Here is a 63565-nt window from a genome sequence, read left to right as displayed (position 1 = left end):
GCATCTGGGGTGTGACTTTCCCCGAGTGGAGAACGATGTAGCTGCCAATCCCGCCAGCTGCACGTATTAATCCCCATTGCCCCCAAGTCCTGCTGCTTCCCCTAGCTGGGCGAGTCCTTGGCGGAATGCAACGAACCCGAGCGGAAAGCTCGCGGAGCGGGTAAAAGTCGCGTATAAAAAGCGCAATTAGGATTATTCTGCGAGTGCGGTTAGCAGGAGAAGAGCCGGGGCAACTCAGCAGCTGGGCTAGCTCAGCTTTTGACCCAATTTCGGACGACAAAAGGAAAGTCCTAGCTGCCTGTTACATGAAGAGAAATAAATGGCAATTTGTGTTTAAGTATTTGAGAAATATTTTGATATTAAGCGAGGAATACTTTGTTAAAATTTTTTGTTTTTACAATTTATAATTAAAACACCAAATACATTTATGACATTCTTAATCAATTTTTCACTTGCATTCTGTTGGAATTTCCTATCTATAGAGTATTTTCATATATTATATTTTTAAATAAAAGGAACCTTTTCATTTAAAATATATTTTTTTTTTCTGCAAAGAAAATGTAAAAAGAAAACGACGCAAGATGACAGCAAAGACTTTTCACTTTCTTCTATGGGGCTTTTGCCGTCTGCTGGCGGCGCATAAAAATTCGATTAAAGTCGGCGGCAGCAGCCAAAGGACATGGACATGGACACCAAGCAAATGTGCCGTCATAAATTCCATGACGATAACGCGGCGTATGCGCAATGTCGAGCAATTTGTTACGAGTTGTGAGATGCTAGATGCGAGGTGAAACCAAGCAATCATCGTCAGGCGAACAATTTACAATGTTTGCCATGTTCCGCAGATAGCAGGCAGCATCGTTTCCCATTGCTGCACTCGCTCGCTGACACTGATAATTCACTTGGCGATATACACCGTCGTCGCACGGCACCCCTACCGTCCGCTGGTGCAGCCCCTCGAACACATTGTTGACCTATATTTGGGCATCAATGAAACGCGAGCAGATGTGGCCAACAAAGCAGCGCCTTTTCAATGCTATTGAGTAAAAGCTCCAAGTAGCCGCTTCGCTGGAGAAAAGCTACTGTTGTGACACACACTCTCTCTCTCCGGCGAAGCTTTGGGACTGGAAGAGAAAGCTGTTTTTCCCTATAAGGTGACTTTTCAAGAGATAAGACTATATTGGGTTGAGGGACTGTCTACACGGAGTGATAATGAATAATAATAATATAATCAAAAAATTATTTTTAGAATATGGGAAAATATAGCATGGCTGTTTACCTCCTTGGTAAATTTTATTTTATTAATAAATATTTACTTATAAGTTAAATAAAAAGATAACTAATAAATAAAAAAATATATCAGAAAATATAAAACGATAAAAAACTCTCCCCGATAAGTATAAACCCAACAGCTGACTGACAAACGACCGAGATATAGGAAACACAATCTGAAACTGAAACCCTTGCTCGCGGCAACTGGAAAAGGGAATCAGCTGGAGAAGTCCAAAAAGAGAGACACTGAGAGCGTGTTGGCCAGTGAGATGGGCAAAAAGGGTGTCAATGGAAATGCTCGGAATGGAATCTTATAGATACACTCGCTCTCCGCGAGTTTTCCGCTCTTTTCTCGGGGAGAAGGCGATGGCGGCAAGCGGCTGGCTGACTTTTCAATCCAGTTCGAGTCAGCCAGCGGAGTGGACGTCCTTCTTCTCAGTGTAATTCTCTCTCTCGCGACTCTCTCTCGCGCGTCGCGAAGTTAAAAGTGAAATTAGGTTTTAAAATTTTACTTAAATATATATTTTGTAAATGAATCAGAAACCAAAAGTGTAGGAATCGAAAAAATTGGAAAATTTCAAGTCAATTTGATTACATTTTCGGCTCGCATTCGGCTGGCATTTAAAATGCCATAAATTATTTAAGGCATTTATTTTGATTCCGTTGCGTTTGCTGTTGCTGTTGTTGTTGTTGCTGCTGCTTGGCCCACAAAAACAGAAATTGTTTGCCCTCCAGGAGCGACAAAAACAACGAGGAGCCGTGAGAAGCACTGAGAACCGACCGACGGACACCGAAAGGCCCGAACGGCAAACATACCGAGCTCGGGATATCCAAACACCAGAGGCACCAAAGACGCCGAAACCCATTCAGTCGCGTGAGAGCATCGCACATGACCGCACCGCTTCGCATCGCATCCTCGAGATACATCCGCATCTGTGGGGCGCATCCGGACTTCAGAGATTCATACGCGCGAGTGCAAATTGCAGCGGCCGCCTGTCAATTAACTGAATCCCAAAGCTAAGACCCATCAATAGGTCCCCAAATCGTAGGAGGAAGAAAATAGCATAGACCGGAGAATTCCAAATTGAAGTTGAGCTCAAAGTTCTCTTCTCACATTTTCCTGGTTACAGGTGAGTGCCGTGGCTCCTCGGATGAATGCCGAAGGGAAGGTGGTGCTGGGTCCTTTATGACCTATTTGGAAGTGAAGGGCTTTAAATGCAATTATTCGGAAACCACAATGGATTTTCCTAAACCGAATGTAATTAAGAATTCGGGGAACTTTCCATGTGGATTTTGTTCCAAATGAAAAGTATCTGTTCAGGCAAAAGTTAATTCTTCAAACTAATTAAAGTCGATTGATCGTTTAAACGTCAATTATTATTATAAAAATTATAAGGAATTGTTGGATATTATTAAGAATTATCATAGTTTATCTGTAAAGTTTTTGAATACTTTAGAGAATTAAATTAACATTAAACTAAGAGGACATGAAAATAATATATTGAATATACCTTTTTCTAGACCTAGTTTCTAGAAATGTACGATATTAAAATTAATGCTCAATGTAAGCTACACAGAAACTGCATTAAACTTAAGTTACAAAATAAATTTTTAAGAATTTAAATACAAAGAAGAACCATAAACTTATAAACAAAATATAGAATCTACAAAAACATAAATTCCGCAAAACTTTGAATGCATTTTCGCCAAGCCAGATTAAAGACTTTTTCTTAGTTTCTTTGTTGATTTCCACTTGAGAGCAAGAACTCCTCCGCCTGCTGGGAGTTCAACAACTTTTTGTAAGAGCTTTCCCCAACTTTGGCTCAATTCCGATTGCAATTTGCCAGCAATTCAAAGTAAATTTCTCGTTCGTACAGCATCCAGATTGCATGCGGGAATGATTATGAGCGCATATTACGCATACGCCCCGTCGGACACAAGCGGGTTGTGCTGCTGAAGATGGCGAGCAGTCAATGGTCTCTGTATAACTGTATACTTGCCCATTTACCCTTTCGGTAATTGCAGGAATTGTCCCTAATGAGACAGTTAAAAGGCAATCGTCAGTGCAGTTTCTTATTCATCCATTGAACGGAATCCTTGAGCAACGCGCTTGGCTAGCTTTGAATGCCTTTTCGGTGCGCTCACAATCTCAATTGGAATGCATTGCGCCGAAGGACATCTGCGAAAGCAGAAGGACCAAAGGCAGTGCGAAAGCAGGCCTTTTGCCTTAGCGGTACATTACTCAGTTTATGACCGGATTATAGCCGTAAACCATTTGGAAGTTGGCAAAACCGAGCCAGCAGACAGCTAATGCTTGCTCCTCCTCACCATTTTATGCATTTGCCCAAAGGGCAACAACACTAAACCAAAGAAAAGGAAGCTGGAATGCCCCAAAAATAGACACTTTTCTTTTTTTTACACTTTCTTTACACCGAAGGAAAATGGAAAATCTAAAGAGTGAATGTGGGATTGAAAGGGAATTATTGGTGATATAAATAAGAGTTTGAGTTAGTCTTTAAGCTCAAGAATGTTTATCAGAAAATAGTACTTTAATTTTTAAATAATTAACATTGTAAATAAATGTAATAATACCAACATTTTCCCACTGTGGATGTCACTACCCAAAAAAATAAAAAATACAAAACCTGTAAGAAGCAGTGAAAGGAAATTCAATTTGTTTGACCTATAAGGATATCCTTTAGGCCTTAAAGTCTTCCCGTTTACCTTTCGCTTTCCTTCAGTGCATGCCGATTCCCTTAGTTAACCCAACACAAAAGCGATTTGTTTTGCGAGTGTTTCTCGTTTTCATTGCTTCCTAGTTTATTGTGTTTTTGTGCAAACATTTTTATTCGATTGCCTTTGCGACTTTCGGTCGCTTTTCTCATTTGCTGATTTGATTCTCATGTTAATTTTGATCGCTCCGCCGGATCGATACTTTTATGGGCGGAGATAACATTTAAGTGCGCCCAAGTGTCGCCTACCATATTTCCGAAATTTATGCTAATTATGCAAACGCCTATGCTCAAGCGCCGAGCGCGGGGCGGCAATCGCTGCGTATGCGTAATATTTTCAGCAATATTTCCCTTTTTGTTTTGACAAAATCAACAAAGGTCGTGGTCTGTGCTGAGATTTCCTAGGCGGTGCGTCCAAAAATAGAAAACTGAGCTCATGGATTGAATGGAAGTGGAGCGGGAGGAATAAAAATACTCCCTCACCATATTGGCAGGGAATCCGAGAAGTTGCCTTGTCGAGGGCAAGTCTTGACTCCAGAGCGTTTGATTTGACAGGACGCCCATTACTCATGACAATGGACCATCTTAACCCTCTCCTGCCGTCGCTTAACCCCCTGTTTTCCCCACACGGCCTTCTGTATCGACAATATATCCAAGATATTGTCTGCGCTGATTTATGCGTAGTATTCCTTCCGAAATGTTTATTTTGAGCCCCTTTTTTCGGAGGACCAGGGAATTAGTTCATCCTGCCATGTTGGCCACGCCCCGTCGCTCACTCCGCCCCCATTTGGCACTGGGCTGGTTTTTGTGTGTTGCTTTCAATTTGTTTGTTTATTTCACTTTTCGGAAAAAGGTCAAAGTTGGCCACATTTTCCCTTCGCATTCGCTTTGGCCTCTCGCCGCCCATGCGTGTTTGCTAGTGTGTGTTTTGGATTTTGTGTGTTTTTGCGAGGCGTCGTTGTGGGTGGGCGTGGCTCTCGAAATTTTGTTTATGTATGTGCTTCTCTGGCATTCATTAAAAGTCCGTCCAGCGCCTGAAAACTTTGAAGAGATTATCGACTCGGCCAGTCATAATATTTATGGTGAGGCCTGTAAAAAGGTCAGGGTTTGACCTATGCCTACCCCAAAAAAAAAAGGAAGGAAGGAGACAAAAAAGAGGCCCATTGTTGCCCCAATTTTATAAATGACAATAACACATGATCTGCGATAAGAAAATTGAAATCAAAGACAACACCCCCTCACGAAAGGCAAGCTCGAGGAAATATTTTCTTATCGAGGGGCGGGGCCTGACATTTTACAAATGCCAGCAATAAAATTAACTTAAATAACGTTTATTCTGCGCATCGAATTTCACTCGCGAGGCGGTTGTTAAAGCCAGGCGGAGGTGGGAAGTGGGAGGGGTGGAGGCAGCCTTGTGATGGTAAATGACTTTGACAAGCAGCGGAAAACTCGAGAAGAGCGCAAAGGAAAATTCTGGCTAAAGAGAGAAGGCAGCTGGTGAATACTCTTTGTTATGGGACATTAAAAATTTATTTATTTACTTATAGATATATAATTGCACTTATTTTTAGTGCACATTAAAATTTATTTATTGAACAAAAATTGTCAAAGGAGTATTCATTTTAATATATAAAATATTGCCCAATTATGGAGCACCCCATATTAAATGTAAATATATACTTTCCTTTTTTGTATTTACTTATTTATTTATTTATATATACTACTTATTATACTATCTTCTATCCCCTTATGCTTATGGATAGTAAACTATTTTTTATAGAGTTATTTTTATATCTACACTTAAGGTTGCCTTCCCCCCTGGCACATGCATTATGGGGAATGGAACCCATCATGTGCGCTCTCATCGATATGACATCTCTCCCCCAGTGCCGCCCCCTTGGGTGAGTTATTATGACCTCAAGGCAATCCCCCTTCCGTCGTAAATCGTGGAATATGCAAATGTTCCTTGTGTCAACTCATTGACAGCACACGGCAATATAATTCTAATTTATGTGAACCTGAAATCGTTGCGTTTGTGCAGTGTCAGGCAAATCGAAAACTGGTGAGGGGACTGCTCATTTGCATCCCTATAGCAGGAGAACTAATTATAAAGTTTTCCAGTGAGCTTTAAACTAACTAAACTAACCCCAGAGTTGAACTTGAAAGTAGGCAACACTCTCTGTAGAATTACCCACTAAGTAGGCCAAACTTTAACCATTTTCTGGATATTTATACGATCGAAATAAGGTCAAAATTATTGTACAGGGAATTCAACTGTTGAACTATTCTTCCCCTTTATACACATCTCCTCGAATGAACAATTACGAATTCAATTAACAATCAATTTGCATAACAAACGAGCCAGGCAAACAATTAAGAGTATACATATATGTGTTCGCAAATATGTTTATTTATTTAATTGAACGACCTGACCACATATACACACTCTCTCAGGGTAATCCTTCTTGCAGGGCTACAGTGTGTGTGGATATTGGTTCGACATGCGAGCAACTTCCGTTTCCGCTGCTCGAAACTGAAACACAAATCATATTTCCGCTTCGCATTGGCAGGCCCCTAAATGCAAAAAGGCGAGACCGAAGCGGTTATTTCAGGTAAATGGCACAAATTTGTTGCCAATTGCGACTAATTGCGAGCAGCACAAACCTGCATACATAAAATACAAACAAACACACTCCTTTAATTGCGAAATGAAACATGGCGCTCGCATTTGAAATGCGCATTTCCGGTCCGGTCCTGCTCGTTCGCTGTTGCACGGGGACAGTTTCATTTATTCATTAGCTAGCCGGAGCCAACTTTCCCGGGGTGAGAGTCCTCTTTTGTCCTACTTTAACCCAATCCACAAAAAAACAAAAAAACAACGAGAGAAAGAGGGAAAGAGGAGTGATGGAAAAAGCAAACAGAAAACCTCAGCATGGAGCTTTCAACAGTTGCCGCTGCAGGTGGCAACTTTTCAGGCTATGCTCGGTGGGTAAAGGCAGCACACGGCAATCAGTATATACAGGATGTGCAGGATCCTTCAACGAGTAGCACATATTTCAAGTTTAATGAACAACTATGATTAATTGGAGCAACTTTTTGCTAGTAGGCAAAGTTAGTTAAAGTTTTTAGAACTTTTTCCCTTTGCTATTTATTGGTGTATCTTAGAATATTATTTCATTTTCCATCCATTTTCTTGTTCACCTGTTTCTCTGCGTGTCGCGTGTTTTTTGTGGCAACAGCTGACTATAGCAGGTGGGCCGCATTTTGACGACATTATTACGATGTGCGGCGGTGGCTGTTGCTTTTGTTGGTCCTGGCCATGTTGCCCTGTCATTGGCTTAACAGCTAATGGACTCAAATGGCCCTTGTGGTGTCCTCTTTGGCTAGTCCTCTTATTCTCATCCACTCCCCCGTTGGTCCTGCTTTCTTGGCCTGCTTCGGTCAATCATCGTTTGTCGTTCGTTTTCGGCTTAACAGGGGGATTCGCACACTGGCAATCATAATTAAAATTGTCTGCCCTCTCAGAGGAGACTTTACTTTTTCGGATGGGATTGAGCCCAGTTTTCAATGAAATCATAAAGTTAACAAAGGAAACTAGAGATATGGCACAAAGCTGGCCTTTCACTTGTGAGCCCTGTTGAATAGTTGACCGCAAACCGCAGTTTGGCAGGCACCAGAAGGAGGACACAACTACCTCTAAGAGTATTCAGGTCACACCCACATACACTGCAAAAACAAGGCAGAATTATCAGTTCTTTTTGTCACAAAATTTAACATTTTTCTTGAGTTTGAAAACTATTTGCCACAGTGTTCTTAGGGCAGCCACACAGTGCTGTCTCAATAAGCAAAATGTCAAATTGTGGTCGCATGTTATGACCAAAGACCCTCCCAGGGGGCGCGTATGCAAATGATTTTGTGTGCGAATGCAGGTTTATTGTAATTTCTGGCATAATTACTTATCCAGCAGAGATAATGGAAACTGGAACACAGTCAACGAGAGAGGACATCCATTTGCATAATCCTCAAACTAACAGAGCGAAAGGGGGACCGGAATTAGCCACCGAACTGCATTGGATTAGCAGGTGTTCCACACAAATATCCTACGAAAAGTCTCCGATCTGAGCTGCTCTCTGCTTTAGTACTTTAATTAAAGCTCTCTGATACATTTCGTATGCAAGAGCTCAACTGTTTAATCGATTGAGAATGAGAAGTTTACTTAGACTATATAAACAGTGGCTGCCTGATAGGAATTTAGCAGCCGATTTCCAATGGGATTGAGTGACTCTCTCTCCCAGGACTTGCCACACAGTTGACTTAACATTTCAGCTTCGCATCGAAGATAAACCGACTTGAGTCATTGCGGAATCTCAAATAGCCACTAAGTTGCTGTTATTGAAAAGTGATAGCCTCACAGGAGACAAAAAAAAAGAAGGAAAACCGCAGCCCAAAAAAAGGACCAAGTCAGGATAATTCCTGTGGACAAGCAAAGCGACCAAACTGAGTGACAGCCATCGTGGCTAGAGTAATGCGGGGGAAAATGTCCGGGAAAATCGAGGGTAATTTAATTATGCAAAAGCAGCGTGGACAGCAGTCGGGCGTCCGCCGTAAACGGTCCTTTGCGCATCGTTTGCCAATAGAAAGGACAGGACAGCCAGGACCAATCATTAATCATTTATGCACAGACGTGTATCTGCGTGTGTGCGCCTGGCTGGTCTCCTTATTAATTGGATACGTTTCAGGCACGCAAATCACCTGCACTGGAAAAAATAAGTATATCTTTCTGGGAGATATTTGATGTGAAAGTTAACCGAAATACATGCTAAAAGTATTTCAAAGCATCTTTAACAATTGTAAAAGTTTTTCAACTTTGTTTAAAAAAAAAAACTGTATTTTTAATAATTTTCTCTCAGTGCCTTCTCCCATAAGTGGGGGGATAAACACACAGCACGTGTGACCATTGCGAAGCGATTTATGCACGGAGCTTCAAGCGCTTATCCCACCACAAATTGAATGCATAATACATGAATAGATTTTAATCAGATGTCAATCAAAGTAATTGACAACACTAGCACCCAGCAGTAATTAACTGGCGGCAAACAGTGCTAAGTACTTAACAGTAGTTCAGGGTCTCATAATTGTGGACTATCCGCAAGGCAATCTCTAAAGTTTCCCTGCCTTGTGGCTATTTAAGAGATTATAAATGTGTGTGCCGGCAGTAAAATTAAATGGCTGCACGTGGTAACCCGGTTTTTATGTGGGTCTGACTGAATCAGATTTACAAGTTTTTATAGACTATTAATATGATGGCTGATTCTAAAATACATGGTCATGGTTATCAATGAATATTGAATACTGAAACATAAATTACAGATCGTAAATTCAACACACATGTCAAGGTTTCAATGCCAAGAATTATAGGATTTTCAAGGGTAAATAGAAATAATTGTCTTTTAATTATAAAAATTAATCATCGGAAATTCCTTCAAACAAACATAATACTTTCAGAGCAATGACTTGTGTCATTTTAATGAGGAAATAAAAATTGCTTTTATGACTTTCTTTTAGAATTTTATTTCTTCCATACGTAGACAGGGACTTAATCTATTCGTTTGAAATAGTTTATATATTTTTATTTATTAAGAATTTAATTTCTTCCGTACTTAGACTGTGACTTAATCTATTCTTTTAAAATATTATACATATTTTATTTTCTATAATTGGTAATTGACGACAACTTGATTTAAAAATGTAACAGTTTCCAGAAAACTCGCTCAAAGGCGATTTTTATCCTTCAGTTGTGAACCAAATCGAAGCCTAGATCACTCACTCACACCTACCATCCTTCAGCTTTCGGGTTAATCTTAATATCCCAGTGTTGATTTATGCCAGCTCAGACGTTGATTCAAACCCATTTGCATATCATCAGTCAGCGGTCCGCAGCAGCTAACAATTATCCCATTGCCAGTCATAATTCTCCGCAGTGTTCCACAGCAATTTGTTCGGCGGATTGCCGCGAAAACAAAGGACCGCTGACAACTGTCAACATCTTTTGACTGGCTGAATGACTGAAGGACTGGAAGGACTGACGTTGTCGGCCGAATGATCAAAGTTGGTTCGCTGTTCGCGGTTTTCGACCATTATGGGGATTAATTGAGGCATTGTCTGTTGGCCGGGCTCCCTCTCTGTTTCGCTATCTTGGGGACTTGGGGCATATGTCAATGACGTCAGCACTTAGTGCGATGATTTCCCAAGGAAATGACACCCATTTCCCGCGCCCCCCTCGAGTATGCGCTAATTAACCGCGAGAGAAGAGGAAATGTGCCGACTGGCAGCCGGAATTGGTTAATTAATCTCTTTACCGGCTGCGAAACCGAAACTGGAACAGCCGCATTTTGGTGGCACTTCCGTTCTTTCTTGGCCAAAATGTGTGTCAGGGCTGGAATGTTTCTGTGGGACGAGGCGGCCAAGCAGATGTCCTTGGACAATATTTGCATGCAAATCGGAGTGGTGAAAACATTTTCCAAAAAATGCCAGACGACAGACAAGCAAACAGAACCACAAATCGCAAAAATCCTTCTTGGCACTATAAACTTATTTCTTACTTTTTACGTCGCAGCCGACGTTTCCGCCGAAACTTTTCAATTTTGACAGAAAATAACAGCGAACGCAGAAGGCGTAGAGGGAGAAGAAAACTTCTGCGAGGGGTTAGGGCTTTCTGTTTGTCCCATAAAATAATAAAAACGTGTGAGCAACTCAAAGAGATTTCAACTGAATTCAATTTTCCTGGGCACAAAAAACCAAGAAAGAAAAAAAATTACCACAGGAGCAAAGGCAGACGGCGGCGTGAAGAAAACAAACAGAGCGCCACCAAGGACAGGATTCACATTCACTGTCCCGATTGTTTGGGGATTTTGGGGTTTTTTGGGGGGCTGACATTTTAATAAAAATAAATTCGATCAACACTCTTGTTTGTTTCGTTTCCACATTCGACGCCTGCGGCTGACGATTTTCGTTTATGAATAATATTTATTTAAGCGCCAGCAGCACACCGAGATAACACCGAACAATCGAAATAAATATTTCTAATAAATTTGGTTATAAATAGAAAATAAAATGGAATTATGTTTCATTTGGAATTTGCACTATACTATTCGGAATTATTTTTGTCTGAATAATCAAAGTCATAAAAAACTTTGTCGCCTTTAACAAAACAAACAAAATTCATGGAATTTCTTAAACTTAATGAATTTATTAAAAATTTCCTATCTGATTATTGTATATTATTTTTCTAAAGAAATATTTGGGAAATCTTTTGTTTAGAATTTTTAGAATTTGATTTAAAGAACTGAAAATAATGTCGAGGCCTTCTTTGTTTTTTTTTTATTAAATTTTTCCCTTTAAAGTGTCCCCCAAACCCAAGTGACCTTTACCCCCTCCAAATCACATTTGAACAATCCTTTTTTTTTAGATAGAAATCGCGATTTATGGTTAGTCCCTTTCAACGGTGCAGTTTTAGCCACCGTCGTCGACGTTTATTATGGCTCTGTTCGACTGTCGTCGGGCTTGACTTGCTGGCTTCCTTGGGCTCCTTGGCAATTACAAATGTCACCTTCCACATAAACACATTGTTGTGCAATCAAACGGACCGTAAATAACAGAAACCATCCGAATTTACGAGGCATCCGATTCGGGCAAGGGGCGGTGTTTCTGCAGTTCCGTTGCATGTCCGTCTTCGTTCGCTTTTATTACATCCGGTTTCGTTGGGAGGGAGGGAGGTGAAAGGTGAAAGTTGGAGCGGAGCGGAGGTGACCAAACATGGCCATGGAGTCCGGCGACTCCACAGATGGTGACTTTTTGTCGTTACCACGTCGCTGGAACATTAAAAACGAATTTCAGGCCCCAAGTGGGGTCAATTTTGTGGTGCGAACCACCTGCTCAAAGACAAACTTTCGATGTTTGGCACTCAAAAAAAAAAAAAAGTAAAATAATGATAATAAAATTAAGTATTCTTTAAATTAAGTTATCAAATTATCACATAATTAAATGTAACATTTATTGAGAACTCGATTTAAATCTTATTAAAAGTTTCTTAATTCTATTTTATATATATATTTTTTTTGAAACAAATAACATGTAATTTTTTCTCTGTATTGTCAGAAGAGCTCTTCTCGCATTTTCCTGGCTTTTCTTTTGTTTTCCCTCTTTCTCTTGCTCTCTGGCCTGCAATCAATTTTATTGATTTGAATTCGCATTTGATTGCATTGCAATTCTATCAAGTTTCACTCTCTTTAATTACGTTTCTGTGGAAACTCATAGCCACACTCCCGCAGATGAACTCTCACACTCACACACACACACACACTTTCACAGATAAATACTAGGAAAATCACACGTACTTTTCGGGGCGAATAGCCGGCGTCCATTTTCCACGCCGTGTTGTGCGGAACTGACTAGGAATAGTATAGTATACTATAATGGTGGTGGGCCACAGGCCGATTTGTTTATTTATTTGCTTGCCACATTATCTAGTTTTCCCCGATGCGTTGCTTTTTGTTTTTCCTGCCTGCCGCTTGGTCGCTTTTCTTGGCCATTACCATGGCCATTGCCATTCGCTTGATCTGCGGAAATGGGGAAAATGCGAGAGATGAGCCGTAAGAAATGGCTAATGCGAGAGAACCAAATGCGAGGAAAAGCATTTCACACCCCATCAGAGCTGCACCTAAAAGCTCTATAAATTTAACTCTCATCATAAACTAAAATTGAATTAAAACAAAAAACCTTTAAGCCATGGAAATTACCTTATGTGTTACACCTTTCGTAAAGCTAAACAAAATTTATTCAATATAGCACAGGAAGCACTTTGCTTTTGGAAAAACCCAGAACAAACTCAACTAATATACGCCCTTACGACTAAGTGCCTTTAATTACCCCTGCCATAAACTACCAACTTCCTTTCTCTCTCCAGGGTCACATTACATTTTGTACCAATTACGTTTCGTAGTGCCGTTCCATTGACACTCAGCTCAGAACTAAACTGGAAGTAGAACGTAATGGCTTAATTAATATTATTAACCAACAGTTCTCGCTGCTCGCCAATGACCTTCTAATTAATGTTTTCGCAAGCGATAATCGCGATACTCGCAGCATGGCGTGCCACGCCCCATCCTCTACGCCCATTTGCACGCATCAAATTGAGCGACAACGAATTTCTAAGCGAAACTTTCACAGTGCCGCCAAATTATGAGTTTACACGCAACAGCAAGGAGCTGTGAGTGTGGGGCCTTGAAAGTTTTCACTTGGCACTTGCCTTACCCACACCTTCAACCCTTGAGAAATGGGTGCGGTTTTCCAAGCACAGGGAGAAAAATCTAGCCTACAACTTTATTACTTTGTTTTGTAGAGACTTTAAAATAATTATTTTAGAAAACTTAAACGGCATTAAGCTTTAAAATAAATTAGAAAATCAAGCAGGATGTTAGTTTATTTCAAGAAATATGTAAACCGAATTTTATCAACACTTTTCCCGCAGTGTGCTCACCCCCTAAGGGGCACATCTCGAAGGGAAAAAAGTTGATTTGACTGGCGTCGAGACAAATCACGTTGACTGGCTCAACATGACAGCGCTGCCCCAGGACCTAGGGACCTCCACCCTATTCCTGTCCTGTCTAATGCCAAGGCAAAGCGATGATAAATGAACCCGCTGAAAGTGACACTGATTTTTGGTCAGCTGCAGTTGATTTCCCCTCGAAGCGTGCACACGTTGCGTATGAGTAATGTCCTTGTCGTCAGCCGAGCGATTTCCATACCCAATGCCCTTATTTGATTTCCGCTTCGTGTGTGTGTGGCTGCTGTCGCATTATTGACAATTTTATTAGGCCATTTTTGTTTGCCTGTTTATAATGCCGCCCGCATAAAGTAAACTCGTTAATTTCATAACATATGCCAACACATTTGGATTCCAGGGAGTTGGGAGTGTGGGTTGTGTATCGTGTGTTTGACGATGTGTTTGTTGATGGGACGTTGACAGCATTCATGTGTGTGGCATAAAAACGACATCAGAGCCTGGGGAATAAAAGGCAAATGTGTGGTACTGCAGTCGTTGATCGTTTGTCATCAAGCCTGATTACCTGATTTGCGGCTCCTGGATTTCTAATTGCTAATTTCGTTTTATTGAAATGAAAATACTACGACTTCTTTACTACCATCTGAAAATTAAGATGGTTTATTGAAATAAATAAATAAATTCCTAAAAACTCCTAAATGTCTTATATTTCATCCTTATTTTCCCCATTCACCTTCTGATACATCCGATTAAACCTTATCACCTGTAAACCAACTGCAATCCAAGGCAAATCGGCTTTTCTCTTTATCAATTTTAAACAGAAATGGCCTCCATTCGAACATTTGTACGCATTACACTCGAAATCAATGCTCTCTTCACTCGTTCTGCCTCTTAAACTACATTTCTTTTACTATTTCTGCATAATTTTGCCGTTTTTCGGTTTTTGGAGAGTGGAAAATCCATTTATGCAATGCACGCAAGTGCCAACTATGCAAATTCAACGCCACTAGAGCCTTGCAGGGAAAATAAGAGAGAGAGAAAAAAGAAAACATTGATTACACTTCAAGAGTCAGTTGGGGGAATTTGCATATTTTTTTTGTACAGGAAATATACAGAATCGGTAAATCAGGTCAAGTGGAGGGGGAGTTGGAGTTATTAAGTGGAAGAAAGAGATATGTATCTCAAGATCAATATGTGTTTGAATGCGGAATTTGTGTGGCCTTGGATATTATAGTTCTATTCTTAGTTTGTAATTTTTCATCATTGGTACAATTTAAGCAAGTTAAAGTATAGGGGTTTTGTGTTTTGTCTTGTAAGTTTTCTTTTATAGTTTTAGGTCAAAAGTTTCTTGGCAAAATCTAAGGAAAAGTTTTTTCATTTCGACCATTTATTTCGACTTCAATTTGCGTAAATAAATAAATGTCAAACAGTCGCCAAAAATATATGCTTAGCTGAACTTTGGTCAAAGATTATAGTTTTAAAAAGAACTTCTGTAACATTAACTTAACTTAAGGTGGCTAAAAAATATATCCTTAAACTTAAAACCTTGTCACATCTTTTACCTTCAGTACTAACGAAAAATATATTTTAAATTCCAAAAGTTTTTGCCTTGTCTTGCATAAATTAGGAGCCACAGCAGGTTATTTAAGTCAATTTGAATCAGTTAGAATAAAGTGAAAACTTTAGCCTCATGTTCCAAGTATTTATTTTCAGTTTTCCTTAAAAGTTTTTCGGAAAAAATGTAGTTCACCTTGCTCCCACATTTTTTCTACATAAATTAATGTCAAACACTGTGCCATATGCCCATAAAAGTGTACTTGGGGGCCCAAAATTTGTTTTCCCCCAAAAAGTTCAAAGTTCAGACGCGTGCCCGTGGAACATGACTGACTGACAATCAACAGTTTGCCATTTGCCATTACCCTACGTCCTACGGAAATGCCAAAAGTAAGCAAAAGCATTTAAGCTAAAGATTTCTTCCTTTTGCTCTTCATATTTTCGGACCCTCCATTGACGATAATTGCGAGGGCGGCGCGGCGTCCACTAAGACATTGAGAACGCTCCATTGAACAAGTCCTCGTAAATCAAACGCAATGAGCTCTGTGAATCTTGGGTGGAAACTTTGCCAGGACATCCGCCCACGAATGCCCAACATCCAAGCTCCAATCTGGACAAAGTGCTCTTAAAATTCGATGAGCTGAGCTAATCGCGTTCGCTGTTGGCTCAGCTGGGCTCACTCAATCAACGGGTGGGCGGCATTGTTGGCTATTTTGGCAATTATATTCGGGCCAAGAACAAATCAATAAATGTGTAATTACACAGGAACACAGGACTTGGGGAAATGGCAGATTATAAGGCATCGAGCAAGGCAAAGTAGCCATTAAGATTTAGCGAAGAGCATTGATAGGATGTCTCTGATGTTCAGGTTGCCACGAGATAGTTATTTTTCCTTCTTAGAGAACTTATTTTGAAAACACTTGAAAAAACTAAAATAAATACTTTAACTATCACGTTATTATTTAGGTATCTTTAAGGGTCTATGCAAATTCTAAGTAACTCCGACTCTTTTGCTTTAAGCACTCAAATATATACCATCTAAAATCAATCTTGTAGATATTTCCTTCCGTGTATCTACATTTTAACGACTTCTGTAATCCAATCCGTTTTTGCAACTAACTCCCAGCCGGGCAAACTTTGAGATACGAGTATGCAAACAATATTTCCGCTTGGTGCTCTGCAGAAACTTGCCAAGCCGATACTTTGTTAGCCTCATCTTCCGTCTTAATTTAACTCAGTCTCTTGTTTCTCCTTTTGCAGCAAACCAACTGTGACGTGCTCTTAGATGAAAGGAACGTGCGATGCAATTGAATCCAAGCAGACATACTGAAACGCACTACTGGATTGTGAGTATCTATCGGAACCTTGAACTCTCTAGTATTTTATTATAATTTCCGCAACTTGACAACTCCTTGCGGTTGCAATTATCGGGGCATAAAAATGTTAGGCCAAAATGTCAAAGTCGTTGCCAAAAATGGAAGTAGTGGAGCCGGGAAAAGTGTTCGAAAATGTTCGAGCTGATGTGGCATTGTCTCTAAACTGGCAGGATGCCAGACGGGCAGGAAGTTCCAGCGGAGGCAGGATGAGCCCGAGAGACGGAGACAATGGCTGCCTTCGAGTGTGTGTCCTGGCAATAGAATTTTATTGCCCCAAAATTGTTTGGAAAATTACACAATTGTCGGGGATTGAGGGCCTACAGCTCGCTGCTTTCAGCTAAGCCAAGACGAAATTGAAAAGGGTTAAAGCTTAAATGGCTAAAGGCCAATGGCAATTTATTTAATTGAGCAACATAATAACTGGTAGCCAGAACTGTAAATTTATAGTATTTAAATATTCCAATTCTAATTCTAAAAACGAGTAATCAAAACCTCAGTTTGCTCTTCAACCTCTTCAAAATTTATTTTTAGACAATTTCAATAGCAAGAGTTAAGGCTCAACTGAAAAGCAATTCATTTAATTGACCAACTTAGATAAAGATGTCTTGTCGCAGCCTCCTTCCTTCCGTCTGTTGGATTCCTGGTGATGCATATTTCATGACCTATCCCAGACATATAGTCAATAAATCATTCGTGGCCCCCTCCCCTCTTCGCCACAATGAATCGACGGATTCCCACACGAGGAATCTGATTTCTATCGCCTTGTCTCCGGATTGACATTCTTTGGCCTCGTCTCTGACCCGAAATGCCAACTGCAATTGACATTTCTGGCTGCAAAATTGATGATCCGCCTCCGGATCTGATTCCGAATCTGGGTCTGACTTGTCCGTCTGGCCATAAAATTGAAAAGATTCCCTCGCAAATGATTTGTAACCTCCTTCGTCGCGAAGCGTGAAAACAGAAATACACAATTTGATTAAAAAGTCCAAGCAGGCGTGGCCTTGTCCGGGGGGAAAAGTTGGGTGGCAAAATCTAATGAACCTTTTAACTTGACTTGGAAAAGAGGCCAACGAAGATGTCAAGTTGCTCAGTGAACTTTTGCTTAAGAAACGTCGAATTAGAGAACTTTTCGGGGGGCAGGGCAAAGACCTTTTTTACAGCGATGAGAAACGATTATCAAAAGGTCAGCTGATAACATATAATTTATTAATTTCGGGTTTGGGTAAATGAAAATCCAGTTTTCCATTTAATTTAAATAGGAAAATTTCGAAGAAATCATATCTAAAGCTTTAGAAGAGAGGTTTTCTATGGGCTGACATTATTATTATTTTTTAGAGATTTATAAATAAAATATTATTGTTTAAATTACTTTAAAAAATTCTACATTTCCCCAACTTATTTTCCCAATTTCTCCATATTTTCAGACCCTTTTTTGGTGTGCCTTAGGAGGTTTGATATTGGGTGGAATTGTTGTCATCTCATACTGGATAAGACGATGCAGGTATGTATTGAAAACCAGGCTAGTCTGTACCGAATTTCCCTCTATGAATTCTCCGATATGAATACTATATATATATATCAAATATGTCCGCTGCAAAAGCGCAGCAGGAAAACTATTCAATCCAATTAGTTCAGCGCAGACACACCGCGAATTCGAATGGTTGGGCATGGATTTGTATCTCACCGTTTTGTTTTTCAAAAAATTGAAATTGTCGGGGGAATAAGCCTTGTGACACGTGACGTTTCTTAAAAAGAGAAAATAGAGGAGACAACGTGAACGGGCCAACGACCACAGCGAATGCACGTGGGGATTTTCACCAGCCCCCCCCAGCCAGCGGAAAAACTGGGCGGTAGGGGGTGGTGCCTTTCCAGTGCAGCTCTATGAGAGCCTGTGGTGACATTAGAAAAGACGCAAAATTGCCAGTTGGCCGAGCAGAACAACTGAATAATTCAGGCCGGCAATTGGACGGACCGACGACTGTTTGAGCAATTAACTTAATGACGCAAGGTCACTGGAAATGGGCCTGGCCAAAGTCCGGAAAGTGGCGAAAATGGGGCTGTGTTTCCTACCCAAACAGTGACGCAGTTGACTTTCAGCCTTTTCAAAGGGCGGTGACCAGAGGGGCCATCCTTAGCCCACTCCCATCCCGGTGTATCCATTACGATTGTTGGCGCCAGCCCGTCCGGACAGACAGTGAAAAATATATGCGATAAACATACAGTAGAATGTCCTTGGGACTAACATTAATCTGAAGAGGGGAAAAAAAACTAAATAAATTAATTAAAAGTTAATATATAAAGAGCTAATTAGTTTTGAAGCTTTAAGCTTAAGTTCAAATATAGTTTTCTTTAAGACAAGACATATATCTAAAGAGAAATTATAAGTTTTCCTTATGAATTAAATAAGATTAAACTCAAAACTATATAAGTTATTTTCCTTTTCAAATAATCTCAAATTATCCTCTGAACTTTTTAGTTTATAAAAGTTTAACCGTTTGATACATTTATTAAAGGACACACGCACTAAAAAGGACAACTGACCCCACCGAATGGCTTCCATTTCCAGTTCCATTCCATCGCTCCTCGCTTTTCCTCTATTTTCATTTTGGCTTCACGCGAGGCCAGCGCGTAAAAAGTTTTCCAATTTCCATATGGAGCGATCAAAGGCAAACCCGCAAGCAAACAAACTGTAATATTTGCATACAGTCGAATATCCTGGGAGTAATGGAAACCGGAGTGGGAGTATGTCAGGGTGTGGGAGAAGGCTACAAATGTGGGTGTGAAGGTGGAGCTGGTGCTGGTCAGAGCGAAGGTAAACAGTCGTTGAGCGGGTCATGATTAATGTGTCACGAAGTGCCGCAAACACACACCACACACCATTTTAATGGCGGACATGGCACAGTGGGTGAAAGATGATCATTAAAGGGTTGAATTTATTAAAAGTACAAGTCAAGGCATAGATAAATTTAATTTATTTTATTATTGTTAGGTAAAGAAACATCTAAATATAGAAAATAGTAAAATAAAATAGGTTTATGGAACTAAAAATTCTAGAGATCCTAGGCTTAGCCAAGGTCTCTCGTAATTTTTGGATTTAAAAGAGTCATATTTTATGACGTATATTAATATTTGCTAATTTAAATATACAAAATAATATTGGTAATAATTTTATTTATTAACCGACCAACCAATTTGTAAAACTCATTAATTTTTTGGTACCTCCCCTGCCTTACCATGTTTTCTACCAGAAACCAACTGAACTTGACCTTGTCCCCCTGGGACCTGGGTCCTGTAATTGCAGCCCACGGTAAATTATCCATACATTGTTAGCCAAACAGACTGGCATGCCAAGTTCAAGCTGGCTCGGTTGGCCAAGGAAGAGCAAATACTGGTGGAATGAATACATAGCCGACATTCCTGGCGAATGCCAAGCGAACGACGAACGGCGAGTGGCGAGCGACTATCGTCGTCGTGAGTCAGTTGGAAATTGTCATAAAAATTAAAAATCAATTTTTATAATCCAGTTAGAAGGGGAAAACGCACAGACCAAAGCGGGACAGACAACAAAAAGGGGGGCCAGAGTGGGGGGCTAGCCACAAATACAGCCGCAAACGAGAGGCGATATGGGCACGCAAACATTGCACTATGGGGAATTTTGCCATTTCCGTGGTATTTAGTCATTTTATCAAACTTTAAATATTTGAGTTTTTTTTATGTAAACATATTAAAAATATATGGCTCTATAAAATGTAGTACCAGAAATGTTAATTAACAGTGCACTGTTAAGCCTATCCACTGTTAAAGTCGGCTGTTGTAGCCAAAATGCACGTGATGGAAAATAGCTATTTTTTATTCGGTTACTTTGAAATTGAAAAACTAAAAAGTAGAAGCAATTTTTGATTAAAGTTTTGATGGAGACCAATAGTACTGATAATTATTATGTGTCGTGTGTACTAATACATAGATCTGTGCGTGTCTTACTGATATATTCCGATTTTTCTAAGTGTTCCTCTAAGGAAATTTTTTTGAAAAAATATTTCACTTTGAAGAGACCTATAAAAAATATATGTCTTTGTATTGCTGTGCGTCCGATATATGTTGTAGAGGCATTCATTCTAAATAAAAGGCAATTTGTCTCAATGTGCACAAATCCGCACAATCTACGTAATTTAATTTTTTTTGCAGGTCTTTACGAGCAAATTTTACCAAGAAAAAACCATTTTTCAGGTTAATTACATATAAATATTAATGTGTCAAATCATTTTACCTTTTTAAAAAGCAAAAGCAAATTTTTTGAATTAATGTAAGTGCCAAATGGAAGTTATTGGCGAATTTGAAGGCCTGGACCACTTTTATGAATAAAATGAATATGAAAATGACGTTTTTTATTTTATATCTGACTAAGAGCTCAAAAATGAAGACAATGTATTTTTTTTATTATGTCTATAAAATATATTGTTTGAATTAAAAAAAAAATCCACCTTATACACTTAAAAAAAAAATTAAAAATACAAAAATCGTCAAGCGAGGGCGGAACCACGCCCATTTTTCCAAAAAACATTTCTTATGGAGCCCAAAACTATAATAAAAAAACCGTTTCGAAATATATTACTTAGTTTAAAAGTTATTAATTAATACCATGAAAATGGCAAAATTCCCCATAGTGCATTGTGGGCCACTTCTATACATACAGAGGTGGCCTTATATACGAGTGTAATACCTGAAAACACACCTCGGTCCGACTGGAATGAAGAATTTCATAGTTTTCGCCCCAAACGAAACGATATTCGAATCGCACCTTCATTAACGGACGACCCGTGAACCGTGTTGGCCGCGTTTTCATGGCTTAAATATTCTAGTAATTTATACCGCAAAGTTTCGTCGCGTCAGCGGGTGTAAAACTTTGAGAACTTGTTGTAACTTGGCAAAAGTTAATTTGGTTGCTCCGAAATTTTCTAATCCATTACATGCAACGCGGCGACGTGACACCGGAAAGTCAACTCTTTGCCAAACTTTGTGACGTTCCCGAAACTATTTAATTATTTATTAAAATCCGTCTGACCCAATCAACAATGAGTGCATCCATGATGGAGCCAGGCAGGTCGTGGAGTGTGCTGGTCTAGTGTTTTGGGGTGGTGAAACTCCCCTACAAATCGTCAAAAACAGGTGCCACACAGCTCTGTCCGCCCATCATCTCTCCATCATCATCATCATCATCATTTTTAATGTGCAATTCTATTTCGGTCGCAGCACTTTGCGGTGGAAGATTAAAGGAGCTGGGTGGCTTGTAATGAAAAAAATTATGGTCTTATTATGAGAGTATTTCTAGGGAGATAAATTGTAAAATATGAAGATTAAAAAGTTGCTTAAAAAAGAAGAAAATGTGATATATTTTCTTAGACTTCTGAAAAACCAACGATAAGTTTAGAGTCAATTTCATCAGATTACAAAATGTGATAAAATTGTTCGAAAGTTCTTAAAACTACAAAATATAAATAACGTAAAAATGATCCATAAAAATGAATAATCATTCCCCCGAATGTTTTTCCCTAACTTTGTAATCAATTTTTGTACAAAACCCCCCCTTAATACCCACCGAAACAATCAGTAATTGACTAAGGGCATGGAGACATTTCCTGCCTATTTTTAACTCTCAGCATGAGTAATATCTTGCCACTAAGCTCCCACCGAAAGCGATTCAATTAAAGTGCCCGAGAATTAATGTCTGGAGGAGCGAACTAAGCCCCCCGGCTAAGTCCCAGACGAAGAACAGTACGATATTGATTAATGACATCTGTTTTCTAGTCAAACGCGTTCCACATCGCGTTCTCTCTGGCCATTTACCGAAATTGACAATTTAATTTGCACTGAACAAGCTAGTGACGGACAGGATAATGCAATAATCAAAGCGGAGAATAAACCAGAGCTCAACTCACCTATCGTGATTGTGAATGTGAATATGAATATGAATTTGACACCCGGGCAGGTGAAGGGTGGGGAGGCGTTCTTTCGTTGCTGCACACCTGAAAGCCAAAAGAAAATAAAAAGCGAACCACTTACACCGCTCCCAAAAGGAAAATCAATAAAGTGTCTTGAAAGTAAAAGGCAGAAACGAACTTTGAGCATTTGTGTGCTGTCCCTGATTAGATAAATGGCCCGAGGGCGGACTGGGAAAGAGAACAAATACGATTAAATCAACCTACAAGGCGCATGCAACAACAGCAACTAAAAAAACACAATTTAAAATTAGAATTAGACAATTAGACAAATGGGACAGGGGGCAGCGGGGGGACGAGAATGTGCGGCGAACACGTGCAAAAAATGCTGCCTGGTTTATACACTCTATATAGAGCTCAATGTCACGCAGCTCTCACACACACACACACGCGGTCTTACATCGCTCGAGGGGAGACGGGGCGTATGATTTATTTAAGCGTCTATTAAAGTCCTTTCCATTGTTCTTCCGCCGCGCTGCGAGTGTGTGTGTGTAGTGGCTGCTTTTATTGTGCTCGCCGTGCCTGTGGTTTACTTTTCACCGTGTGAAGGACATTCGTTGAACTGCAAACGCATTTGCTTTCGGTAAAATAACTTCAAAAGTTTCGCATGTTGAAGGGGCGTGTACTTTTTAATTAACGTACGCCGACTGTGGCGGCATTTCAAATGGAAATCTGATCTATCATGCCTCTGTTAGATGGTCTAATTGCTGTTCCGGCTAAAAGCAAAAGCAGGCAGTTGAAACATAAAGAGAGGCTTTATTATAACAAATGGTTGAAGGATTTTAGCGCACATGCAAAACAGTTGCCACTTGGCAGTTGTTTTGTTAAACATTAATTAAGCACTTGGAAATTATTGGAATTTTTTTTAGAAAGCTTGTAAAGTTATAAGAAGTCATTTCAAAATTAATTGGCGGAATATATTTCGGGGCAAAAATTTCAAAGTATTTTTCAGCTACTTCTTTTTGTTAAAAATATTGTTTAATTGGATAAACTACATATTTAATAATTATAAAAAAAAAAATATTTTAGAACAAGAAAGGAAGCTAACTTCGGCACGCCGAAGTTTGTATACCCTTGCAGATATTATTTCATAACATTTTACCTATACTTATTATGTTTAGAGTTTGACAGTTACAGTTTTACATTCCCAGTTTTACATTTTCTCTACATCTACCGATCGGTTTATATGGCAGCTATATGATATAGTTGTCCGATTTTCATAAAATTTATACCAAAATTCGGAACTAATAAAATAAGCTTATATCTCAGAGTAGATAAAAATAGGTTGAAAAACAACGAAGTTATAATTTTTTTCGTATTAATTTCCCTATAGTTCCTATGGCAGCTATAAGATATAGTCGTCCGATTTTCATGAACTTTTTACCGAAATTCTGAAATAATATAAAATGGCCATATCTGAAAAATAGTGCCAAAATGTTGATAAACAGCAAAGTTAAAATTTTTTTTCTAAAAATTTATCGATCATTTGTATGGGAGCTATATGATATAGTCGTCCAATCCGGACCGTTCCGACATATATAGCAGTGAGAGTATATAGAAGACTATATGCAAAGTTTCATTCAGATAGCTTTAAAACTGAGGGACTAGTTTGCGTAGAAACGGACAGACGGACGGACAGACGGACAGACGGACAGACGGACGGACAGACGGACAGACGGACATGGCTAGATCGACTCGGCTGTTGATGCTGATCAAGAATATATATACTTTATAGGGTCGGAAACGTCTCCTTCACTGCGTTGCAAACTTCTGACTGAAATTATAATACCCTGCAAGGGTATAAAAAGGCAAATGAAATAGAAACTTTAATAGAAGAAATATGAAATTACCTTTTGTTATAGAAATTTTAAAGCTAATATAAATATTTTATTTATAAAAAGGGGAAATGTGTATAAGTCAACTATAAATTTATTATTCGTAATAATAATAAGGTAGCTCAGTACATATGTACAAGTGAAATATAAAAGAAATAACAAATATAAGAGAAACCAATTGGGGAAACTTTAGAACTTTTCCGTAGAATAGATTTCAATTGGTGGAAATTTTCACTGTGAAAATCAACCAAATATGAGCACTTGTCGATTGACCATCTGGCTGATTTTAATTGAATGCTGGAAAATCAAATCAAATTATGTAGATATAAGCCTGCGAACTAAAAATCGAACTGGGGTCAAGCATCACAATTCATCAACCACCATTAACCCCCCCGCAAAAAAAAACCTGAAGAATCGAATTGTGTAACTAAATTTCTGTAACCATCGAACCTCGGATTTAGGTGTCGTGCCATTTTGGACTGTAGCGAACTTTGCCTAGGCGATCGGTAGGTAAATTCGCTTTCGTTGCATCAGCAAGTCAAGTTACCGAGCGGAGCAAATTAGTCAGCAAATTGAGAGCAAATCAAATCACCAGAGCAAAGCTAAAGAAAACCCACAACTGTTCCAATACAATTTATGATTTTCCAAAAACTCCAATTGGCTGCAAAATTTCAATACTCCAGACACGCTGAAATTAGTTGAATTTTTTTCGTTTGAACTTCACACAATTTTATTATGCAAATTTCCTAGATTACGCTTCTATACAAATTGGCTGCAAATTAGTTTAGTTGAATTGAAAAATTGGCGTATGACCGAAAGCATGCTTTATCTTTCATTTGATTATCCTTTTCCTTAACATTTCCGCTTCCGTTTCACAGACACACAGAAGTCACAAATCACAAACCACAATTCACAGCGAAAGACAACCAAGGAACTTGGCAAAGTTCCCCATCAAAATATGCTTTTGTGATTGTCTTTTACAGCAAAATAATTAAACCTCAGTTGATTTACACTCCCTGAACGATTGTTGAGCAAGTGCTACTGCCGGGGTGATAGATATAGCTTATATGGCTTTTGATTTACCCATTTTACCATCCACGAAGCGCTTCTGTCAGTTCTCGTTTTCGTTTCGTTGCTGCGCTAATACCTTGTTTCTGGATTAATATATATTTCTTAAACGTCTTTACCGCATATTTCTTTCCATTTCCTTGTGGCCACTACTCAACTTTTGTTCGAAAAAAAAACCCAAAAAACCAAAACAAAAACAAACAACAATAAATACACTCTCACAGGACACATCCAGCGAGGTCAGCGATCCGGCAGCGCCGCATCCGGAGCCGGAGCTCATCATCAGCTGCCACCGGGATCAGCGGGATCAGCGCGAACGGAATCATCTCCCGAGGGATAGTAAAGTCATCACCCGATCACAATCCTCGGCGTCGACGGCGCCGCATGCTCCAGTGCATCAACTGAAGCAGCAGCAGTCCCTGCCAAATCCCCCGCCCTCGCAGCACCACAGCAGCCACAATCCACACGCCTCCAAGTCTGTCTCGATCCTCGTCTACAAGACCCTGAACACGGTCTTCAAGAGCAGCCGCAAGATCATTGTGCGCGTGTGCGAGGTGGCCAGCGCCAAGAAGTCCTTCACCATGTTCAAGTTCAACAAGGCTGCCCAGCAGCAGCGGATCGACAACCGGGCCAGTGCCGTCACAGGACACGACCCCTTCGTCCGGCCGCCAGTGCCCGAAAAGTGAGTGAGATCCCTTGGCAATGAGGAGTCCCAAGCTCAAAAATGCCTGGGAAAAAGGTTGGAAAAGTAATGGGAAATTATTGAATGGCTGAAATATCAAAAACTATATACAGTGGCTCACAGCTTATTTCGTGCAAAGGTGAACTTGAAATTCAAACTTGCATATCTGACAAACTATAGGAGATATAAAAAAAATTGAAACGCAGTTTTGTTAAGTAGGGCTTAAGCATTTATTTAAGCCCTTAATTATTTTTCAATTCCACTAGATAACGATAAAAACTTAAAAAAACGAAAAATATTGGTTATTTTAATGTCACAGCTTATTTCGTGCAAAAACTTTGGGTACATATAATTTGTAAATTGTTATTTTAAATTAGCTAATTCTTTTTGTAACTCATTGGAGGCGATATCAGCTAATTTACTTATCCCTCCGATGCGTTTCATATCACAGGAAAATACAGTTTTCTATGAATTACCAAAATGCGCTCCGCACGACTATCGAACTGCGGGAATTGGTCCTTTATCATTTTAAAAATGGAAAAACTTGGCAAAATATTACTTAAATAGTTAACCTTACCCTTAGTGCTGTTCAGTAAATCATCCCAAGCTTCAATCGGGAAAATCGGGAGGCAGATATTGGCCGAAATGGTCCTAACCAAATTTTTATTAAGCTTGAGAAGATGTGAATTATCCGGAAAATTAATGTTAATTCAAAAAATTTGGCGACAAAACTAATAGTAAATGTTGGGCATGAAATGGCCTAAAAGTATTCCGTGGAAACCGTCCGCCGTTTATAACGGGAACACATCTTTAAAGGCCGAGTAACCCGGAAAAAGCCTTTCGAAACCAATACAAATCCGAAGTGCAGGCTTAAATTGGCCAAGGAGCACATAATTTCATTCGATTTCGTTCTGGAATGAATTAATTTTCACAGACGAGACCAAATTCAATATTTATGAGGTCGGACCGAGAGCAATATGTTTGAAAACAATCAAATTCAGAGCTCCACCACAAGAACCGATCCCCTACAGCCAAGCACGGTAGTGGTACTCGCATGGTTTGGGCGTGTATGGCGGCAACCGATGTTGAAAACCTGGTTTTCATCGAGGGAAATATGGCTAGAATATGTACCTTCAACTTTGGAAGGATAACTTGCTCCAGATCGCCGATATATTGGGCCCAAAGCGGATTTTCTGACATTACCATGACAATGACCCAAAGCAAAAATCGACTCTTGTGCAAACCAGGATGATATGGAACTGCCCTAATGTGGTGAATCCACTTCCCCAGTCACCCGACCTTATCGTCCTTAAGATTTTGTGGGCGATTCTGGATCTGGGCATCCGCAAGAGGTCGATATCTTATAAAAATGGTCTCAAAACAGCCCCCTTGGAAGAATGGTCCAAGATTCCAAAGGAGTCCTCAGAAAAGTTGATTTCTTTAATTAAAACTCTTTTAGAGGATGTCATCAAATAAAGTTAAGACAAAAAAAAATTTGTAAGTTTAAGAAAAACCGAAATAGTTAAGATATACTTTTTTGCACGAAATAAGCTGTGACATTAAAATAACCAATATTTTTCGTTTTTTTAAGTTTTTATCGTTATCTAGTGGAATTGGAAAATAATTAAGGGCTTAAATAAATGCTTAAGCCCTACTTAACAAAACTGCGTTTAAATTTTTTTCATATCTTCTATAGTTTGTCAGATATACAAGTTTGAATTTCAAGTTTACCTTTGCACGAAATAAGCTGTGAGCCACTGTATATAATAATTTTATTTTACAAATATAATACATTCTTTTTTGGTTTATTAATTATATCTAAATTCATAAGAAAAACCTTAAACTTTTTAAAATTTAAATTAAAATTTTTTTAAACTAACAATTTGAATGCATTACCCACATTTTCCTTTATATAAAACAAATTATTTATAAAATACCAACTAATTCTTATCGATTGTTTTTAAGAAACGATAAATTATCGATCATTTTGATATGCTTTAATATCAACATCGAGTATTTACAGCCAATGCTTTTCCAACACTTTAACGTAAAAAATCAAATATTTTAGTCAAGAGTTTGTATGCCAATGAGTGTGTGTTTGTTTCTCAATTCGAAATGCAACCGATTTGATGTCGATAACCGATAACCGATAACCAATCCGATAGGAAAGTGAAGCACATTATGAAGAAGCTGCACAAGGCGAACGGCCTGAAACGCTCCAACTCGGCGATCGAGTTTGATGTCTCGGCATTGACGGCCGCCAATCGGCGCCAGATCTACAGTAGGTGAGTACCCGATCCGAAGCGATATATATAAAGATATCGTCCGTGTGTGTATATAGGACTTTTGCAATGTGTGGGCGAAGAACACCTAGCACAGTGCACAGGTTCCTCGAGTTTTACTTTAGTTTGTGACACTTTTTTCGGTTCGATTCAGTGAAGCTTCTTTGACAGACCAAACAAATGGAAGAGAACACACACTTAACGCTGATTTTGTTCATTTATTTCCATGTTTTCTTTTTGCCAAAACCAAAACCAATACCAAAAACCCACAAAAAACCACCCACCAACCACGCAACCACCATTGTGTACCCTTCTATTTGCAGCAATCGGTCGGCGAGCTCGGAGCAAGATAACTCAGATCAATCCGAGCACTCGGAGAAATCGCCGCTGGTTAGCGCGAGGTTAGACAATCTAGCTAGGCTCTTCTTTAGCAAGTCGATGCCAGCGGAAACCGGAAGTAGAGATACCATAGATTCAGTACTGAATACAAGGTTGCATTTACTACTCTACTCTATACTATACTAAATATTTATACTATTTTGTAATTAGCTTGTACTAATACTTGAGATATCCAGCATCAGCCCCCCCCCCACTAGTGCCGTATTCTCAAGTGCCATATTTTTTCCGTTTTGCTTGCCCAATTCATATATCGTTTTGGTTCTGTTTCGATTCAGTTGATTTTTTATTCCAGCTCGACAGCACTTTGCATGCCAAAAATGAATAGAAATAAAAACCGAAAATGCTTTTAATGTTTGCCACACGTAGATTATTCCGTAGCAACCAAAGAAACCACACTGAACTATTCTTTTTATTCGAACTAATACACATGCACCCGTACATAGAGATAACACACACAAGTAATTCAGAGGAAGCCCATCTGATTTTCAAGAGGGTTGAGCCGCAGCAAACAAAATATAATTAACTTGAAAGCTTTTGTGGGAAATAATATTTGTATTAAAGAAAAAGAAATATATGTATATAATAGAAACTTCCCTTATTTCCCCTAACTTTCAGCGTATATCTCTGGCTTTGACTCTCTTCCTCTGTAGCGAAATATTTGCCGCAACTTTATTCTCGAAAGTTTTCTCATTTCGAATGAAAAGCCAAAGGCAGTGCCAAAGTCAAAGTATTAAATGCGATGATAGAATGCATTTTCCGCCGCACCCAATCCCCCTTTTCTTTTGTTCCAAAAGGCAGGTGAAAGTTTGCCAAGGTGAAAATTCCTCAAATTAGATGCCCTGCCATACAAATACACTGGCAGAAAAGGAGGGTTAAGGAGAGGGTTTACATTATACATTTAAAATATAAAAAAGAATGTGAAATATTTGGAAATAATTTAGTGTATTGTTAATATTTTTTACGGTATAATTTTTATTGAGTGATATTTAACATATTTTAATTGGCCATGTAACTAAAATTCTTTTCAGTGTTCAAAAATTGCAAATTAAATTATCAACTCAGCAAAAGTTTGCTCGAAAAAGGCGAAAAATTGATTCACGCGAGTGTGCGGATGTATCCTAGGTGTGTGTGTGTGTGTGTGTATGGGTGAGTGTCCGCCCAATTCCCTCCCCCTTTCAGCCCCCCTTGCCACCCCTTCCAGCCACGTGCTGAGCCGTATGATGAATGTGCAAGCGAGCGTGAGCATCTGTTCGTGTGTGTAAGTGTCTGTCGATGTGGAGGTGTGTGTGTGATAGGTGTGTATGTGTGTGCCCCTAACGAGCAGATGAGTGTGCATGTGTGAGTGCTGCAAAGTATGCAATAAAAAATTTCACACACGAGCACGTTAATTACGCGCGGCATCCGAACATTTTTGAAGAACTTCAGGTTCCTCCCTCCCCGACCAATGGAGGTTGTATCTCCAGGGACCCCAGGTATCCATGTATCTGGCAAATGCTCGTACCTCTTCGGTTCGCTTATTTCCATTAGTCGCAGATGCTTGATATTTATATTAATGAACGCAGAACCTGATGCTCGAAAGGGTTTCTTTTAAATTAATATTTTTTAATTAAAGGTTATTGGTGTGACTTTCGAAATTGAGCAGAAACATGCTAAATATACTTTTGGTTGATTTAATTTGAGGGAAATTAAGCAACTTTTCATTTCACGTTGAAGTTTATGTAGATTATTTCAATTCAAACAAAATTTGAAAGCTTCCCTGAATATTCTTTAAGCCTCTTTAAACAAGGCAAATATATATATTCACAGAAAATCTAATTTATTTCTTACTACATCCAAGAGTTCAAATCTGCCAGCCTTAGCTTCTTTTACTCATTTTTCTCTCTTTACCGTTTCACCATCCACGTTCCAGAGTTTGGCAAACAACAAGTGTGTCGAGTGTTTTGCAAATATTTAAACTGCAATATCACGAAGAAGATAAACGAAAGAAAGTCACCTCTCCGTTTTTGCAACAAAAATTAGCTTAAATCAACAAACAAACAAACTGGCGAAACACCCTTGAGCACACACACATACACACTAGGGTATAAAAGTATAAAGTACGGCTGCAATCGGAGTCAAGGCCTTGAACAGCAGGGAAATGAGAAATATTTCACATACGCCCCGTTGGCCAAAAGCGCAAGCCATGCGCTTAAAGAGACAGGCAAACGGGCAAAGAGTTTTCTCGGCTTTTGGTTGTTCTGGTCTAGCTAACGCACACACATGAGTACACAGAGCGAAAAATCCACAACAATTGGTCATCAGCAGTAAAAATTACTGAATGATTTTATGATTGGTAATTCTAAAAAAATTATAGGAATGCCAAATAGAAGACAAGAAATAACAAATAACTATTAAATTTATTTTATTAGGATACTATTTTTATTTATTTTAATAAAAAACCTAATTACTATAGTATTTTATTTGACAATATTTAATTTGGAATTAAAAACTATATTAGTTAGATTTTTTTCTCTCCGTGTTCCTGTTTTTTTATACCCTTGCAGGGTATTATAATTTCAGTCAGAAGTTTGCAACGCAGTGAAGGAGACGTTTCCGACCCTATAAAGTATATATATTCTTGATCAGCATCAACAGCCGAGTCGATCTAGCCATGTCCGTCTGTCCGTCTGTCCGTCTGTCCGTCTGTCCGTTTCTACGCAAACTAGTCCCTCAGTTTTAAAGCTATCTGAATGAAACTTTGCATATAGTCTTCTATATACTCTCACTGCTATATATGTCGGAACGGGCCGGATCGGACGACTACATCATATAGCTGCCATACAAATGTTCGATATATTTTTAGAAAAAAAATTATAACTTTGCTGTTTTTCAACATTTTTGCTCCATTTTTTTAGATATGACCATTTTATATTATTTCTGAATTTTGGTAAAAATTTTATAAAAATCGGACGACTATATCATATAGCTGCCATAGGAACGATCGGGAAATTAATAGAAAAAAAATTATAGATTCGTTGTTTTTCAACGTATTTTCATCTACTCCGGATTATGAGCTTATTTTATTATTCTAGAATTTTGGTATAAATTTCAATAAAATCGGACTACTATATCATATAGCTGCCATATAAACCGATCGGTAGATGTATACAAAATGTAAAGCTGGGAATGCAAAACTGTAACTGTCAAACTGTAAACATAAGAAGTATAGGTAAAATGTAATGAAATAATATCTGCAAGGGTATACAAACTTCGGCGTGCCGATGTTAGCTTCCTTTCTTGTTTTACTTTCATTTCGTTTTCGTTTCTGCAAGTTCTTGTGACGCAATGAAAGTGAAATGGATTGTGAGGAAGGGAGCAGGAGAAGAAAGGAAGCCTCTTGGCCAACATTTTATGCCGCACACGAACACACTTTCACTCTCACTCTGACCCCCCCTCTGTCCCCACCCAGCTCCCCCTGGCGTCTCACTTTCGTTTTGTGCCTTATTAAATTTTCAAACACATGCTAAACTTAACCCGAGGATGTGCTTAACCTTCGCTCTGTTTTGATTGAGTGGCCGTAAGTGTTTGTTTATGAGCCTGTCCCGCTCCCACTCTACCTCTCTCTCTCTCTCTTACTCTTCTCTTTCTATTGTTATTTTGCCTCTCTCTTGCTCTTCCTAATCTCAGTTTCTATCTCTGTTTCTTACTGTCTTGTTTTTAAGCCTCCAAGTGAGTGCAGTTTGTTTGGCTTTTCTTCTTTCATTTCGTTTGACACCGTTTCCATTTTTTGTTATTTCCTTATTTATTTTTTTTTTTTTTTGCACTCTGCTCTTTGTACAACTCTTCACTTGCAACAAATAAATAAATTAAAAACTGTTTCTAAAAACTCAAATACAGACAGATAAAAAAAAAGGAGACCGAGCTTAACAAAATGAAATGATAAACTCTTGCTTCCGTTTCCGCTGCGCCATTGTGCAGGCAGTTACTTCCTCTTCCTCTGGCCTGTCCCTTGTGTTCCGCTCTCCTCATTGAGTTGCAAATTCCTTTGTCCTGCGGCACCTTTCAACTTCCTGCCAACAAGAAAAAATTTTGCTGTGCAAATTATTTTGTGTCTCCCTTGTTTTTGGCAATTGTCCTGTGGCCCTTGCAGATGGTGATGAGGTTTTTTTTCGGGGTCTCTAGGGCGCTGTTTTCTGGTCAATTTTGAATTGTTAAATACTGCGGTCAGGGATTGTGTTAGTACATATTGTGTTCCTCTAGGTTAAATACACTTGTCGAATTTTTATATTCAGGAAATTTTAAGAGAACTGAAATTCTACAGATAAAATAACAATAAATACCATAAATATTAACAGAGTTCTCAGTTTAAGATCTTTGAATAAACATTAAATCGAATGCACAAATTCCATTATCAAATTCCTAGGAATTTCAATATTAATTATGAATCTGTGAAATTTATCTGCCCCCCCAAAAATTTCTGCATTTACACCTAAACCTGATACTGAGGAATCAGCAAACAAAATCCCTGTATATACATTATTCAACATGAGACCACATAATTGAAATGGAAGGACGAAAATGCTTTGACGCTGGTCAAGTGCGGTCGCTTATGCAAATTATGGGAAAATTTATGTTAATTGAGCCCCTCCTCCCTGATGGTCGTTGTAAATAATACCTCGCCAAAAAGTGTGATGCGATGCGATGTTTTTTAGAAAGCCAACTCATGATTAGTTCTAGTTTTAGTTGTAACATACAAAAACAAATTTTCCTTAGTTAGCAATTATTCAACTACGTATGCTCTCTATCAACCATATTATTTGTGGACTTGGGCAGACATGGGAGCTAAAATGTTGTTGGCAATTTTCAGACCCAACATCAAGTACCAGTATTCCGCCTTGGACAGCGGCAATGGGATCGTGGAGCGGAGTCCCAGGGAGCGGGCCCAGCGGGAGAAGGCCCTGAACGCCACCCAGGAATGGATTCAGAGTGCCAATGGACGCTACGAGGTGATTGCTCATCTGGATGAGATCGGCTCGAGGCACGGCAAGAACTGGTTTCTGGTCACAGATGCTTCGGTAGGTTGCTATTGTAGAGACTGTTAGTTTATGGCTTAAATTGGGGTACGTTTATAGGTTCGCACAGATCGTCTGCTGACCCTGCTACCTCTGCCCCCCGACTGCGTGGCCTTCGAGGATCTGCCGCCCAACGAGTGTGCCAGGGAGATTCTCATGGAGCTGCTCGGCTCGCTGCATCATCCGTACATATATCCCGTGCTGGACCTGGGCTTCTTGCGCAACAGCTCGCATAACTATGCCTGCCTGGTGACGCCCTTCAATTCGCGCGGCAGCCTCAAGGATCTCATATACAAAGTGATTGCTTTATATAAAATGTATTAAAATTGTAATTAAATAAAAAAATGCACTCCTTTTCAGGCACAGTGGAACGAGCCGTGGGCCAAAAAGTACACGCGTAAGCCAAACGGCTTGCCGGTGAGCCAAGTGCAGCGCCTGGGGCGTCAGATCCTGGAGGCACTGCTCTTCCTAAAGGAGCGCGGCTTTCCGCTTCACGGTCACCTTCACAGCGGCAATGTCATCCTGCAGAACGGGGCAGCCAGGTGAGTTCGTTCAGCCGTGAACTAATTTAATAATGACTGAAATATTTGATATCGAAGCGGTGGCCATCGGTGGCCCCGTCCTGAAATTTCAGTCATGCAAAATTCAGCGAAATAGAAGGGAGAACGATATCGGGCCTAAATGGCAAATTAAAAGCAATTTAACGGAATCGTTGGACATTTCGTGGCACTTTAAATGCATGTCCCATCGCCCCCCGACCCTTGGTTCTTCCATTCACATCCATGTAACTGCTGTGCGACAACGCGTAAAGCGCCCGCCCAGGGCCACCCACTCGGAAACATCGAATGGGTGTAACAAAAATAAAGCTTTAGCTTTTTGCCATTTTAAAAATAAATGCTCGTCGCAAAAAATTGCTTATACTGCAGCGAATTCCTATAGGTGAAAGTCAGTGAAAGAGAGCGGATTTCTTTGTTCTTTATTTTTATACCCTTGCAGGGTATTATAATTTCAGTCAGAAGTTTGCAACGCAGTGAAGGAGACGTTTCCGACCCTATAAAGTATATATATTCTTGATCAGCATCAACAGCCGAGTCGATCTAGCCATGTCCGTCTGTCCGTCTGTCCGTCTGTCCGTCTGTCCGTCTGTCCGTCTGTCTGTCTGTCTGTCTGTCTGTCTGTCTGTCTGTCCGTCTGTCTGTTTCTACGCAAACTAGTCCCTCAGTTTTAAAGCTATCTGAATGAAACTTTGCATATAGTCTTCTATATGCTCTCACTGCTATATATGTCGGAACGGGCCGGATCGGACGACTATATCATATAGCTGCCATACAAATGTTCGATATATTTGTAGAAAAAAAATTATAACTTTACTGTTTTTCAACATTTTTGCACCATTTTTTAGATATGGCCATGTTATATTGTTTCAGAATTTTGGTAAAAATTTTATGAAAATCGGACGACTATATGATATAGCTGCCATAGGAACGGTCGAGAAATAAATAGGAAAAAAAATTATAGTTTCGTTGTTTTTCAATGTATGTTTATTTACTCTGAGATATAAGCTTTTTTTATTATTCTAGAATTATGGTATAAATTTCATAAAAATCGGACAACTATATCATATAGCTACCATATAAACCGATCGGTAGATGTAGAGAAAATGTAAAACTGGGATTGTAAAACTGTAACTGTCAAACTGTAAACATAATAAGTATAGGTAAAATGTAAGGAAACTCTGTTTTGTGAGTGTTTTCAGCATTTAAATCTATAATATAAACATCGAAACCAATCTGCAAGGGTATACAAACTTCGGCGTGCCGAAGTTAGCTTCCTTTCTTGTTATTTTTTTTTTTTTTAGCTTTTCTTTGTTTAAGTTTGCTCCAAGTGCATGACCCAATTTAGTTGCCTTCATCCGCTGGAGGGAGCACATTGAAAAAGCTGATTTTCATATAAATTGCTTATACATATGTACAGCCATCGATAGGGCCAAGTGACGGCAAAAGTCCATTGCCAGAGCAATGGAGAGTAGTAAGCTGAAAAGCTGATTGATGGAGTGGCAAAGCAAAATACTTATTCAAGTGGGATTGCTTTGAAAATCTCTCGTTTTTGCCTCTGGGAAATGGTAATCAAGGCAAAGGATGTAAGGATAAATCAGAGCTGTAAAATCTAGAGCAAAAATAACAGGCCACCAATTAAGAGGCGAGTTATTCAATTAGCAAAAGCTCGGATAGAGTTAGTGCAGCTAAGAAAAGTAAGATTTTCAGGGAAATTCAAGTTCTCATACCAAAAGCCTAATTAACATTTTTGTGAAATAATTAACATACCTTTGCCATCAAAATCCATCAACTATCCAGCACCTAGAGTCAGCATCTTCAGAACGCCTTTTGTCAGCCAATTTGGGTGGTCTTTTCCTGCTAGTCAGCAATACTGCGCTCTAATGAACACTGACAGGACTCTTGAGCCAAAAGCCGCCCCGGCCAATCTGCAGTATACGGCACTGTGTGGTGTCATAATATTGTCCTATCAGGTCTGACATACGCTCTTTGTCATAAAGGCCTTACCCCTCTCGCTCGCACAGAAATCCATAAAAGTAGGCACTTTGTGGCCGTCGTGGCCACGTGTTGGCCATCAATACATGGATGTGGCTCGGGTAGAACCGCCATCGAATGTGCTGCATAATTAAGATGAAGAATAAAGGAGAGGGGATATGGAGGGGCTCGCCATTTAATTATGCATTCTCCGTGACATGGGTTCTTTTTTTTTTTGCTCACCAGGTTATCTGGCCTGGAGAACGGTCTACTGGGCCTCAGCTCGCGGAATAATGCCGTCATGTGGTCCCGCTCGGTCACCGAGATCGAGAACGTGGACATTGTCTGCTTCGGCCACCTGCTGTACGAGATGTGCACCGGCCAGGAGCTGACCACACCCAAGCCGTCCATGCGGGTGCTCGAAATGGAGATGCAGCACTACCCACAAATTGGCCAGGTAACATGAAATTATGGAGTCTTGATTAAGGTATATAATATTTTATATTTTCCTTTACAGATTCTGGAGATATTAGGTCTTATCTTTGAGCCGCCTAGCGGTGTCTGCCCCTCCGTTGAGGACCTAGTCCTGTGCGATCTCTTTCGCAGCATCGATTTGCGCGAGCTGCGTGGCCCCTGTTTTAGTGTAGGTATCTTCTTTTGTCATTTAAATTTGTTATTTTAATCCATCTTGCTTTTAGACAATTAAGCCGAGCCTCAGCAGGTCCACTCTGAATCTGCTACATGCGGTTAAGAAGCGCCAATGCGCCTCTCTGGGCCACTCCCTCAGCGAGGCGAACTCACCCTGCACGCCGCCCTCGACGCCGCACGATCGACGCACTGGGTAAGTAGCTTCACCGTCGGCTTAGTTGTTTCTTAGCTTTCCACCTAGAAGCAAACTCTGCCAACTTTTCACCTACTCAGTCATCGGCATAAACCACATAAGTCCCTCTCACACACACAATCTGTACACTGTTCATCGTCGTGTCATGTTTCCTTGGTGTGATGGGATCAGGAAGTATCAGAAATTCGGTGTTTTATTAGTCCCTCAGTCTTAGAAATTAGTTTATCAAGAGACCTCTAAGGCGATATGATACCAAACAGATGGAAGTTGATGTTTAAACTAAAGATAGTTGTGTAGATAGATTATCTATAGATGTTTTAAAGTAAAATGAATAATGTTTCATTTAAAGTTTTTCTTAGAGGATTTTGTTTTAACTTAAACTGTTAACTTTAAGATACCTGGATGCTTTTTAATATAATATTTATAGAGTAATTTTATTTATTAATTTATATAAAAATAATAATAAACTGTGAACCAAAGGTTGAACCTCTTGACCTATAAGACATTTCTGAGATGAAATCAATTAAATTTTTAAAACAAGAAAGGAAGCTAACTTCGGCACGCCGAAGTTTGTATACCCTTGCAGATATTATTTCATTATATTTAACCTATACTTATTATGTTTACAGTTTGACAGTTACAGTTTTACATTCACACCTTTACATTTTCTCTACATCTACCGATCGCTCCTATGGCCGCTATATGATATAGTTGTCCGATTTTCATGAAATTTATACCAAAATTCTAGAATAATAAAATAAGCTTATATCTCAGAGTAGATGAAAATACGTTGAAAAACAACGAAGTTATAATTTGTTTCCTATTAATTTCCCGATCGTTTCTATAGCAGCTATAAGATATAGTCGTCCGATTTTCATAAAATTTTTACCAAAATTCAGAAATAATATAAAATGGCCATATCTAAAAAATTGTTCAAAAATGTTAAAAAACAGCAAAGTTATAATTTTTTTTCTAAAAATTTATCGAACATTTGTATGGCAGCTATATGATATAGTCGTCCGATCCGGCCCGTTCCGACATATATAGCAGTGAGAGTATATAGAAGACTATATGCAAAGTTTCATTCAGATAGCTTTAAAACTGAGGGACTAGTTTGCGTAGAAACAGACAGACAGACAGACAGACAGACAGACAGACAGACAGACGGACAGACGGACAGACGGACAGACGGACAGACGGACAGACGGACAGACGGACAGACGGACAGACGGACATGGCTATATCGACTCGGCTGTTGATGCTGATCAAGAATATATATACTTTATAGGGTCGGAAACGTCTCCTTCACTGCGTTGCAAACTTCTGACTGAAATTATAATACCCTGCAAGGGTATAAAGATATTGCAGCAAAGGCTAATGTCTTTTGTGCCTAGGTTGCCCAGAGATTACCAATTAAATTCAAATATAAATTGGCTGTTCTAAAAAATATTTACAATATTTTAAAAAATATTTAGGAAGATCCAAAAGACCTCTTTTTGCTTCTAGTAGAGTCATAGCTCCGCCCCACGTTTGGGCCTAAATTTAATCCACGCTCTGGGCCTGTTAATCCCGTTCTTGTGCACTCGCATTTCGGGCTAATAAAGAGAGACTCACACACATGCAAATACACTCACACACACACACACACAGCCATGGAGAGGTTAAACAAAAAGACATGACAAAGAAAAGACGGCCAAGAGAAAACTAACACACGGACAGATATGGCTGAGCGAAAAATGTGGCCAAAAGCTTGATGATGTGCGTGTGGCTCCGGGTGTGTGTGTGAGTGCGTGCCTAAAGGTAATTATGGTAATGCCCTGGACTCTGCTCAGCCTGACCCATTCCATGCCATTCCCATTCACCGGAGCCTTAGGCAGAATTTAAAATTATGCATACAAGACAGGGATATAATTGAGTGATAAAGAACGAGGACGGAAGCAAAAAAGTCCCGAAAAGGTGTCCTCATTTTGTTGTTTTTGCCTCATGTATATTTAAGCATCCCAATGACCCCGTGTAAATTTACTCAGCTGCCTCAGTAAATAAAAAATATTAACTAAAATACTCAAACGCATGTTTTTTACTTACATTAATTAATTAAAAAAATTTTATGTAGCGGAGGATTTTGTCAACTAAAGTATTTTTTCCGTATGCAATGTTTTACTCTCTCTTTCTCTCCTACTACTACTACTACCGCCTACTACTACTACTACTACTACTACTCAACTCTGTTGTGTGTGTGTATCTGTGTGTTAAATCTATCTTAGTGTTGCGAAAGCGCCCAGAATCCCGTTACCGTTGCAGTTACCGTTACAGTTGCCGCTACACCAAACCCATCATCTTCTACACACATACCGATCCGCCCTCGAATGTCTATCAACGTTCACTTTTGTTTACATCACCTATGTGTGTGTTTTGTTTTTGATTTACAAACTCTTGCATTTCTGCATTTGTTTATTTACATAACCCGTTCGACTAACTAAAAAACCAACAACAACAACTACAACAACAACTCCAACTCCAACAACTCCAACTATAACAACAGTGTTCCGCCTGCGCCCTATGAAGTCTTTCGTATGTACTAATCCGAAACCAAACCCAACTGAAACGTACCAAAAAAAAGAAAAAAATAAACCAAAACCAAACCCCAAACTGAAACCATGAACAACTCATAAAAAATTATATCTCACAATTAAATTTTACAAAACTGAATATCGTGTGAAACAAAATGAATACCTGAATAAAATGAATACCTGAAAATAAAACCATTAACTGCAGAGTATGCTAAAAAATCATCCATTTTTTGTACAAACATGTAAATTTTTTATATTAAATGGAAAATGAAATCAAACGGAAAAAAAATAAAACAAAATATGTGGTAAGTGGCAATTTTTTGTATGATTCACTGCACCGCCAGCCAGCAAGCCACAAGCAAAGCAAGCAACACCACTTGCACACCTCAAAGTAAACCAAATCGAAACTCCATTCGATGCGAGGGGCCAGCAGAAAGTGCAGAAATCGTATATTTATTTATTCATTTAACGAGTGCCAAACCACATAATCCCAATGCCTTTTGTTTGCACTAGTTTTTAGACTTTATAGTTTGCATTATACATTTTTTGTATATATCTGAATGTATCTTATTTGCTTTAATCTCACCATAAATTCTGTGAACAAAACTTTATGTTTATATTGTTGATTGCATGATGTAGAGAATATATACATATGTATGTACAAAGGCAATATTTGTTTTCGATTAAGCACTGAATGCCCTTTTCCTAGTGGGTTAAATGTTTTCACTTTTAGTCTAGTTTTCGATAGTAATTGGAATGTAATTTGTGATTTTTTGGGGTAGTATTAAATTCGTGATAGTAAGCAATAATTTTCATGTAAGCTTGTAAAATAAAGACTTAATTGAGTTAACTCGCAGCTAAAATACTTCCCAACTTATATCCCACCTTTTAAACGAAGTTTAGCCCTTCTTCAGACATCCTTGTATCTGAGCTATCAGCAGAACCTTAGTTTTGATAGGCCACTAATTGAGTTTCTGGAGAGCAGAGGCAACTTGGGCTAGATTGGAAACCCGCACGTATTGCCGCTTCTATTGCAGCCGCACACTCACCAACACACAACACACACTCATCGCATCCAGTGACATGCCATGGCTTCTCTGCATATCCAAACACAAAAGAAATCCGAACCAGGTGCCGCAGTCGGAGTGCGATTGAAAATTTCGAATTCTGAATTTCTGATTGTTATTCTCTGGCCTTTTCCTCCCACTTCTCCAACCCAACCGCCCGCCCATACAGTATCAGCCGAACAATGGACTCATTTGACATATCAAGCGACTCGGAGGAGGGTCTGCTGGAGGAGATTGTGGTCGGTGGTAGCTGCCACCGGCAGCACTTGCTGCGCCTGCAGCAATGGCACTCCGCCCACTCGTACGTCCACTCGTACGACCCGCCCTCGGAGTCGCCCATCCACTACTGTGACCCGGCGGCCCTCTATTCGGATGACAATGGCCACGAGCCGGAGCCGGGGCAGGAGCACCTGCCACCGACCATTCGGTGTAGCACCAGCAGCCAGAGCAACCTGAATGTGCTGCTGGCCGAGGGTGTGGTTGCCGCCGAGGATGGCTACGAGGCCCAGGAGGTGGAGGTGGAGGAGTTCGAGGTTCTCGAGGAGGAGGAACCCAGTGGCTCGTCGGGAGCTCAGAGGCTGCAGGCTCCGGCCTGCACTTCGTCGGCTGCAGGAGCTTCCTTCAATCACCAGCTCACCGCGGATATGTGCAACTACAAGAACTCGAAGAGCCGGCGGCTGGAGTACTCGCTGAAGTGCCTCAAGTACGGCCGCAGCAATCCCTCCCAGGACTCGGCCTTCGGTTCGCTGACCGACAACGACCTGTCCATCGGCTCTTCCAGCATTCGGCTGAGCAGCTTCCAGTCCATCTCCTCGCCCATCGACGAGGGCGTGGAGGATATCATCATAGCCACCACTACGGGCGGCAATGAGACCTGCCTGGAGCTGGCCACCATTCCCCGGAGCATGGTGTCCCAGGACTCGGCCATTTCCTCGCCGTGCCGCGAGAGTTCCCCCAACAACTTTCTCCATATCGACGATGCCATGTCGGGCACGGGCTCCACCTCGTCCGGTTCCAATTGCGGCTCCTATGGGAACATACGTCCCCAGCAGTTTCCAGTTTCGCTGTCACCGAAGATCTTGGTAACGGCCACCAGTAACTCGAGCAGCTCTTCGCTGGCCTCCAACAGCAATGCGGGTCAGGGTCAGGCTCAGAGCCAGGTTCAGGCACCGGGGCAGGGCCATCCCCAGCAGCAGCAGCAGCAGCAGTTTGATCCGCCCAAGATCCTGGTCAACGATCAGAACTCCATCTACACCACGTCGCCCTCGAAGCGATCGGGAATGATAGAGGTCTTCTCGCAGAAATATCGGGTGAGTAAGAACTTACAGTAAAATTTAGGTTTGAAATATTCGATTAGTTTTCTGTAAAGAATAAAATATGATTTTCTGTTAGTCTGTAAAAAAAAGCTCAATTAGTTTCCCTTCCAGGTGAGCTCCTTCGAGGACATGTCCCCGAAGCGAACCTCTGACAAGCAGCACCTGAAGCACGTGAACCGCCTGGCCTTCCGCTCCTTGGAGGAGGAGCGCCGCATCGACAACGCCTTCCTCCCGATGGCGGATCGCACACACTCGGACAATCGCGTGAACATGCAGAGTGAGAAGTACAAGAAGCTCACCCACGCTTCCTTTCGCATCAGCAAGGGCCAGGGCCAGGAGTCGCCCACGGCCACGCCCACCAGCCAGACGCCGCCCAGTCATCCGAGCAACAGCATCGAGATGCAGCGCACCGGCAGACAGACTCTCTGGCGGGACAGCAAGTTCTACAGAAAGAACCGGATAGCCAAGAGCAACGACTCTCTGATGGAGAACAATCCGTCGCCGAGGATCTCGCCCTGCTCGCTGCGGGACAATCAGTACGAGAGCAGCAGGAGCAGCTCCCAGGCCAGCCGGAGGTCGCTGAGCGGAAGCCAACAGATGCTTAGCGTGACCACCAGCTTTTGTGGCAACGGCAGCGGCGGCCGCAACGCGGCCAGGTACTGCAGCTCCAAGAGCGAGGACCTGGGCGAGTCCTCCGACTATTTGAGAGTGATGGACGCCCGCAAGTCGTACTCGGAGCGGCATCTGGTGCGGCTCAAGCAGACGGCCATTAACAACACGCACAGCGAGGACGAGATGAGCTTCAACGATAACGACAATAATGCCACGGCATCATCGCAGCAGGGCCTGGGGCTCCAGTACAATCAGCCCCACTACAATCAGAGGAATCACCCTCAGGGCGGCAGGTGGAGCAGCAGCTGCTCCATCGGCAGCCACCTGAAGACGACCAATATTAAGACCACCTCGCTGTCCGCTCAGTCCAGCCAATCGAATTTAGTGGCCACCTCAGCAACTGCCAGCTATCGCACGCCCTCCAAGTCCCTTGATCAGAGCACCGCCATCCCGAGCACCCCAGCCCAGGGCAGCCAAAGTAAACCTGGCAACCACAGTATCATGAGCAGCCAGAGCCACATCACCGCAAACACCACCAGTAGCAACAGCAGCAGCAGCACCAGCAGCTCGGTGGACGAGTCGCCGTCCAGATTGACCCTCAGTGGCGCCGATCTCTCGAGGATCTTCGTGATGGACATGGACGATGCACCCGGCAGCAGCTGCAGCGAGGAGAAGACACCGCTTCTGGATAGTGTGGAAATGTCGCCGATCAGTCCGACCGAACCGGAGGAGCCGGACCTGGACAAGCTCTAAGAGGAGATCCCCAACCGGGACAACAGTATACACACATACGCACATACAGACAAGTTTTGAGCAGCCGAAATGCAAAGCATGTGATAAAGAAACCAAAAATAGCAGAGATCGAAAGGGGAACCATCAAGTTGTAGAACTATTAGGCTAGGTATGAGATGGCAAGCTAGGAGGGGTTTTCAAAGGAGAGTTTTTGGGAGGAATCAACACCACTTTGCCATTTTAATAATAACCTCATATGTTGCATTATGTTTACATTAATGAGGTTATGAAAGAAAGAACCACAAGAAGACTTAAACATTATTTTCAAAATTTTAATTTATTTAATATTTGATATTCCCAAAAACTCTCTTTTGTAAAACCTCCCGCACTGTCAGTGTTGGTTTAGGTAAGGCAATTCTAAGCTTGGTATCACACAAACCACTGGACACCCACTTTCTATACACTCCGGAAAATATACATAAATGTAAAGTTGGGCTGCTTTCGCCTTCGCTAGATCCACACACACACTCACACCCAAAGCTTTCTTCTGGTAACAATAATATTTTTGTCTTTATATTGAACTTTAGCCGGTTGCTTTTACAGCAATGCGTAATTACTTAGAATATCTCTCCACTGAAGCTAATCTCTAGACTGCTAAGCCACAAGACAACACGGAAAACCAAAAGGAAGCCAGTATCCTGCTGATGAGTTGTTGCTTTTTTTTAACAAAATATAAACAGAGATAACAATTTTCGAATTATACGGAATTATACACTTTACTTGGTAGTTGATTGAATAGTTAAGACTTGAAAGCTTCGCAGCTTGGCGCATTGAAAATGTTTTACTGTAGCCTAAAATCGTTTTAAGCCCCCCCAGACGGGGTCGTATTTTAAATATATGCATACATTTTAGGGAACCAAAACCAACAAACAAAGGACGATAGGGGAGGAACGAGGCCGAGGACCACCTCTCCATTGAATGCAATTTAGTGGGGACTCCGAGGTAGAGTTCACAAGTTATAGAGTTACAACTTCTTTGTTTCGTATCCTCAGTTGGAAAACGTCACATAGGCAGCACTTCAACCGAGTTAAACATAATCGTATGAAACCGTAAATACAATACAGAAATGCAATCAAGTTTACTAAGGTATCGCAAGCGAAATATCACAAGGCCACACACAATCGAACACAAGATAAATATATACACCTTACGATCATAAATATATATAGAAGGTAATATTAGACGCACGCACTTAGCGAGTCGCACCCAACCAAGATGATCCACAACTCGACCCCGCCCAATCCATTCAGTGAACTCAGACGCCCCTACCTGTATTATTCGTAGTTAATGGACGCGTAGGACATTGTTTACGGGACCCCTAGTACGTACTTGTATTTCCCCACGATCGTGTAAAGATTCATTTCGCTTGGAATTATTTTACGGTTTACTTGTGTACCATATATGTACCCCAGAACATTTCAGAAATGGAAAAGCCCCGAGAGAAATAAATATTAAACGAGAAAACAATACATTTTTTAAAAGAGTTTTACTCAAGGGGAGTTGGTTACCCATTTATGAGAGTACCCTTCATTAAATATTAAGATAGTAAGGCAATTTTATTTAGCTTTTTCTCTTATTACTGTGTTTGTTTTGCTAATAGCAAATGACTTGAATTTAAAAACAGACTAACAAATAAATACGTGGCTTACGTTAATGCGTCAATATATTTATTTTGATTAAGATTCTCAACGAATATGACTAAGCTAAAGTTACCCTAAGAAAAGCAAAACAATCTCTTTCGTCACGAACATAATTAATTATTCGGTAATTAGTTTTTGTCACATGTGTTCAACATAAAAATAGAGCCAAACTTTATACTTTTGTGTGGCTTTCTTTAATGCTAAAAGCAACGTCATTGCTGTTTTTAGCATAAAATTAACTTCCGTCTTTATAAAAAAATAAAAAAAACCAAAGTCCAGATTATAAGAATCGAACTAGCGCGGCACCAAGTCCCATGGGCATTAAATTTTTGATTTATTTCAGAATTAATGCGCAAATTTAGCTAAACTTTATACTTTTGGATGGCATTTCCCTATGCGCATAATGCTGAAAACAGCGTTGTTGCCTTTTCAAGCATAAAATTCGCTTCCGGCTTTTCCTAAAAAAAAACTAAAGTCTAGATTATAAAAATCGAACTGACGCGGCAATGAGACCCTCGAGCATTAAAGTTTTGATTACTTTTTGGAATAATAGTAATAAAAGCTATGTTTTTTTTCTATATTATTTTGTTACTCATTAAATATTAATAACCAACAGCTTGGCAACCATTTCTAGTGTCGGCGATCACGCTGTGCCTTTTCCTTTGGGTTTTAGGAATTTTGATAATCGCCATTGAAAGCACGCCATCGATCGATAACGTTTGAACTTCGGGAATATGGGCGCTTTGGAAGGCTTTATAAACCGATTCGAGCTGTGTAATTCAGATCAGTTAGCTCCTCGCACTCAATTCAATCGGTTCCATCGCAATCCGCGCTTAGTTTCAATAATTCGGACAAAATGTTGTTCGCTGAATTTTTTCCTATCATAGGCCATACTTTAATTTCACTATTCGGGACCCAATCTAATCCACCCAATCAGGACTTTTGTCCTGGTTATTATTGTTCTAACACTTTGTCTGGACTCGACTGCCAACAGATTAACAAGCCTCTGCTCGATCAGCTCATAATAAAAGACAACCCGAAGCTCCTACATTGGGGCAACTGCCAACCCGATAACAGAACTGAGCCTCCTCCCAAGGACCTCGTCGTGTGGTTAAGCTACAAGGACACTAAAATTTTTGAGTTACAAAATAGCTATTTTGCCAACTACACCAATTTAAATGTGCTAATGATTAACAACAACTTTCTACAAGTGATACGAGATCAGGCTTTTGAAGGACTATCGCTCCTGGAGTTTCTACATCTGCCGAACAACTTTATTCGACATCTTCCGCAGAACGTCTTCCATCCTCTAGAGAAAATCGTTTGGATCGACTTAAGTAATAATGATATCTCTAGCCTTCCGGAGAACGCCTTTAGGTCCAATACAAAGTTAAAGGGATTAGATCTACGAAAAAACCCGTTGACTAAAATTATCCTTCCGGCCGGGAACCCCATAAGGAGCATCGATTACTTGCTCCTCAACGACTGCGACCAGCTAAAAGAGGTGAAGTTAGCCATTGACGTTCTCAACATAACTCTGGAAAACAGTGCAGTGGAAACCTTAAAGATCAGCGGAAGTGTCCAAAGCATTCGAGCGGGAAACTCACCGTTGACCAATTTGGACTTGCACGGAGCTACACTGAATGTATCCTTTCTCAGCGATATCCTCTGCAAAAGTCGGTCGCTGAAGCAGCTGGATCTGTCTTCTACCTCATTGGACACCATTCAGCTCTCCAGCGGTGACCTTTACTTTGACTGCCTGCTGCCCAATCTCAAGATTCTCAAACTGTCCAACAATAACATAGAAACTCTGCCAATGGGATCTCCTCTTTTCGGAAGCAAACTTGAGACCCTGGACCTCTCCTATAATAAACTACAGAAAGTACCTTTGGAGACCCTTAAGGAAGCCCACTCTCTTCAAAGCCTGAATCTCGACGGAAACCGCCTGACCAGTTTTGAGTATAAATCCGCTTATGATAAGTTCAAGAACCTGAGAACTTTGACCGCCAGTGAAAATAATTTTAACAACAAATTTTACAATGCCATGGTAGCTTATTCCTATTGGCAGTTAAGAGCATCGGATAGCAAGGCACAGAATGGGGTGGAGAAGCCAAAGGGTCAGAACGTAACGAATGTGGTGGAGGAGTCTACGAAGAAGAACGAAACGAATGTAGAAGAGGTGGCGACAAAGAAGAGCATAACGAATGTGGTGAAGGAGTCGACGAAGAAGAACGAAACGAATGTGGTGAAGGAGTCGACGAAGAAGAACGAAACGAATGTGGAAGAGGTGACGACGAAGAAGAACGAAACGAATGCGGAAGAGGTGACGACGAAGAAGAACGAAACGAATGTGGAAGAGGTGCCGAAAGTTACGAAGACGCCTGTAGAAGAGGAGCAGAAGAGCCAGTGCATCTGGATCTGGATCACAGTTCCCATTATAGTCATCCTGCTGGTTGCGCTGGTATGGCAGGTGATGAGGAATCGAGGCAGCGACTGCTTTGGTTGCCAGCCAGTTTAGAGCGACTCTAAAGCTTCATATGAACACTATTAATAATTTTTTTAATGTAGAATTACTTTTTATATTTTAAAGCCATATTTTTGCACTGTACTTTTGAGCCTATAAAATTAATCTTTTCATTAAAATTTACTTCTTAACCTTGATTTACCTCTGCCTTCATTTGGGTTAATGGTTGACAATAAAAGAGTGGTGAGCTCGTGGCTACGTTTTCGCCAAGTAATCGGAATCAGCAAAATCTGAGACTGGAAAGCCATGCGCCGGCTGACATATACTCAAACCCTTATCGGTTCGCTGTACTTCAAATCTCTGGTCTCTTGTCATTTAGTTTAGAAATTTATTTTCTTAACTATCAGCTCGGATTTTTTGTTTTCCTGTTGCTGAAAGTCAGGAATCTGCACAATAAATCCTATAGATGCCATGAATGGAAAGAAACCTACGTACAAAGAAAAAATTAATAATGGTCACCTTTATATTTTTCTGACTTTATAATTAAGGAAATTCATTGTATTTTCGAGTACTAAATTTTTTGGTGGTATGTATGGTATGGTAGTATGCTGATAACATGAATGACAGCAATTCCTTTCTGCCATTAGAGAAAAGAACAAAACAAAGTCCAGATTATAAAAGTCAAACTGGCACGGCAATGGGACATCGGCATCGGTTAGAATGCAAGTCACCGATCGATAACATTTGAACTTTGGGAGTATTGGGTGATTAAGAAGGCTTTTTAAATCGTATCAAGCTGTGTGATTCAGATCAGTTAGCTCCTCGCTCGTTCAAAGGACTATCACGTCTAGAGTTTCTACATCTGCGGGACAACTGGATTTGGTACCTTCCGCAGGACATCTTCCATTCTCTAGAGAGTATCGTTTGGATCGACTTAAGTAATAATTATATCTCTAGCCTTCCGGAGAACGCCTTTAGTTCCAATACAAGCTTAAAGGGATTAGATTTACAAAAAAATTTGTTATATCGAATTGACATTCTGGCCAGGAGTCCCATAAGGAGCATCGATAACTTTCTTTTCAGGGACTGTAACAAGCTTGAAGAGGTTAATTTAGAAATAGACGTACTCAACATAACTCTGGAGTATTCTAGGGAATCCTTGTGCTTAGTCATTCCTTAAAAGAATTCATTTGTTCGCTTTGTCTGTTGAGCTGATCATGACCTTCACCGACTTTGTGGATTTTATTTGATCAGTTACCAAACTAAGGATTCAAAATTATAATTAAATTTTTTGCAAACACTTGCTTTTTGTCCTAAGTCCTAACATATAGGTATTTAATTTTCTTTCGTAAATTATTTTATTTTTTATTTTAAAATATCTTAAGAATATTGTGTCCAAGTTTTACATCGATCAGAGGAAAATTGATGAACTTATGCAGAGTTGAACGAAGGTCGGTTGGTGTTCATTGCATGAGAATCACAAAGTTTAAAGCGCCCTCCTGAAAAATGCAATTTTGAAAATCGGTGTACATGATAACTCAAAATCTACTGATCCAATCGGTTTGAAATTTGGAACATAACTTCTTTAGATAAATCAACAGGTACTCACGTCGAGCTTTTTTAATTTTTAATTGTATTATATTTTTTATTTAACAAATTAACTAATTTTTGGAGTCAAAAATCGGGGTTTTGACTTAAAATTTTGATAAAAAATCGGGAAAAATTTTTAAAAATAAAAACGCTTCGTGAATACCTCGGGACACTTATCCTTTAATGAATGAGGTATAACTTTTGTAGATCGTATGATTCTGTGGACTGTTAGGATGTACACCGCAAACCAACTTTTTTTGGAGGTGACTCGGGAGATTCCCTATAACTCCTCTACCTCTAAATATTTTGGAATACAAAATTTATCAAAAATTGTTCAAATGTTGTGTTATTATATGGTATTTAATTTGTTAAGCTAACTTCAGCCGTTTCGCCACAACATTTTTTTGAAAAGTGGGCATTTTTGCACCGAATTAACCATACCTCCCCCCCCCAAAATCAGTGCGCTGTAGCTCCTCGTACCGTGTCACCACCTAGTGGCGGGGTCGGTCACCTGGTAAGCTGGGACTTTGTGGCGCCACCTATGCAGGTATTTGGCGATTCCGGCAGGGGCGCCACAGTGGAGTTCACATTGAACTACTTGATCGCCCGATCTGGCACTTTTGGTCGCTCGTTCACGTGGAGTATGGCAACGCTGGTTGCTCGGATCTAAAAGTTGCCAGACTTTTCGATCCGAGCTGCTTACTTTACACTGGGAGAATAAAACGTAGATTTTAAAAACCAAAAATTAAAATTTTTTATTCTCTTTTCTTCAAGTTCTGAGAGTCATATTTTCCAAGTTTGAAAAGATCTGTGAAGGGTAAAAAGTAGAAATTTTTGAAAAATTAATTTAATTAATTTAATTTGGCTTACAGTCTAGGTTTTCTTCTACAATCAGAGCAATTATCCTTATGATTAGGCCAACCTAAAGGAGTAATAAATACTCTTTAAGCTCAACATTTTTCATATTTTCAACATTATTATAAACATAGAATATAATTCCTTGTTTCCTACTATAATTATACAAATAATTTTAAGTACATTTGCTCTATCAAAAAAAATATAAACATTGCACTGAGATCTAGCGGACCCAATCGGCATCTGAGAAAATGTGAAATAAGCGCCTCCCATAGATTTCATAATTTAGTTGCCATATTTATGATTATGTCCTGTCATGTCCTGTGCGTGTTTCCTGAAGCAGCAGCGGCAGCAGCATCCTAAGCAAACAATCGATGAGCATATGACAGCAAACTAATAAAATTTACCACCCCTCCACGGCCTCTGACGAGGGTTCCATCATTCGTCCGCCTGTCCGCTCTATTTTTCCCCCCGTCCGACTGCCATTGTTTCAGGAGCTGCAATTACGGGAATTTTGGCAATTTTACGGGCACCGAGGACGAAACTGGACGGCGGTCAGTTTGACCGGCTAACAATATAATTTACAGCGCTTTTGTGTAGCGAGGCGTGAATTTAGTACTCAAAACTCAACCCCCTTCCTTTCGAAGTCCAGGGACTGGTCCAGTTAATCGCATTTGTTGGTTTTGTAATTATAATTCCGGCCCATGGAAATGATTTTGGCATTTCAATTTGTACCGCCCGACCGCAGGCGCAGGCGGCATTTTTCGACCCCTTTTCGTAGGACTTTCCCCCGCTGGTCACTTTCGATTTTAGAATTATACGTTATCCTTGGCGTTGGCGCAGGCGCAGCTGTCGGCTATCCTCCCTTTGGCAGTCGCGTGCCGCTTCGCAGCAGGACATTGTGTCCATTCGAATCTGGGCAATGTTTTCCCTCAGTTTTTCACCTTTAGAGTGGCAATTTCGCTGTCGATAGTTTGCCCAGCTAAAAGGATTAAAAGGACTTCTCGCGGTTGCCTATTGTGCTCAGTCAATTTACCGTAAAATTCCCTTTGCTTCTTTTTGTCTCTCGAATGTATTTTTATTTTTTATCTCCTTTGTTGTGGCGGGACTTTGTATCCTGTATCCTATATCCTGTATCCTTTTTCCAGAGTTTTTCCCTGAATTTCTCCGCTTTTTTTTGTGACTATTTGTCAATTGTTTTTTTTCTGTGAAAGTGACAAATTTCGGGATGTCCCGTCTGAAGATTTATGTGTCGATTCCGCCATTGAAGTGGTTCAGTGGTTGAGTGGTTCAGCGGTGGCAGGACAATTGCCTCCAGCTCTCAAGGGTTGAGGGGTGTGGCCGGTGTATGTGATCGAAAGTCGGGAGAGAGATTTATGAGATGGAACTACAGTTCTCGGGTCGAAATGATCGCCAATTCACCTTTTCAGGAGATCCAAAAAATTGTAGTAGAGGAAAATGTCAGAGTTTGATTGATAAGGTCCATTTTATACAGATAAATAATTCTAAAAAAGAATTGCAACATGAATCTGTCAACAAGTTGGCTATAATTACAGAATTAAAAAAGGTTTTTAAATGATTTTCTATTTCAAAAGACAAAACTTGATAGCTCTAACTAATCTCCAAAAGAAAAATGTATTTATAACCTTAAATCGATTTATTTAAGACTTTCGTTGGTTTTTATTTTTACCATTACTCCATAATTTTCCTTACTCTAATTCTCAAAACCTCTTAAACAAATGAAAAACTTCAAAAGCCCCAAACGAAACCCAGTTGATTTTGTGCGGTGTTTAGCGACCCGGTCTCGGACATGGTCAATGCCAAATGCCATATGTGTTAGCTGTCCAGTGTCCGATTTCCACTTGGCCAATGGCCATTTTCACAGCTTGGCGAGCAAGTGTTTTTTGTGTCATTTGGCCCGAGCTCCGCTTTCCGCACATTTGCAATTATTCTGGCATGAAAATTGAAAAACATGTTCTCGTCTCGCGCGGGAAACTCAATACGCGTGTGCGCGCCAACATTGTCATTCATTCATTCATTCGGCTACCAGTTTGTTCATTCACTTACCCGCTCATTGGATATTCAAAAAAACAAATTGTTGGCATGTCGATTTTTTTAATTAAAAAATATATTTTCAAACGGCGGGACAACTGCTGGGAAATTAGCCTCAAGTGCCTCGGATTGTCAAGCTGTGCGCCGGCGCGCAATTGAAATCTGTAGAGTCCTTCGGCCTGTCCAGCTGTCCATAAATCATGCATCTATTCCGGAGTTGTGTAACGCCGATTTCCCTATTTTTTTACGGCCTTTTCACGAGTGACCTCTCCGCGCTGACCTCCTACGTTCGAGGGATGTGAGTATAGTTTTTTACGTGGTGGTTAATCGTCCCTAGTCAAAGTTTTGTCAACGTTTATTTATGATTTCTTGCTGATTTTTGGTGGATGATTCGGATATTTTTTGGCACTGGAGTGAAGTGTCTCCATTGTGTGCAATGATTTTTTGGCTGTTTTGCTATTTTAAGAGATGTTAAACTGTATTTACATGTTTTCGGAGGGTGGGTTATGAAAATATGAAGGCAAAGCTGGCAGTAAAGGGAATATTAATGAGCTGGATAGTTTTTTAATGTTGAGAGAGCTCTGAAATTGAATTTCTAATCATTGAAGAGTTATTTAATATATTTTAAATTAATAAATATTATTATAAAAAAGTTTCATTATAATTTCCTAAATTTCCTTAATTCGTATACTTTTTTCCCCCCATTTAATTTAACGACTTCCTTGCCTCAGCACACCCATTGCGATCGAACATTATGACATAATTAAGTGTATGTAGTTCCATTACCAAATTGTTTGTTTAGCTCATTCGCTGCTATTTTAATGGCTCATTGCCAAAGGTATATAAAAAAAAAATAACTTTCTTTTATGTGAAGTAATTATTGTACAATATATTATTGATAGACATGTCAGCATCCACATCTTCGTGATTATCATCTTCAGTGACGGACCGGAATCTTCGATTTCATTTTCAAGTATTTCGCGATTGATTTGATTTTGTGCCTCGAATTTCGATTTCATTGCACGTGCGAGCGATTAATTTTGTACACTTTTTCTTCTCTGGGTGCTGGGTGTCGATGTAATCCCCTCCTTTTGAAATGTCCTGCGGTGCCCGATGATTTCCCCCTTCTCCCTTAATGCGCATTTTCTTCGCGTTTAATTTTCCTGTTTCGTTTTTGGCCTTTGCGGTTTTTGATATTCAATATATGCCGCCGCGCCTGCAATTGTTACCCGTGGAGAATCCAAAAAGCAAAAGGATATAGCCGAGGTAGCGAGGGGCAGGAGAAAATCTCCGGCTGTCTGTTGTGCGAAATTAAATACCCGATAATTGTCAGTCGATTGTGGAAGTGGTGAGCGTTCAATTTTTAAATCTATGAAAAAATATTGAGCGAGAAATTTACTTGGAAGTAATTGTAACAGTTTTCGGTTATTGAAAGAATTTAAAGATTATTTTTTAAAATAAAAATATGCCTTATATGTAACATTAAACCAAGCTGTAATTAATAATATATAATGCATATTTCATAGTGAGATGAATAATATTCTGTTTAACCGAAACACAAGCGTCGTCCGAGATTAAAAACCATAAGGAATAATTATCTGAAAAAAAGTTGAACTGGGTCCTTAACCTTCTTCATTACAAGTTCATTTTGTTAGCATTTAGTCTCAAAAAATATATTTTTTAAACATAAAAAGGAATAATATATATATATATAATATTCATACAATATATATTTTAATAGAAATATTTTTAAAACATTTTAAAAATGAAAACCCATACCAAGTTTCACATAAATTATTTCATGGAAATAATAAATTTAAGTCTGTGAATCTAATAAATTAATATTGCAACCCATCCTAAGGTATATCTCCCTTAAAATCACTTAAAAATAATTTTTAAAATCCCCCTAAGGTTTAGTACAGTTGCATTTGTCATAATTCCGGGGTCCCCGTCAATTAACGACAATTTATATGGCCACGAGTTCCTGGCACGAGTCCTTTGTACCCTTCCTCCGCTGTCTGGTATTTTCAATATTTCCGCTTCCTTTTCGAAAATAACGACTAAAGCGAAACAATTAACAATTGTTGTAGCTGCGCCTGCGCCCAGCGGCCAACAGCAAAACAAACAACAAATCAAAGTATGGAATATTTCATTTTTGTTCCTCGTATTTTTGTTTTCCCTAGTTCTGTGTTCTGTTTCCTTTTTTTTTTTGTTACGTATGTGATGGCGCGAAATGGAGTGCGCTTTAATTTGCATAAATTACCAGTAAAAGGGTTAAAAACGATGAGGGGCGGGCGGGCGTAGGGGAGGGATTGTCCGGAGCTGAAGTGGTCGCCTGCACTTGAAAAAATCTGTTGCAAATGTACAGACAACACCACACGAGCCACTCCTCCCGGCTCCATTCGCTTCTCCCCTGCCAGTCGCCGCTGTCTTTGTTCTTGGATGCTGGAGTGGTTGATTGCATTTATGGACCTCGGATACAGTTGCCCCGGAGCGATCGAGGTGTGTCCGCTCAGCTCAGCCGTGAAAATTGTAATGTACATGGCAATTCCATTTAATATAGACAGCATCATCCAGATGCCGGAGAGTTACGCAAATAGCCGAGGGCCACCGGCAGGAGCTTTGGGTTAGCAATCATTTTAAAACCCGCATAATTGTCGGGATTTGCACGCCAAGCTTCAGTGTGTGAAGAAAAAAGGGTTAAGTCGGGTTGGAGGAGTGGCCGGGTGTGCGTGGCTTCTGAAGCCCAAAAAGTTGGTGTTTCAGATCGAGTTGCTATATAGCTATTAGGCCGAGAAATGTATTAATTAAAACTAACATTGAAAAAAACGATAAAGCTGTCTATATAATATCTATATCCTTTCTAGCTTGAAATATTTATTTAAAATAAATTTTAGAAAACTTTAAAAATACTTTAAGTTTGCCTGATTAAACATCTCTAGTATCCCTAATACTTAGCCTGAATTCAGCCCTCGAAACTGTCAAAATATGAAAACAATAGTAAACTCATGAGCCTCAAATATGTTTTTCTTATCTAGCTTGAATCTCCGCCTCAAATCCTGCTCACTTTCTGCCCAAAAATATTGTTTTGGTTGTGTCAAAATAAAGGAATTGAGATGGAGATTGTCCAGGTCCAGATCATGATTTCTGTTGGTTTTTAATCTCCGATATGCAGCGCCCACTTCAACGTCCCGAAAAGGTCTTGCCTGGGTCAAAATGTTTCAATTCTGAGCGGAGATTTTAACGCGGATGCTGTTGCCCGAAAATCATCCCTTGGCATCTAAATCTGCATGTTTGTTGTTTTTTAAAACGTTTTTAATATGAAAAATGTCACAAAAAATATCAGAAGCAGTCGTTTGACGGGAAACGGGTTCATTTGAATGACAATCGAGGGAGGGCCGGGATCGAAAAGGGATCGGGTGTTTGGTGATGATGATGATGATGAGGCTGAGGCTGTGCTCGAGTTTTTGATGAGCTTGTAATGCCCTCGATGAGCTTGGGTTCGGCAGGATGGTCTGATGTCTGGCTGTTGCAGCTGTCCGAGGACTGACAATGTTTTGTCTGACTGAGGTTTTCAGATCGCCGATCTGCCCAACTCCAGGGGGCGTGTCCGCTGCTCTTTTTTTTTCTGTTGATAATCTGACGTTTTCTAGCTGCAATTATGCATGCCACATTTAACAATTTTCAAAGCGTCTATTCACTCCGCCCAGCAGGTCATTACGTGGAACATTTTTACTTAGCTGTAGTTTTCGGTAGGCTTAAATCAGTTAATAATATGGCGGGTAATGTTTCCCTTTTAATATATTTTTATACCCTTGCAGGGTATTATAATTTCAGTCAGAAGTTTGCAACGCAGTGAAGGAGACGTTTCCGACCCTATAAAGTATATATATTCTTGATCAGCATCAACAGGGGAATCTTTCTAGATATGCCAGGAAGAAATCGATTTTTTTGCCATTTTTGCATCATTAAAATTTTTTGATTTTGATAAAAAATTGAATTTTCAAAATTTTTAAATGAAGTATGCAGATTTATTAACTGTTGAAAATCTTGCGCAGAACAGTTTTCCGATTTAAAATTAATGCTCTTTTGGCCGAGTTATGATATTTTTAATTAAAAAAAAATCAAGAAGTTTTTTAATATAAACAAGAAAGGAAGTTAACTTCGGCACTACCCTTGCAGATTGGTTTCGATGTTTATATTATAGATTTAAATGCTGAAAACACTCACAAAACAGAGTTTCATTACATTTTACCTATACTTATTATGTTCACAGTTTGACAGTTACAGTTTTACATTCCCAGCCTTATATATTTTATACATTTACCGATCGCTTCTATGGCAGCTATATGATATAGTTGCCCGGTTTTATAAAATTTATACCAAAATTCTAGAATAATAAAAAAAGCTTATATCTGAGAGTAGATAAACATACGTTGAAAAACAACGAAGCTATAATTTTTATACCCTTGCAGGGTATTATAATTTCAGTCAGAAGTTTGCAACGCAGTGAAGGAGACCTTTCCCACCCTATAAAGTATATATATTCTTGATCAGCATCAACAGCTGAGTCGATCTAGTCATGTCCGTCCGTCCGCCCGTCCGTTTCTACGCAAACTAGTCCCTCAGTTTTAAAGCTATCTATGTATATGAAACTTGGCATATAGTCTTCTATATACTCTCACTGCTATATATATATCTGGACGGGGCGGATCGGACGACTATATCATATAACTGCCATACAATTGTTCGATAAATTTTGAGAACAAAAATTATTACTTGGCTGTTTGGTGAAATCAATGTGCAATTTTTTTGTGAAGGCGGCATTTATTTGGGATCGTTTGGGAAAAAATCTAATTATTTTGAAAGCAAAATCTAAATTTTTAAATTTGTTTTCTGAATTTTAAACATTTTTTTCGGATGTTTTACAATTCTTCAAAATTTTTTAAAAATTGTTCTAAATTTTAAAAATTGTTCGGAATTTTAAATTTTTTTTTCTGAATTTTAAACATTTTTTAGATTTTTTATATTTATTTAAGATTTTTTTTAGAATTAAACAAATTTTTTTAAAATATTTTAACTGCCAAATTTGAATTTAACTGCCAAATTTGAATTTGAATTTAATGACGATCAGTTTCAGTGTGCCCAGGTGCAGTTGTAAAATAACACCTAAATTTGGATTCAAAAGGTTTGAGTCTCCGCTAACTTGCGCCGGCTCCTAAATGGTTTGGAACTTGGACATTTTATAACAGTTTATACCAGTTTTCAGCAGCTTGCTGCTGATTTCTGTTCGCCTGTTACCCCAATTTGGAAAACTGGCAATTTGCTTGGAAATGTTCGGAAATTTGGATGGGCTGCTGTAGGGATGTTGTTGTAAAAAGGTTGTTGTTGCCATAAGCTGTTGTTGTCGGCAACAAATAGGTATAAATGCATAAAATGAAATATAACAGTTTATACCAATTATTATTTTTGCCCAAATGTTTTTATAACAGTTTATACCAGTTTTCAGTCGCTTGCTGCTGGTTTCTGTTCGCCTGTTACCCCAGTTTGGAAAGCGGCCAATTTGAATGAAAAGTTTTGCTCACTGGCATCAGTGATGCTGACTTCCATCAGTGATGCTGACTTCCATCAGTGATGCTCACTTCCATCAGTGATGCTCACTTCCATCAGTGATGCTCACTTCCATCAGTGATGCTCACTTACATCAGTGATGCTCACTTACATCAGTGATGCTCACTTCTATCAGTGATGCCCACTTCCATCAGTGATGCTCACTTCCATCAGTGATGCTCACTTCCATCAGTGATGCTCACTTCCATCAGTGATGCTCACTTCCATCAGTGATGCTCATCATTGGTAGTTAGTGAGATGCCATTTTGTCCCAATAATGCAAAATAGCTAGATGAGCATCACTGATGGAAGTGAGCATCACTGATGGAAGTGAGCATCACTGATGGAAGTGAGCATCACTGATGGAAGTGAGCATCACTGATGGAAGTGGGCATCACTGATAGAAGTGAGCATCACTGATGTAAGTGAGCATCACTGATGGAAGTGAGCATCACTGATGGAAGTGAGCATCACTGATGGAAGTCAGCATCACTGATGGAAGTCAGCATCACTGATGGAAGTCAGCATCACTGATGCCAGTGAGCAAAACTTTTCATTCAAATTGGCCGCTTTCCAAACTGGGGTAACAGGCGAACAGAAACCAGCAGCAAGCGACTGAAAACTGGTATAAACTGTTATAAAAACATTTGGGCAAAAATAATAATTGGTATAAACTGTTATATTTCATTTTATGCATTTATACCTATTTGTTGCCGACAACAACAGCTTATGGCAACAACAACCTTTTTACAACAACATCCCTACAGCAGCCCATCCAAATTTCCGAACATTTCCAAGCAAATTGCCAGTTTTCCAAATTGGGGTAACAGGCGAACAGAAATCAGCAGCAAGCTGCTGAAAACTGGTATAAACTGTTATAAAATGTCCAAGTTCCAAACCATTTAGGAGCCGGCGCAAGTTAGCGGAGACTCAAACCTTTTGAATCCAAATTTAGGTGTTATTTTACAACTGCACCTGGGCACACTGAAACTGATCGTCATTAAATTCAAATTCAAATTTGGCAGTTAAATTCAAATTTGGCAGTTAAAATATTTTAAAAAAATTTGTTTAATTCTAAAAAAAATCCTAAATAAATATAAAAAATCTAAAAAATGTTAAAAATTCAGAAAAAAAAATTTAAAATTCCGAACAATTTTTAAAATTTAGAAGAATTTTTTAAAAATTTTGAAGAATTGTAAAACATCCGAAAAAAATGTTTAAAATTCAGAAAACAAATTTAAAAATTTAGATTTTGCTTTCAAAATAATTAGATTTTTTCCCAAACGATCCCAAATAAATGCCGCCTTCACAAAAAAATTGCACATTGATTTCACCAAACAGCCAAGTAATAATTTTTGTTCTCAACTTGTTGCAAACTTCTGACTGAAATTATAATATAAGGGTATAAAAATCCGATTTTATAATACAAAATAATATTTTTCTAGTCAAGGAATCATTTCCGACCCCATAACCCATATATATTCTTGATCAGCATTAACATGCGAATCTTTCTAGACATGTCCGGAAGAAATCGATTTGTTTGCCATTTTTGCGAAATTTGATAAGGGGTTAGTTACATCATTAAAATTAGCTAAAATGCCCAAAAATTTTGATTTCTTAAAATTTTAAATTTGGTATGCAGTTTTTTTAAATTAATAGAAACTAACACAAAACTGCTTTCCGAATCGAAATTAATGCATTTTTGGCTTAGTTATGATATATTTTAATTGTTACCTGCAAGGGTATACAAACTTTGACTGGCCAAAGTTAGCTTTCTTTCTTGTTAAAAAATGAATTTAAGAAGTCATAAACTATGTATGAGTTATATTAAATTTTATATATATTTTATATTAATAAAATCAAAACGAAACAGAATAAAATACATCAAAAAAGCACACTTTTATTTGCCATAACTTAACTTCTTTGCATTTTACATATATAAAATATATTTTTAAATTTATTATAAAGTTTTTTAGAATTTTAAGTACTAAAACTACCCAAAGATTAAGCCTTCAAGTCTGACTTAAATCAATTCTTGGCAGCTTCGTTCAGGTATCCCTTCCACTGGCCTTTGTCCCCGCTCAAGTGCCGCCTTTAAGCGCTTTGTTGTCAGGTTCTCAAGAGCTTTGTGTCCTTTTTATTCCACTCTCTCTCTCTCTCTCTCTTCCGACGGGGCTCGCTTTTATCTTAATTACAAAAAATGTCATGGAATAAAAGGAGTAATTTGCAATGCGGAAATGCGACAGTCATGCCGTCTATGAAGTTAACCCTCTTTCCACCTTCATAGAAGTTAAACTTTGAAATAACTATAAAAAGTATAAATAGAAATGGAAAGGATATCATTATAAAAATAAAAATTAATATTGTACATCAAGATCCCATATATGTCAGCCTCTTTAAGACATAATTTATTTTTTTCTAGAGCAACAAAATACATCGAATTATAAGTTTGTGTTACTAATACTTTGAATCCAACTGTAAATACATAGGTGCCCACATATGTACCCTTTAGCCGGCTTCTTTTAATCGTTAAATGCAATTGCAGGCGGCTTTGCCTGCTCATGACTTCCAGGTGAAGTGTCGCTGAGCAACGAAAAGGATATTTCCTCCTCCCTTTTTATGTCTGCGGTGCTATGTCGCCCTGTCACTTGACTATTTTATGCTGTGGACTCCACTCATGCTCGGTGTTAACTACCAGAATCCTGTAGAGGAACACTGAAAGCACCGCTTAGTTCCAGAAAATAAAAATAAAATTAAATCAGGAACAGAAATTATCAAGTTTTTAAAGGAAGTAAACATATAAAAGATATTAAAAATGGTTTAAAGAAAATATAGAAAAGCTTGAAAATTAAATTGAATTTTATTTAAGTTATAAAAAAATGTCAAAAAATATTTTGAATACCTACAAATACATCCTCTTAAATAAAATATAATATATAATTTTAATCCAAACTCACATAAGTTTATTTCCACTGTAATCCCTGTCCAAGTTGAGCATTCCTTTTGAAATTTTAATTCTCATATCTCGCTTGGATTTCACGGCTGAGCTTATGTCTCTCTGCCCTGCCAGCTGCCAAGTGTAATTACACTAAACAGCAAACAAAATGATAATTATTATTGCATGTCCTTGTTTCGTTGAGCTGCCACTCTTGATTCTATTGTTTCTGGGCTAATTCCTTGCCCAAAACGAAAATAGAAAAACAGTCGCAGTATTTAATCAAAAATAAATACGCAGCCAAGTACAAATGAACAAACACCCAAAAATAAATAAAGGAAAAAAAGAAAACAAGCGGGGTACAACGCTTAAATAAACAAAGTTGCAATTTCTGTGCAACAAAAGAAAATAGAGCGCAAATGGGAAATGCGTATGAAGAGGGAGCTTCCTGGAAAAATCGAAAATGCATCAGAAATTCAAATGCCACGAGCCAAGCGAAAACCTTCGGTTCTCTTACTTCTGGCTATATTTGCACTGGGGAAAATAAGGGTGCGATGTGTAAATTATTAAATATTAAATAGCCTAGAAAAAATTAGTAAAGAAAAGCTTTCTCAATGGAATTTGATGATTTTTTGTCAAGTTATGAACAATTTTTGTTTCGATATTTTATGACAAACTGCAAAGGGTACACAGATTTCGGCTACCCATTATTATTTTTTTCTATTTTATTATTATATTTACATTTCTCAAAGTGTCTTTATATATTTACCAACCTTTCACTATTTGCCAGGTCCTCCTAGCTGGGAATTTTCTCGGCTTGGTGAAGGGGGAAAGGTTAGTTCTAGGGACCCGGCTTCATCCTGATTCTGGTCGTGAGTCTCTGTTTGTACGCCTCCGGCTGCCTTGAGTTGCTCTTGCGTGTTGCTTTCTGGTTAAGTGAACTGTTTTCTCTTTGTGTTGTCAGAGTTAGGGGATTTCAGGGAGAGGGGGAGGTGAAAAGTGGTGGTGATGGGAGACTGGGAGGTTGGGAGGTCGGTCATGTAGCCGCATAGTTCTGCCGCGTAGTGCGTTCAATTAAAGTTTCCGTGACTGCATCCCCAGACGGAGGCAGTCGGCGTAATCTCTGTCTAAGCTGATTGAAAAATCACAATTGCTGGGTATTTCAATCTGTGTTTTTATTTCTTACTTGTCAGGAATTTGATATTGAGCGGATAAGAATAAATACAAAAGATATTGATCTAATATTTATCTATGAGACTTTTGGATGTATAATTCACACAAATAACTTTTGCTTGAATCTATTTCTAGGCCATCTTGGCTGTCTGTCTGAAATATGTTTTCAATTTGCCATAGTCATTGTATCCAGCTTATCTCAATTCATGCAAATATCCTGCGGTACCATTGCCCCTTCTCAGTTTGTTGGGGGCTTTTGTTAGAGCCTGATTGGCCGTTCTCCAACACCTTGGCATTTGTTTGGCCCAAAACACAGCCCGATTCCCATTTACTGGTGGCAATGCTTATACCCATTTCACGTATCGATTGCACACTCGATGCAACTGTGTGTGAGCTTTGTCTGGGCTTAATCGACAGTTAAGAGCGGAAGGATAATGCGGGGTAGATGGGTCCTTGTTTGTCTAACTGAGTGCTGTGTTTAGCATATTGCCACAGAGATTGTTCAACAAATTGCTTTACAGCCGAGAATTAATCTCGATTTGCCAACGGGGCAGAAGCTATTTGAAAATGCTCTCTATTTATGGTCTTTTTGATGGAAATATTTGTAGAAAATGTATAGAGATTCTTATACAAAAGGTTTTTTTATATAAATCTTAGCTAGAAAAAGGAAAAACTGCTATTAGTATTTTTGAGCATTTTTATTTTACGTAAATAAATATTCATATTTACATTTCAATAGCAATTATTTTGTAATTACCACAATTGTGAAGTTACTCCTTATTTATCTTCACCATAAATGTATTCCTCATTCTGCTGCCAATTGAATTTGGATTCTTAGTGTTTGATTTTTGATTTGGACTCACATTAGTTGGTCTTTATGGCTTGACCAATTGTTAATTTATTCGGGCGACATCTGCCAGGAGACCAAATGGTAATGCAGATCTCCAACCATGTCCCAGTGATTTATGCGTACAAATCCGGCTAGGACTTACCTAGTATCCTGTTTGCAGCTTCCACTGCTCCGTATGCAAATGACAAATGACCCCCTCCAACCCTCAGGTAAATCCCCTTAACCCTTTCATTACATTGCCATATGTACTTGGGTATGTTCGGTGCAACCCTTTTTTTTATCTGGGACTGTGACAATTTTTCCGCCGCTAATCAATGGGCACCATTTTCCCTCGATTTTTTCACTTAATTTTTATTTGTTTTTTTCGAAGAGAGAGAACCAAATAAAAACCGAAATGCAAACGTAAGCGTTTCAGCTCATTAAATATGCTAATTATGCAAAAACCACTTGAATGTGTAAACATTTGAAAATCTCTACGATTAAGAGAACAAATGAGAAACTGTACTTGAAGTTGATAAAAAGGATAAGAAAACAATCAAATGATTTTTAATATATTTCTTTGTTTCTAAAGAATTGAAAAATGCAATAGTTTGAAACTACTTAATTTATTTTTTAAAATTTTCCCAAGATCAGTTATTTCTTTTGGGGTTTTCAGAACCTTTAAAGTCACCTTTAATTCTAAATTTATTTTTATCTTTAACATCAAATTTTATTTTATTTTATGTACCATTCTACCACCCTTTAAAATTATTTCCTTGGTATCTAATTGCGCTTAGCACGTAAATCCCATTAAAGGCGGACACGCAACTTGACCAGAGCCATCAGCGTCATTATCATCATCCAATGGAACCCTCGACGGGG

The 63565-nt window shown here is 39.4% G+C and overlaps 2 protein-coding genes across 7 annotated transcripts; both read left to right on the top strand.

Moving 5' to 3' along the window:
• Positions 1 to 15294: 15294 nt before the first annotated feature.
• Slob (Slowpoke binding protein) lies at positions 15295 to 44198 on the top strand. Of its 6 annotated transcripts, none has more exons than XM_070287938.1 (14): positions 15295 to 15510; positions 16381 to 16466; positions 17921 to 17997; positions 25620 to 26077; positions 28243 to 28362; positions 28683 to 28760; positions 33605 to 33812; positions 33870 to 34106; positions 34170 to 34351; positions 36584 to 36794; positions 36855 to 36980; positions 37036 to 37178; positions 40985 to 42125; positions 42243 to 44198. In XM_070287938.1, the coding sequence occupies exons 3-14, from the start codon at positions 17992 to 17994 to the stop codon at positions 43494 to 43496; spliced, it is 4164 nt and encodes a 1387-aa protein (XP_070144039.1). In that variant the 5' UTR covers positions 15295 to 15510; positions 16381 to 16466; positions 17921 to 17991; the 3' UTR covers positions 43497 to 44198. The 6 variants fall into 6 exon arrangements, with proteins under 6 accessions (XP_070144039.1, XP_070144038.1, XP_070144041.1 ...); XM_070287937.1 differs by having other exon boundaries at positions 15296 to 15510; positions 28683 to 28850; XM_070287940.1 differs by lacking the exon at positions 28683 to 28760 and having other exon boundaries at positions 15296 to 15510.
• Positions 44199 to 46354: 2156 nt separating this feature from the next.
• LOC108073598 (leucine-rich repeat-containing G-protein coupled receptor 5-like) lies at positions 46355 to 47693 on the top strand. The gene has a single exon (XM_017165289.2). The coding sequence runs from the start codon at positions 46362 to 46364 to the stop codon at positions 47691 to 47693; it is 1332 nt and encodes a 443-aa protein (XP_017020778.1). The 5' UTR covers positions 46355 to 46361.
• Positions 47694 to 63565: the final 15872 nt, after the last annotated feature.

This window comes from Drosophila kikkawai, chromosome 2L (genome assembly GCF_030179895.1).
Source record: "Drosophila kikkawai strain 14028-0561.14 chromosome 2L, DkikHiC1v2, whole genome shotgun sequence".
In the NCBI taxonomy this organism is placed as follows: domain Eukaryota; kingdom Metazoa; phylum Arthropoda; class Insecta; order Diptera; family Drosophilidae; genus Drosophila; species Drosophila kikkawai.
The sequence above is the reverse complement of the archived record's forward strand: the minus strand, read 5'-3'. Positions and strand labels throughout refer to the sequence as shown.

Bases quoted from the DNA above. Each gene is read 5' to 3' on its own strand.
- Slob (XM_070287937.1), top strand. The intron at 28,851-33,604 runs GTTGCATTTACT...GGCAATTTTCAG, and splicing joins GATTCAGTACTGAATACAAG to ACCCAACATCAAGTACCAGT. The intron at 34,107-34,169 runs GTGATTGCTTTA...ACTCCTTTTCAG, and splicing joins TCAAGGATCTCATATACAAA to GCACAGTGGAACGAGCCGTG.
- LOC108073598 (XM_017165289.2), top strand. From the start codon at position 46,362: ATGATTAACAACAACTTTCTACAAGTGATACGAGATCAGGCTTTTGAA.